General features: G+C 43.0%; 1 protein-coding gene across 1 annotated transcript; it reads left to right on the top strand.

Moving 5' to 3' along the window:
- The first annotated feature begins 46,115 nt into the window (after window positions 1–46,115).
- On the top strand, window positions 46,116–71,823 carry arhgap22a (Rho GTPase activating protein 22a). The gene is made up of 10 exons (XM_080782985.1): window positions 46,116–46,305; window positions 52,917–53,113; window positions 56,597–56,684; window positions 61,949–62,077; window positions 63,798–64,014; window positions 64,290–64,422; window positions 64,552–64,625; window positions 66,168–66,289; window positions 66,649–67,750; window positions 71,298–71,823. The coding sequence occupies exons 1-10, from the start codon at window positions 46,272–46,274 to the stop codon at window positions 71,536–71,538; spliced, it is 2,337 nt and encodes a 778-aa protein (XP_080639111.1). The 5' UTR covers window positions 46,116–46,271; the 3' UTR covers window positions 71,539–71,823.
- The last annotated feature ends 266 nt before the right edge of the window (window positions 71,824–72,089 follow it).

Here is a 72,089-nt window from a genome sequence, read left to right as displayed (position 1 = left end):
ACGTGAAGGTGGACATGAAGCTGGAGAGAAGATGAGGTCTCAGTTCGATCTGAAGGCATTGAGAACATTTAATTCCATCAGAGGCGGTAAGAGGAAAGCTGATGGAATTACATTTTCCCAAGGCCAACGATAAATTCAGACGAACATTTTTGTCCTTCCTTTAGCTCGTCCGCTGGTAAATATGAGAACGTTTCCTGTCATTACTACATATGCTTCCTTTCCCCTGTACGGTAGGTGAAATGGGTAAGGTATACGTAACAATTTCCACTTAACTGTATTGTTTCAGTAGCATATTATTTGATTGTGTTTTGCCACTTGCTGTTTGTAATGTGTGATGTTATCATCTCATTTTGTGTGTCATTTTACAGATAGAAGCTGACATCCAGAAAAAGGGAAGATGAAAGCGACGAGGAAGTGAAATGCTGAAGTTTGTGGACGTGAAGGTGGACATGAAGCTGGAGAGAAGATGAGGTCTCAGTTCGATCTGAAGGCATTGAGAACATTTAATTCCATCAGAGGCGGTAAGAGGAAAGCTGATGGAATTACATTTTCCCAAGGCCAACGATAAATTCAGACGAACATTTTTGTCCTTCCTTCAGCTCGTCCGCTGGTAAATATGAGAACGTTTCCTGTCATTACTACATATGCTTCCTTTCCCCTGTACGGTAGGTGAAATGGGTAAGGTATACGTAACAATTTCCACTTAACTGTATTGTTTCAGTAGCATATTTGATTGTGTTTTGCCACTTGCTGTTTGTAATGTGTGATGTTATCATCTCATTTTGTGTGTCATTTTACAGATAGAAGCTGACATCCAGAAAAAGGGAAGATGAAAGCGACGAGGAAGTGAAATGCTGAAGTTTGTGGACGTGAAGGTGGACATGAAGCTGGAGAGAAGATGAGGTCTCAGTTCGATCTGAAGGCATTGAGAACATTTAATTCCATCAGAGGCGGTAAGAGGAAAGCTGATGGAATTACATTTTCCCAAGGCCAACGATAAATTCAGACGAACATTTTTGTCCTTCCTTCAGCTCGTCCGCTGGTAAATATGAGAACGTTTCCTGTCATTACTACATATGCTTCCTTTCCCCTGTACGGTAGGTGAAATGGGTAAGGTATACGTAACAATTTCCACTTAACTGTATTGTTTCAGTAGCATATTTGATTGTGTTTTGCCACTTGCTGTTTGTAATGTGTGATGTTATCATCTCATTTTGTGTGTCATTTTACAGATATAAGCTGACATCCAGAAAAAGGGAAGATGAAAGCGACGAGGAAGTGAAATGCTGAAGTTTGTGGACGTGAAGGTGGACATGAAGCTGGAGAGAAGATGAGGTCTCAGCTCGATCTGAAGGCATTGAGAACATTTAATTCCATCAGAGGCGGTAAGAGGAAAGCTGATGGAATTACATTTTCCCAAGGCCAACGATAAATTCAGACGAACATTTTTGTCCTTCCTTCAGCTCGTCCGCTGGTAAATATGAGAACGTTTCCTGTCATTACTACATATGCTTCCTTTCCCCTGTACGGTAGGTGAAATGGGTAAGGTATACGTAACAATTTCCACTTAACTGTATTGTTTCAGTAGCATATTTGATTGTGTTTTGCCACTTGCTGTTTGTAATGTGTGATGTTATCATCTCATTTTGTGTGTCATTTTACAGATAGAAGCTGACATCCAGAAAAAGGGAAGATGAAAGCGACGAGGAAGTGAAATGCTGAAGTTTGTGGACGTGAAGGTGGACATGAAGCTGGAGAGAAGATGAGGTCTCAGTTCGATCTGAAGGCATTGAGAACATTTAATTCCATCAGAGGCGGTAAGAGGAAAGCTGATGGAATTACATTTTCCCAAGGCCAACGATAAATTCAGACGAACATTTTTGTCCTTCCTTCAGCTCGTCCGCTGGTAAATATGAGAACGTTTCCTGTCATTACTACATATGCTTCCTTTCCCCTGTACGGTAGGTGAAATGGGTAAGGTATACGTAACAATTTCCACTTAACTGTATTGTTTCAGTAGCATATTTGATTGTGTTTTGCCACTTGCTGTTTGTAATGTGTGATGTTATCATCTCATTTTGTGTGTCATTTTACAGATAGAAGCTGACATCCAGAAAAAGGGAAGATGAAAGCGACGAGGAAGTGAAATGCTGAAGTTTGTGGACGTGAAGGTGGACATGAAGCTGGAGAGAAGATGAGGTCTCAGTTCGATCTGAAGGCATTGAGAACATTTAATTCCATCAGAGGCGGTAAGAGGAAAGCTGATGGAATTACATTTTCCCAAGGCCAACGATAAATTCAGACGAACATTTTTGTCCTTCCTTCAGCTCGTCCGCTGGTAAATATGAGAACGTTTCCTGTCATTACTACATATGCTTCCTTTCCCCTGTACGGTAGGTGAAATGGGTAAGTTATACGTAACAATTTCCACTTAACTGTATTGTTTCAGTAGCATATTTGATTGTGTTTTGCCACTTGCTGTTTGTAATGTGTGATGTTATCATCTCATTTTGTGTGTCATTTTACAGATAGAAGCTGACATCCAGAAAAAGGGAAGATGAAAGCGACGAGGAAGTGAAATGCTGAAGTTTGTGGACGTGAAGGTGGACATGAAGCTGGAGAGAAAATGAGGTCTCAGTTCGATCTGAAGGCATTGAGAACATTTAATTCCATCAGAGGCGGTAAGAGGAAAGCTGATGGAATTACATTTTCCCAAGGCCAACGATAAATTCAGACGAACATTTTTGTCCTTCCTTCAGCTCGTCCGCTGGTAAATATGAGAACGTTTCCTGTCATTACTACATATGCTTCCTTTCCCCTGTACGGTAGGTGAAATGGGTAAGGTATACGTAACAATTTCCACTTAACTGTATTGTTTCAGTAGCATATTTGATTGTGTTTTGCCACTTGCTGTTTGTAATGTGTGATGTTATCATCTCATTTTGTGTGTCATTTTACAGATAGAAGCTGACATCCAGAAAAAGGGAAGATGAAAGCGACGAGGAAGTGAAATGCTGAAGTTTGTGGACGTGAAGGTGGACATGAAGCTGGAGAGAAGATGAGGTCTCAGTTCGATCTGAAGGCATTGAGAACATTTAATTCCATCAGAGGCGGTAAGAGGAAAGCTGATGGAATTACATTTTCCCAAGGCCAACGATAAATTCAGACGAACATTTTTGTCCTTCCTTCAGCTCGTCCGCTGGTAAATATGAGAACGTTTCCTGTCATTACTACATATGCTTCCTTTCCCCTGTACGGTAGGTGAAATGGGTAAGGTATACGTAACAATTTCCACTTAACTGTATTGTTTCAGTAGCATATTTGATTGTGTTTTGCCACTTGCTGTTTGTAATGTGTGATGTTATCATCTCATTTTGTGTGTCATTTTACAGATAGAAGCTGACATCCAGAAAAAGGGAAGATGAAAGCGACGAGGAAGTGAAATGCTGAAGTTTGTGGACGTGAAGGTGGACATGAAGCTGGAGAGAAGATGAGGTCTCAGTTCGATCTGAAGGCATTGAGAACATTTAATTCCATCAGAGGCGGTAAGAGGAAAGCTGATGGAATTACATTTTCCCAAGGCCAACGATAAATTCAGACGAACATTTTTGTCCTTCCTTCAGCTCGTCCGCTGGTAAATATGAGAACGTTTCCTGTCATTACTACATATGCTTCCTTTCCCCTGTACGGTAGGTGAAATGGGTAAGGTATACGTAACAATTTCCACTTAACTGTATTGTTTCAGTAGCATATTTGATTGTGTTTTGCCACTTGCTGTTTGTAATGTGTGATGTTATCATCTCATTTTTTGTGTCATTTTACAGATAGAAGCTGACATCCAGAAAAAGGGAAGATGAAAGCGACGAGGAAGTGAAATGCTGAAGTTTGTGGACGTGAAGGTGGACATGAAGCTGGAGAGAAGATGAGGTCTCAGTTCGATCTGAAGGCATTGAGAACATTTAATTCCATCAGAGGCGGTAAGAGGAAAGCTGATGGAATTACATTTTCCCAAGGCCAACGATAAATTCAGACGAACATTTTTGTCCTTCCTTCAGCTCGTCCGCTGGTAAATATGAGAACGTTTCCTGTCATTACTACATATGCTTCCTTTCCCCTGTACGGTAGGTGAAATGGGTAAGGTATACGTAACAATTTCCACTTAACTGTATTGTTTCAGTAGCATATTTGATTGTGTTTTGCCACTTGCTGTTTGTAATGTGTGATGTTATCATCTCATTTTGTGTGTCATTTTACAGATAGAAGCTGACATCCAGAAAAAGGGAAGATGAAAGCGACGAGGAAGTGAAATGCTGAAGTTTGTGGACGTGAAGGTGGACATGAAGCTGGAGAGAAGATGAGGTCTCAGTTCGATCTGAAGGCATTGAGAACATTTAATTCCATCAGAGGCGGTAAGAGGAAAGCTGATGGAATTACATTTTCCCAAGGCCAACGATAAATTCAGACGAACATTTTTGTCCTTCCTTCAGCTCGTCCGCTGGTAAATATGAGAACGTTTCCTGTCATTACTACATATGCTTCCTTTCCCCTGTACGGTAGGTGAAATGGGTAAGGTATACGTAACAATTTCCACTTAACTGTATTGTTTCAGTAGCATATTTGATTGTGTTTTGCCACTTGCTGTTTGTAATGTGTGATGTTATCATCTCATTTTGTGTGTCATTTTACAGATAGAAGCTGACATCCAGAAAAAGGGAAGATGAAAGCGACGAGGAAGTGAAATGCTGAAGTTTGTGGACGTGAAGGTGGACATGAAGCTGGAGAGAAGATGAGGTCTCAGTTCGATCTGAAGGCATTGAGAACATTTAATTCCATCAGAGGCGGTAAGAGGAAAGCTGATGGAATTACATTTTCCCAAGGCCAACGATAAATTCAGACGAACATTTTTGTCCTTCCTTCAGCTCGTCCGCTGGTAAATATGAGAACGTTTCCTGTCATTACTACATATGCTTCCTTTCCCCTGTACGGTAGGTGAAATGGGTAAGGTATACGTAACAATTTCCACTTAACTGTATTGTTTCAGTAGCATATTTGATTGTGTTTTGCCACTTGCTGTTTGTAATGTGTGATGTTATCATCTCATTTTGTGTGTCATTTTACAGATAGAAGCTGACATCCAGAAAAAGGGAAGATGAAAGCGACGAGGAAGTGAAATGCTGAAGTTTGTGGACGTGAAGGTGGACATGAAGCTGGAGAGAAGATGAGGTCTCAGTTCGATCTGAAGGCATTGAGAACATTTAATTCCATCAGAGGCGGTAAGAGGAAAGCTGATGGAATTACATTTTCCCAAGGCCAACGATAAATTCAGACGAACATTTTTGTCCTTCCTTCAGCTCGTTCGCTGGTAAATATGAGAACGTTTCCTGTCATTACTACATATGCTTCCTTTCCCCTGTACGGTAGGTGAAATGGGTAAGGTATACGTAACAATTTCCACTTAACTGTATTGTTTCAGTAGCATATTTGATTGTGTTTTGCCACTTGCTGTTTGTAATGTGTGATGTTATAATCATCTCATTTTGTGTGTCATTTTACAGATAGAAGCTGACATCCAGAAAAAGGGAAGATGAAAGCGACGAGGAAGTGAAATGCTGAAGTTTGTGGACGTGAAGGTGGACATGAAGCTGGAGAGAAGATGAGGTCTCAGTTCGATCTGAAGGCATTGAGAACATTTAATTCCATCAGAGGCGGTAAGAGGAAAGCTGATGGAATTACATTTTTCCAAGGCCAACGATAAATTCAGACGAACATTTTTGTCCTTCCTTCAGCTCGTTCACTGGTAAATATGAGAACGTTTCCTGTCATTACTACATATGCTTCCTTTCCCCTGTACGGTAGGTGAAATGGGTAAGGTATACGTAACACTTTCCACTTAACTGTATTGTTTCAGTAGCATATTTGATTGTGTTTTGCCACTTGCTGTTTGTAATGTGTGATGTTATAATCATCTCATTTTGTGTGTCATTTTACAGATAGAAGCTGACATCCAGAAAAAGGGAAGATGAAAGCGACGAGGAAGTGAAATGCTGAAGTTTGTGGACGTGAAGGTGGACATGAAGCTGGAGAGAAGATGAGGTCTCAGTTCGATCTGAAGGCATTGAGAACATTTAATTCCATCAGAGGCGGTAAGAGGAAAGCTGATGGAATTACATTTTTCCAAGGCCAACGATAAATTCAGACGAACATTTTTGTCCTTCCTTCAGCTCGTTCACTGGTAAATTTGAGAACGTTTCCTGTCATTACTACATATGCTTCCTTTCCCCTGTACGGTAGGTGAAATGGGTAAGGTATACGTAACAATTTCCACTTAACTGTATTGTTTCAGTAGCATATTTGATTGTGTTTTGCCACTTGCTGTTTGTAATGTGTGATGTTATAATCATCTCATTTTGTGTGTCATTTTACAGATAGAAGCTGACATCCAGAAAAAGGGAAGATGAAAGCGACGAGGAAGTGAAATGCTGAAGTTTGTGGACGTGAAGGTGGACATGAAGCTGGAGAGAAGATGAGGTCTCAGTTCGATCTGAAGGCATTGAGAACATTTAATTCCATCAGAGGCGGTAAGAGGAAAGCTGATGGAATTACATTTTTCCAAGGCCAACGATAAATTCAGACGAACATTTTTGTCCTTCCTTCAGCTCGTTCACTGGTAAATATGAGAACGTTTCCTGTCATTACTACATATGCTTCCTTTCCCCTGTACGGTAGGTGAAATGGGTAAGGTATACGTAACACTTTCCACTTAACTGTATTGTTTCATTAGCATATTTGATTGTGTTTTGCCACTTGCTGTTTGTAATGTGTGATGTTATAATCATCTCATTTTGTGTGTCATTTTACAGATAGAAGCTGACATCCAGAAAAAGGGAAGATGAAAGCGACGAGGAAGTGAAATGCTGAAGTTTGTGGACGTGAAGGTGGACATGAAGCTGGAGAGAAGATGAGGTCTCAGTTCGATCTGAAGGCATTGAGAACATTTAATTCCATCAGAGGCGGTAAGAGGAAAGCTGATGGAATTACATTTTCCCAAGGCCAACGATAAATTCAGACGAACATTTTTGTCCTTCCTTCAGCTCGTCCGCTGGTAAATATGAGAACGTTTCCTGTCATTACTACATATGCTTCCTTTCCCCTGTACGGTAGGTGAAATGGGTAAGGTATACGTAACAATTTCCACTTAACTGTATTGTTTCAGTAGCATATTTGATTGTGTTTTGCCACTTGCTGTTTGTAATGTGTGATGTTATCATCTCATTTTGTGTGTCATTTTACAGATAGAAGCTGACATCCAGAAAAAGGGAAGATGAAAGCGACGAGGAAGTGAAATGCTGAAGTTTGTGGACGTGAAGGTGGACATGAAGCTGGAGAGAAGATGAGGTCTCAGTTCGATCTGAAGGCATTGAGAACATTTAATTCCATCAGAGGCGGTAAGAGGAAAGCTGATGGAATTACATTTTCCCAAGGCCAACGATAAATTCAGACGAACATTTTTGTCCTTCCTTCAGCTCGTCCGCTGGTAAATATGAGAACGTTTCCTGTCATTACTACATATGCTTCCTTTCCCCTGTACGGTAGGTGAAATGGGTAAGGTATACGTAACAATTTCCACTTAACTGTATTGTTTCAGTAGCATATTTGATTGTGTTTTGCCACTTGCTGTTTGTAATGTGTGATGTTATCATCTCATTTTGTGTGTCATTTTACAGATAGAAGCTGACATCCAGAAAAAGGGAAGATGAAAGCGACGAGGAAGTGAAATGCTGAAGTTTGTGGACGTGAAGGTGGACATGAAGCTGGAGAGAAGATGAGGTCTCAGTTCGATCTGAAGGCATTGAGAACATTTAATTCCATCAGAGGTGGTAAGAGGAAAACTGATGGAATTACATTTTCCCAAGGCCAACGATAAATTCAGACGAACATTTTTGTCCTTCCTTCAGCTCGTCCGCTGGTAAATATGAGAACGTTTCCTGTCATTACTACATATGCTTCCTTTCCCCTGTACGGTAGGTGAAATGGGTAAGGTATACGTAACAATTTCCACTTAACTGTATTGTTTCAGTAGCATATTTGATTGTGTTTTGCCACTTGCTGTTTGTAATGTGTGATGTTATCATCTCATTTTGTGTGTCATTTTACAGATAGAAGCTGACATCCAGAAAAAGGGAAGATGAAAGCGACGAGGAAGTGAAATGCTGAAGTTTGTGGACGTGAAGGTGGACATGAAGCTGGAGAGAAGATGAGGTCTCAGTTCGATCTGAAGGCATTGAGAACATTTAATTCCATCAGAGGCGGTAAGAGGAAAGCTGATGGAATTACATTTTCCCAAGGCCAACGATAAATTCAGACGAACATTTTTGTCCTTCCTTCAGCTCGTCCGCTGGTAAATATGAGAACGTTTCCTGTCATTACTACATATGCTTCCTTTCCCCTGTACGGTAGGTGAAATGGGTAAGGTATACGTAACAATTTCCACTTAACTGTATTGTTTCAGTAGCATATTTGATTGTGTTTTGCCACTTGCTGTTTGTAATGTGTGATGTTATCATCTCATTTTGTGTGTCATTTTACAGATAGAAGCTGACATCCAGAAAAAGGGAAGATGAAAGCGACGAGGAAGTGAAATGCTGAAGTTTGTGGACGTGAAGGTGGACATGAAGCTGGAGAGAAGATGAGGTCTCAGTTTGATCTGAAGGCATTGAGAACATTTAATTCCATCAGAGGCGGTAAGAGGAAAGCTGATGGAATTACATTTTCCCAAGGCCAACGATAAATTCAGACGAACATTTTTGTCCTTCCTTCAGCTCGTCCGCTGGTAAATATGAGAACGTTTCCTGTCATTACTACATATGCTTCCTTTCCCCTGTACGGTAGGTGAAATGGGTAAGGTATACGTAACAATTTCCACTTAACTGTATTGTTTCAGTAGCATATTTGATTGTGTTTTGCCACTTGCTGTTTGTAATGTGTGATGTTATCATCTCATTTTGTGTGTCATTTTACAGATAGAAGCTGACATCCAGAAAAAGGGAAGATGAAAGCGACGAGGAAGTGAAATGCTGAAGTTTGTGGACGTGAAGGTGGACATGAAGCTGGAGAGAAGATGAGGTCTCAGTTCGATCTGAAGGCATTGAGAACATTTAATTCCATCAGAGGCGGTAAGAGGAAAGCTGATGGAATTACATTTTCCCAAGGCCAACGATAAATTCAGACGAACATTTTTGTCCTTCCTTCAGCTCGTCCGCTGGTAAATATGAGAACGTTTCCTGTCATTACTACATATGCTTCCTTTCCCCTGTACGGTAGGTGAAATGGGTAAGGTATACGTAACAATTTCCACTTAACTGTATTGTTTCAGTAGCATATTTGATTGTGTTTTGCCACTTGCTGTTTGTAATGTGTGATGTTATAATCATCTCATTTTGTGTGTCATTTTACAGATAGAAGCTGACATCCAGAAAAAGGGAAGATGAAAGCGACGAGGAAGTGAAATGCTGAAGTTTGTGGACGTGAAGGTGGACATGAAGCTGGAGAGAAGATGAGGTCTCAGTTCGATCTGAAGGCTCAAACATTTAATTCCATCAGAGGCGGTAAGAGGAAAGCTGATGGAATTACATTTTCCCAAGGCCAACGATAAATTCAGACGAACATTTTTGTCCTTCCTTCAGCTCGTCCGCTGGTAAATATGAGAACGTTTCCTGTCATTACTACATATGCTTCCTTTCCCCTGTACGGTAGGTGAAATGGGTAAGGTATACGTAACAATTTCCACTTAACTGTATTTTTTCAGTAGCATATTTGATTGTGTTTTGCCACTTGCTGTTTGTAATGTGTGATGTTATCATCTCATTTTGTGTGTCATTTTACAGATAGAAGCTGACATCCAGAAAAAGGGAAGATGAAAGCGACGAGGAAGTGAAATGCTGAAGTTTGTGGACGTGAAGGTGGACATGAAGCTGGAGAGAAGATGAGGTCTCAGTTCGATCTGAAGGCATTGAGAACATTTAATTCCATCAGAGGCGGTAAAAGGAAAGCTGATGGAATTACATTTTCCCAAGGCCAACGATAAATTCAGACGAACATTTTTGTCCTTCCTTCAGCTCGTCCGCTGGTAAATATGAGAACGTTTCCTGTCATTACTACATATGCTTCCTTTCCCCTGTACGGTAGGTGAAATGGGTAAGGTATACGTAACAATTTCCACTTAACTGTATTGTTTCAGTAGCATATTTGATTGTGTTTTGCCACTTGCTGTTTGTAATGTGTGATGTTATCATCTCATTTTGTGTGTCATTTTACAGATAGAAGCTGACATCCAGAAAAAGGGAAGATGAAAGCGACGAGGAAGTGAAATGCTGAAGTTTGTGGACGTGAAGGTGGACATGAAGCTGGAGAGAAGATGAGGTCTCAGTTCGATCTGAAGGCATTGAGAACATTTAATTCCATCAGAGGCGGTAAGAGGAAAGCTGATGGAATTACATTTTCCCAAGGCCAACGATAAATTCAGACGAACATTTTTGTCCTTCCTTCAGCTCGTCCGCTGGTAAATATGAGAACGTTTCCTGTCATTACTACATATGCTTCCTTTCCCCTGTACGGTAGGTGAAATGGGTAAGGTATACGTAACAATTTCCACTTAACTGTATTGTTTCAGTAGCATATTTGATTGTGTTTTGCCACTTGCTGTTTGTAATGTGTGATGTTATCATCTCATTTTGTGTGTCATTTTACAGATAGAAGCTGACAACCAGAAAAAGGGAAGATGAAAGCGACGAGGAAGTGAAATGCTGAAGTTTGTGGACGTGAAGGTGGACATGAAGCTGGAGAGAAGATGAGGTCTCAGTTCGATCTGAAGGCATTGAGAACATTTAATTCCATCAGAGGCGGTAAGAGGAAAGCTGATGGAATTACATTTTCCCAAGGCCAACGATAAATTCAGACGAACATTTTTGTCCTTCCTTCAGCTCGTCCGCTGGTAAATATGAGAACGTTTCCTGTCATTACTACATATGCTTCCTTTCCCCTGTACGGTAGGTGAAATGGGTAAGGTATACGTAACAATTTCCACTTAACTGTATTGTTTCAGTAGCATATTTGATTGTGTTTTGCCACTTGCTGTTTGTAATGTGTGATGTTATCATCTCATTTTGTGTGTCATTTTACAGATAGAAGCTGACATCCAGAAAAAGGGAAGATGAAAGCGACGAGGAAGTGAAATGCTGAAGTTTGTGGACGTGAAGGTGGACATGAAGCTGGAGAGAAGATGAGGTCTCAGTTCGATCTGAAGGCATTGAGAACATTTAATTCCATCAGAGGCGGTAAGAGGAAAGCTGATGGAATTACATTTTCCCAAGGCCAACGATAAATTCAGACGAACATTTTTGTCCTTCCTTCAGCTCGTCCGCTGGTAAATATGAGAACGTTTCCTGTCATTACTACATATGCTTCCTTTCCCCTGTACGGTAGGTGAAATGGGTAAGGTATACGTAACAATTTCCACTTAACTGTATTGTTTCAGTAGCATATTTGATTGTGTTTTGCCACTTGCTGTTTGTAATGTGTGATGTTATCATCTCATTTTGTGTGTCATTTTACAGATAGAAGCTGACATCCAGAAAAAGGGAAGATGAAAGCGACGAGGAAGTGAAATGCTGAAGTTTGTGGACGTGAAGGTGGACATGAAGCTGGAGAGAAGATGAGGTCTCAGTTCGATCTGAAGGCATTGAGAACATTTAATTCCATCAGAGGCGGTAAGAGGAAAGCTGATGGAATTACATTTTCCCAAGGCCAACGATAAATTCAGACGAACATTTTTGTCCTTCCTTCAGCTCGTCCGCTGGTAAATATGAGAACGTTTCCTGTCATTACTACATATGCTTCCTTTCCCCTGTACGGTAGGTGAAATGGGTAAGGTATACGTAACAATTTCCACTTAACTGTATTGTTTCAGTAGCATATTTGATTGTGTTTTGCCACTTGCTGTTTGTAATGTGTGATGTTATCATCTCATTTTGTGTGTCATTTTACAGATAGAAGCTGACATCCAGAAAAAGGGAAGATGAAAGCGACGAGGAAGTGAAATGCTGAAGTTTGTGGACGTGAAGGTGGACATGAAGCTGGAGAGAAGATGAGGTCTCAGTTCGATCTGAAGGCATTGAGAACATTTAATTCCATCAGAGGCGGTAAGAGGAAAGCTGATGGAATTACATTTTCCCAAGGCCAACGATAAATTCAGACGAACATTTTTGTCCTTCCTTCAGCTCGTCCGCTGGTAAATATGAGAACGTTTCCTGTCATTACTACATATGCTTCCTTTCCCCTGTACGGTAGGTGAAATGGGTAAGGTATACGTAACAATTTCCACTTAACTGTATTGTTTCAGTAGCATATTTGATTGTGTTTTGCCACTTGCTGTTTGTAATGTGTGATGTTATCATCTCATTTTGTGTGTCATTTTACAGATAGAAGCTGACATCCAGAAAAAGGGAAGATGAAAGCGACGAGGAAGTGAAATGCTGAAGTTTGTGGACGTGAAGGTGGACATGAAGCTGGAGAGAAGATGAGGTCTCAGTTCGATCTGAAGGCATTGAGAACATTTAATTCCATCAGAGGCGGTAAGAGGAAAGCTGATGGAATTACATTTTCCCAAGGCCAACGATAAATTCAGACGAACATTTTTGTCCTTCCTTCAGCTCGTCCGCTGGTAAATATGAGAACGTTTCCTGTCATTACTACATATGCTTCCTTTCCCCTGTACGGTAGGTGAAATGGGTAAGGTATACGTAACAATTTCCACTTAACTGTATTGTTTCAGTAGCATATTTGATTGTGTTTTGCCACTTGCTGTTTGTAATGTGTGATGTTATCATCTCATTTTGTGTGTCATTTTACAGATAGAAGCTGACATCCAGAAAAAGGGAAGATGAAAGCGACGAGGAAGTGAAATGCTGAAGTTTGTGGACGTGAAGGTGGACATGAAGCTGGAGAGAAGATGAAGTCTCAGTTCGATCTGAAGGCATTGAGAACATTTAATTCCATCAGAGGCGGTAAAAGGAAAGCTGATGGAATTACATTTTCCCAAGGCCAACGATAAATTCAGACGAACATTTTTGTCCTTCCTTCAGCTCGTCCGCTGGTAAATATGAGAACGTTTCCTGTCATTACTACATATGCTTCCTTTCCCCTGTACGGTAGGTGAAATGGGTAAGGTATACGTAACAATTTCCACTTAACTGTATTGTTTCAGTAGCATATTTGATTGTGTTTTGCCACTTGCTGTTTGTAATGTGTGATGTTATCATCTCATTTTGTGTGTCATTTTACAGATGGAAGCTGACATCCAGAAAAAGGGAAGATGAAAGCGACGAGGAAGTGAAATGCTGAAGTTTGTGGACGTGAAGGTGGACATGAAGCTGGAGAGAAGATGAGGTCTCAGTTCGATCTGAAGGCATTGAGAACATTTAATTCCATCAGAGGCGGTAAGAGGAAAGCTGATGGAATTACATTTTCCCAAGGCCAACGATAAATTCAGACGAACATTTTTGTCCTTCCTTCAGCTCGTCCGCTGGTAAAATGAGAACGTTTCCTGTCATTACTACATATGCTTCCTTTCCCCTGTACGGTAGGTGAAATGGGTAAGGTATACGTAACAATTTCCACTTAACTGTATTGTTTCAGTAGCATATTTGATTGTGTTTTGCCACTTGCTGTTTGTAATGTGTGATGTTATCATCTCATTTTGTGTGTCATTTTACAGATAGAAGCTGACATCCAGAAAAAGGGAAGATGAAAGCGACGAGGAAGTGAAATGCTGAAGTTTGTGGACGTGAAGGTGGACATGAAGCTGGAGAGAAGATGAGGTCTCAGTTCGATCTGAAGGCATTGAGAACATTTAATTCCATCAGAGGCGGTAAGAGGAAAGCTGATGGAATTACATTTTCCCAAGGCCAACGATAAATTCAGACGAACATTTTTGTCCTTCCTTTAGCTCGTCCGCTGGTAAATATGAGAACGTTTCCTGTCATTACTACATATGCTTCCTTTCCCCTGTACGGTAGGTGAAATGGGTAAGGTATACGTAACAATTTCCACTTAACTGTATTGTTTCAGTAGCATATTTGATTGTGTTTTGCCACTTGCTGTTTGTAATGTGTGATGTTATCATCTCATTTTGTGTGTCATTTTACAGATAGAAGCTGACATCCAGAAAAAGGGAAGATGAAAGCGACGAGGAAGTGAAATGCTGAAGTTTGTGGACGTGAAGGTGGACATGAAGCTGGAGAGAAGATGAAGTCTCAGTTCGATCTGAAGGCATTGAGAACATTTAATTCCATCAGAGGCGGTAAAAGGAAAGCTGATGGAATTACATTTTCCCAAGGCCAACGATAAATTCAGACGAACATTTTTGTCCTTCCTTCAGCTCGTCCGCTGGTAAATATGAGAACGTTTCCTGTCATTACTACATATGCTTCCTTTCCCCTGTACGGTAGGTGAAATGGGTAAGGTATACGTAACAATTTCCACTTAACTGTATTGTTTCAGTAGCATATTTGATTGTGTTTTGCCACTTGCTGTTTGTAATGTGTGATGTTATCATCTCATTTTGTGTGTCATTTTACAGATGGAAGCTGACATCCAGAAAAAGGGAAGATGAAAGCGACGAGGAAGTGAAATGCTGAAGTTTGTGGACGTGAAGGTGGACATGAAGCTGGAGAGAAGATGAGGTCTCAGTTCGATCTGAAGGCATTGAGAACATTTAATTCCATCAGAGGCGGTAAGAGGAAAGCTGATGGAATTACATTTTCCCAAGGCCAACGATAAATTCAGACGAACATTTTTGTCCTTCCTTCAGCTCGTCCGCTGGTAAAATGAGAACGTTTCCTGTCATTACTACATATGCTTCCTTTCCCCTGTACGGTAGGTGAAATGGGTAAGGTATACGTAACAATTTCCACTTAACTGTATTGTTTCAGTAGCATATTTGATTGTGTTTTGCCACTTGCTGTTTGTAATGTGTGATGTTATCATCTCATTTTGTGTGTCATTTTACAGATAGAAGCTGACATCCAGAAAAAGGGAAGATGAAAGCGACGAGGAAGTGAAATGCTGAAGTTTGTGGACGTGAAGGTGGACATGAAGCTGGAGAGAAGATGAGGTCTCAGTTCGATCTGAAGGCATTGAGAACATTTAATTCCATCAGAGGCGGTAAGAGGAAAGCTGATGGAATTACATTTTCCCAAGGCCAACGATAAATTCAGACGAACATTTTTGTCCTTCCTTTAGCTCGTCCGCTGGTAAATATGAGAACGTTTCCTGTCATTACTACATATGCTTCCTTTCCCCTGTACGGTAGGTGAAATGGGTAAGGTATACGTAACAATTTCCACTTAACTGTATTGTTTCAGTAGCATATTTGATTGTGTTTTGCCACTTGCTGTTTGTAATGTGTGATGTTATCATCTCATTTTGTGTGTCATTTTACAGATAGAAGCTGACATCCAGAAAAAGGGAAGATGAAAGCGACGAGGAAGTGAAATGCTGAAGTTTGTGGACGTGAAGGTGGACATGAAGCTGGAGAGAAGATGAGGTCTCAGTTCGATCTGAAGGCATTGAGAACATTTAATTCCATCAGAGGCGGTAAGAGGAAAGCTGATGGAATTACATTTTCCCAAGGCCAACGATAAATTCAGACGAACATTTTTGTCCTTCCTTCAGCTCGTTCACTGGTAAATATGAGAACGTTTCCTGTCATTACTACATATGCTTCCTTTCCCCTGTACGGTAGGTGAAATGGGTAAGGTATACGTAACACTTTCCACTTAACTGTATTGTTTCATTAGCATATTTGATTGTGTTTTGCCACTTGCTGTTTGTAATGTGTGATGTTATAATCATCTCATTTTGTGTGTCATTTTACAGATAGAAGCTGACATCCAGAAAAAGGGAAGATGAAAGCGACGAGGAAGTGAAATGCTGAAGTTTGTGGACGTGAAGGTGGACATGAAGCTGGAGAGAAGATGAGGTCTCAGTTCGATCTGAAGGCATTGAGAACATTTAATTCCATCAGAGGCGGTAAGAGGAAAGCTGATGGAATTACATTTTTCCAAGGCCAACGATAAATTCAGACGAACATTTTTGTCCTTCCTTCAGCTCGTTCACTGGTAAATATGAGAACGTTTCCTGTCATTACTACATATGCTTCCTTTCCCCTGTACGGTAGGTGAAATGGGTAAGGTATACGTAACACTTTCCACTTAACTGTATTGTTTCATTAGCATATTTGATTGTGTTTTGCCACTTGCTGTTTGTAATGTGTGATGTTATAATCATCTCATTTTGTGTGTCATTTTACAGATAGAAGCTGACATCCAGAAAAAGGGAAGATGAAAGCGACGAGGAAGTGAAATGCTGAAGTTTGTGGACGTGAAGGTGGACATGAAGCTGGAGAGAAGATGAGGTCTCAGTTCGATCTGAAGGCATTGAGAACATTTAATTCCATCAGAGGCGGTAAGAGGAAAGCTGATGGAATTACATTTTCCCAAGGCCAACGATAAATTCAGACGAACATTTTTGTCCTTCCTTCAGCTCGTCCGCTGGTAAATATGAGAACGTTTCCTGTCATTACTACATATGCTTCCTTTCCCCTGTACGGTAGGTGAAATGGGTAAGGTATACGTAACAATTTCCACTTAACTGTATTGTTTCAGTAGCATATTTGATTGTGTTTTGCCACTTGCTGTTTGTAATGTGTGATGTTATCATCTCATTTTGTGTGTCATTTTACAGATATAAGCTGACATCCAGAAAAAGGGAAGATGAAAGCGACGAGGAAGTGAAATGCTGAAGTTTGTGGACGTGAAGGTGGACATGAAGCTGGAGAGAAGATGAGGTCTCAGCTCGATCTGAAGGCATTGAGAACATTTAATTCCATCAGAGGCGGTAAGAGGAAAGCTGATGGAATTACATTTTCCCAAGGCCAACGATAAATTCAGACGAACATTTTTGTCCTTCCTTCAGCTCGTCCGCTGGTAAATATGAGAACGTTTCCTGTCATTACTACATATGCTTCCTTTCCCCTGTACGGTAGGTGAAATGGGTAAGGTATACGTAACAATTTCCACTTAACTGTATTGTTTCAGTAGCATATTTGATTGTGTTTTGCCACTTGCTGTTTGTAATGTGTGATGTTATCATCTCATTTTGTGTGTCATTTTACAGATAGAAGCTGACATCCAGAAAAAGGGAAGATGAAAGCGACGAGGAAGTGAAATGCTGAAGTTTGTGGACGTGAAGGTGGACATGAAGCTGGAGAGAAGATGAGGTCTCAGTTCGATCTGAAGGCATTGAGAACATTTAATTCCATCAGAGGCGGTAAGAGGAAAGCTGATGGAATTACATTTTCCCAAGGCCAACGATAAATTCAGACGAACATTTTTGTCCTTCCTTCAGCTCGTCCGCTGGTAAATATGAGAACGTTTCCTGTCATTACTACATATGCTTCCTTTCCCCTGTACGGTAGGTGAAATGGGTAAGGTATACGTAACAATTTCCACTTAACTGTATTGTTTCAGTAGCATATTTGATTGTGTTTTGCCACTTGCTGTTTGTAATGTGTGATGTTATCATCTCATTTTGTGTGTCATTTTACAGATAGAAGCTGACATCCAGAAAAAGGGAAGATGAAAGCGACGAGGAAGTGAAATGCTGAAGTTTGTGGACGTGAAGGTGGACATGAAGCTGGAGAGAAGATGAGGTCTCAGTTCGATCTGAAGGCATTGAGAACATTTAATTCCATCAGAGGCGGTAAGAGGAAAGCTGATGGAATTACATTTTCCCAAGGCCAACGATAAATTCAGACGAACATTTTTGTCCTTCCTTCAGCTCGTCCGCTGGTAAATATGAGAACGTTTCCTGTCATTACTACATATGCTTCCTTTCCCCTGTACGGTAGGTGAAATGGGTAAGGTATACGTAACAATTTCCACTTAACTGTATTGTTTCAGTAGCATATTTGATTGTGTTTTGCCACTTGCTGTTTGTAATGTGTGATGTTATCATCTCATTTTGTGTGTCATTTTACAGATAGAAGCTGACATCCAGAAAAAGGGAAGATGAAAGCGACGAGGAAGTGAAATGCTGAAGTTTGTGGACGTGAAGGTGGACATGAAGCTGGAGAGAAGATGAGGTCTCAGTTCGATCTGAAGGCATTGAGAACATTTAATTCCATCAGAGGCGGTAAGAGGAAAGCTGATGGAATTACATTTTCCCAAGGCCAACGATAAATTCAGACGAACATTTTTGTCCTTCCTTCAGCTCGTCCGCTGGTAAATATGAGAACGTTTCCTGTCATTACTACATATGCTTCCTTTCCCCTGTACGGTAGGTGAAATGGGTAAGGTATACGTAACAATTTCCACTTAACTGTATTGTTTCAGTAGCATATTTGATTGTGTTTTGCCACTTGCTGTTTGTAATGTGTGATGTTATCATCTCATTTTGTGTGTCATTTTACAGATAGAAGCTGACATCCAGAAAAAGGGAAGATGAAAGCGACGAGGAAGTGAAATGCTGAAGTTTGTGGACGTGAAGGTGGACATGAAGCTGGAGAGAAAATGAGGTCTCAGTTCGATCTGAAGGCATTGAGAACATTTAATTCCATCAGAGGCGGTAAGAGGAAAGCTGATGGAATTACATTTTCCCAAGGCCAACGATAAATTCAGACGAACATTTTTGTCCTTCCTTCAGCTCGTCCGCTGGTAAATATGAGAACGTTTCCTGTCATTACTACATATGCTTCCTTTCCCCTGTACGGTAGGTGAAATGGGTAAGGTATACGTAACAATTTCCACTTAACTGTATTGTTTCAGTAGCATATTTGATTGTGTTTTGCCACTTGCTGTTTGTAATGTGTGATGTTATCATCTCATTTTGTGTGTCATTTTACAGATAGAAGCTGACATCCAGAAAAAGGGAAGATGAAAGCGACGAGGAAGTGAAATGCTGAAGTTTGTGGACGTGAAGGTGGACATGAAGCTGGAGAGAAGATGAGGTCTCAGTTCGATCTGAAGGCATTGAGAACATTTAATTCCATCAGAGGCGGTAAGAGGAAAGCTGATGGAATTACATTTTCCCAAGGCCAACGATAAATTCAGACGAACATTTTTGTCCTTCCTTCAGCTCGTCCGCTGGTAAATATGAGAACGTTTCCTGTCATTACTACATATGCTTCCTTTCCCCTGTACGGTAGGTGAAATGGGTAAGGTATACGTAACAATTTCCACTTAACTGTATTGTTTCAGTAGCATATTTGATTGTGTTTTGCCACTTGCTGTTTGTAATGTGTGATGTTATCATCTCATTTTGTGTGTCATTTTACAGATAGAAGCTGACATCCAGAAAAAGGGAAGATGAAAGCGACGAGGAAGTGAAATGCTGAAGTTTGTGGACGTGAAGGTGGACATGAAGCTGGAGAGAAGATGAGGTCTCAGTTCGATCTGAAGGCATTGAGAACATTTAATTCCATCAGAGGCGGTAAGAGGAAAGCTGATGGAATTACATTTTCCCAAGGCCAACGATAAATTCAGACGAACATTTTTGTCCTTCCTTCAGCTCGTCCGCTGGTAAATATGAGAACGTTTCCTGTCATTACTACATATGCTTCCTTTCCCCTGTACGGTAGGTGAAATGGGTAAGGTATACGTAACAATTTCCACTTAACTGTATTGTTTCAGTAGCATATTTGATTGTGTTTTGCCACTTGCTGTTTGTAATGTGTGATGTTATCATCTCATTTTTTGTGTCATTTTACAGATAGAAGCTGACATCCAGAAAAAGGGAAGATGAAAGCGACGAGGAAGTGAAATGCTGAAGTTTGTGGACGTGAAGGTGGACATGAAGCTGGAGAGAAGATGAGGTCTCAGTTCGATCTGAAGGCATTGAGAACATTTAATTCCATCAGAGGCGGTAAGAGGAAAGCTGATGGAATTACATTTTCCCAAGGCCAACGATAAATTCAGACGAACATTTTTGTCCTTCCTTCAGCTCGTCCGCTGGTAAATATGAGAACGTTTCCTGTCATTACTACATATGCTTCCTTTCCCCTGTACGGTAGGTGAAATGGGTAAGGTATACGTAACAATTTCCACTTAACTGTATTGTTTCAGTAGCATATTTGATTGTGTTTTGCCACTTGCTGTTTGTAATGTGTGATGTTATCATCTCATTTTGTGTGTCATTTTACAGATAGAAGCTGACATCCAGAAAAAGGGAAGATGAAAGCGACGAGGAAGTGAAATGCTGAAGTTTGTGGACGTGAAGGTGGACATGAAGCTGGAGAGAAGATGAGGTCTCAGTTCGATCTGAAGGCATTGAGAACATTTAATTCCATCAGAGGCGGTAAGAGGAAAGCTGATGGAATTACATTTTCCCAAGGCCAACGATAAATTCAGACGAACATTTTTGTCCTTCCTTCAGCTCGTCCGCTGGTAAATATGAGAACGTTTCCTGTCATTACTACATATGCTTCCTTTCCCCTGTACGGTAGGTGAAATGGGTAAGGTATACGTAACAATTTCCACTTAACTGTATTGTTTCAGTAGCATATTTGATTGTGTTTTGCCACTTGCTGTTTGTAATGTGTGATGTTATCATCTCATTTTGTGTGTCATTTTACAGATAGAAGCTGACATCCAGAAAAAGGGAAGATGAAAGCGACGAGGAAGTGAAATGCTGAAGTTTGTGGACGTGAAGGTGGACATGAAGCTGGAGAGAAGATGAGGTCTCAGTTCGATCTGAAGGCATTGAGAACATTTAATTCCATCAGAGGCGGTAAGAGGAAAGCTGATGGAATTACATTTTCCCAAGGCCAACGATAAATTCAGACGAACATTTTTGTCCTTCCTTCAGCTCGTCCGCTGGTAAATATGAGAATGTTTCCTGTCATTACTACATATGCTTCCTTTCCCCTGTACGGTAGGTGAAATGGGTAAGGTATACGTAACAATTTCCACTTAACTGTATTGTTTCAGTAGCATATTTGATTGTGTTTTGCCACTTGCTGTTTGTAATGTGTGATGTTATAATCATCTCATTTTGTGTGTCATTTTACAGATAGAAGCTGACATCCAGAAAAAGGGAAGATGAAAGCGACGAGGAAGTGAAATGCTGAAGTTTGTGGACGTGAAGGTGGACATGAAGCTGGAGAGAAGATGAGGTCTCAGTTCGATCTGAAGGCATTGAGAACATTTAATTCCATCAGAGGCGGTAAGAGGAAAGCTGATGGAATTACATTTTCCCAAGGCCAACGATAAATTCAGACGAACATTTTTGTCCTTCCTTCAGCTCGTCCGCTGGTAAATATGAGAACGTTTCCTGTCATTACTACATATGCTTCCTTTCCCCTGTACGGTAGGTGAAATGGGTAAGGTATACGTAACAATTTCCACTTAACTGTATTGTTTCAGTAGCATATTTGATTGTGTTTTGCCACTTGCTGTTTGTAATGTGTGATGTTATCATCTCATTTTGTGTGTCATTTTACAGATAGAAGCTGACATCCAGAAAAAGGGAAGATGAAAGCGACGAGGAAGTGAAATGCTGAAGTTTGTGGACGTGAAGGTGGACATGAAGCTGGAGAGAAGATGAGGTCTCAGTTCGATCTGAAGGCATTGAGAACATTTAATTCCATCAGAGGCGGTAAAAGGAAAGCTGATGGAATTACATTTTCCCAAGGCCAACGATAAATTCAGACGAACATTTTTGTCCTTCCTTCAGCTCGTCCGCTGGTAAATATGAGAACGTTTCCTGTCATTACTACATATGCTTCCTTTCCCCTGTACGGTAGGTGAAATGGGTAAGGTATACGTAACAATTTCCACTTAACTGTATTGTTTCAGTAGCATATTTGATTGTGTTTTGCCACTTGCTGTTTGTAATGTGTGATGTTATCATCTCATTTTGTGTGTCATTTTACAGATAGAAGCTGACATCCAGAAAAAGGGAAGATGAAAGCGACGAGGAAGTGAAATGCTGAAGTTTGTGGACGTGAAGGTGGACATGACGCTGGAGAGAAGATGAGGTCTCAGTTCGATCTGAAGGCATTGAGAACATTTAATTCCATCAGAGGCGGTAAGAGGAAAGCTGATGGAATTACATTTTCCCAAGGCCAACGATAAATTCAGACGAACATTTTTGTCCTTCCTTCAGCTCGTCCGCTGGTAAATATGAGAACGTTTCCTGTCATTACTACATATGCTTCCTTTCCCCTGTACGGTAGGTGAAATGGGTAAGGTATACGTAACAATTTCCACTTAACTGTATTGTTTCAGTAGCATATTTGATTGTGTTTTGCCACTTGCTGTTTGTAATGTGTGATGTTATCATCTCATTTTGTGTGTCATTTTACAGATAGAAGCTGACATCCAGAAAAAGGGAAGATGAAAGCGACGAGGAAGTGAAATGCTGAAGTTTGTGGACGTGAAGGTGGACATGAAGCTGGAGAGAAGATGAGGTCTCAGTTCGATCTGAAGGCATTGAGAACATTTAATTCCATCAGAGGCGGTAAGAGGAAAGCTGATGGAATTACATTTTCCCAAGGCCAACGATAAATTCAGACGAACATTTTTGTCCTTCCTTCAGCTCGTCCGCTGGTAAATATGAGAACGTTTCCTGTCATTACTACATATGCTTCCTTTCCCCTGTACGGTAGGTGAAATGGGTAAGGTATACGTAACAATTTCCACTTAACTGTATTGTTTCAGTAGCATATTTGATTGTGTTTTGCCACTTGCTGTTTGTAATGTGTGATGTTATCATCTCATTTTGTGTGTCATTTTACAGATAGAAGCTGACATCCAGAAAAAGGGAAGATGAAAGCGACGAGGAAGTGAAATGCTGAAGTTTGTGGACGTGAAGGTGGACATGAAGCTGGAGAGAAGATGAGGTCTCAGTTCGATCTGAAGGCATTGAGAACATTTAATTCCATCAGAGGCGGTAAAAGGAAAGCTGATGGAATTACATTTTCCCAAGGCCAACGATAAATTCAGACGAACATTTTTGTCCTTCCTTCAGCTCGTCCGCTGGTAAATATGAGAACGTTTCCTGTCATTACTACATATGCTTCCTTTCCCCTGTACGGTAGGTGAAATGGGTAAGGTATACGTAACAATTTCCACTTAACTGTATTGTTTCAGTAGCATATTTGATTGTGTTTTGCCACTTGCTGTTTGTAATGTGTGATGTTATCATCTCATTTTGTGTGTCATTTTACAGATAGAAGCTGACATCCAGAAAAAGGGAAGATGAAAGCGACGAGGAAGTGAAATGCTGAAGTTTGTGGACGTGAAGGTGGACATGACGCTGGAGAGAAGATGAGGTCTCAGTTCGATCTGAAGGCATTGAGAACATTTAATTCCATCAGAGGCGGTAAGAGGAAAGCTGATGGAATTACATTTTCCCAAGGCCAACGATAAATTCAGACGAACATTTTTGTCCTTCCTTCAGCTCGTCCGCTGGTAAATATGAGAACGTTTCCTGTCATTACTACATATGCTTCCTTTCCCCTGTACGGTAGGTGAAATGGGTAAGGTATACGTAACAATTTCCACTTAACTGTATTGTTTCAGTAGCATATTTGATTGTGTTTTGCCACTTGCTGTTTGTAATGTGTGATGTTATCATCTCATTTTGTGTGTCATTTTACAGATAGAAGCTGACATCCAGAAAAAGGGAAGATGAAAGCGACGAGGAAGTGAAATGCTGAAGTTTGTGGACGTGAAGGTGGACATGAAGCTGGAGAGAAGATGAGGTCTCAGTTCGATCTGAAGGCATTGAGAACATTTAATTCCATCAGAGGCGGTAAGAGGAAAGCTGATGGAATTACATTTTCCCAAGGCCAACGATAAATTCAGACGAACATTTTTGTCCTTCCTTCAGCTCGTCCGCTGGTAAATATGAGAACGTTTCCTGTCATTACTACATATGCTTCCTTTCCCCTGTACGGTAGGTGAAATGGGTAAGGTATACGTAACAATTTCCACTTAACTGTATTGTTTCAGTAGCATATTTGATTGTGTTTTGCCACTTGCTGTTTGTAATGTGTGATGTTATCATCTCATTTTGTGTGTCATTTTACAGATAGAAGCTGACATCCAGAAAAAGGGAAGATGAAAGCGACGAGGAAGTGAAATGCTGAAGTTTGTGGACGTGAAGGTGGACATGAAGCTGGAGAGAAGATGAGGTCTCAGTTCGATCTGAAGGCATTGAGAACATTTAATTCCATCAGAGGCGGTAAGAGGAAAGCTGATGGAATTACATTTTCCCAAGGCCAACGATAAATTCAGACGAACATTTTTGTCCTTCCTTCAGCTCGTCCGCTGGTAAATATGAGAACGTTTCCTGTCATTACTACATATGCTTCCTTTCCCCTGTACGGTAGGTGAAATGGGTAAGGTATACGTAACAATTTCCACTTAACTGTATTGTTTCAGTAGCATATTTGATTGTGTTTTGCCACTTGCTGTTTGTAATGTGTGATGTTATCATCTCATTTTGCGTGTCATTTTACAGATAGAAGCTGACATCCAGAAAAAGGGAAGATGAAAGCGACGAGGAAGTGAAATGCTGAAGTTTGTGGACGTGAAGGTGGACATGAAGCTGGAGAGAAGATGAGGTCTCAGTTCGATCTGAAGGCATTGAGAACATTTAATTCCATCAGAGGCGGTAAAAGGAAAGCTGATGGAATTACATTTTCCCAAGGCCAACGATAAATTCAGACGAACATTTTTGTCCTTCCTTCAGCTCGTCCGCTGGTAAATATGAGAACGTTTCCTGTCATTACTACATATGCTTCCTTTCCCCTGTACGGTAGGTGAAATGGGTAAGGTATACGTAACAATTTCCACTTAACTGTATTGTTTCAGTAGCATATTTGATTGTGTTTTGCCACTTGCTGTTTGTAATGTGTGATGTTATCATCTCATTTTGTGTGTCATTTTACAGATGGAAGCTGACATCCAGAAAAAGGGAAGATGAAAGCGACGAGGAAGTGAAATGCTGAAGTTTGTGGACGTGAAGGTGGACATGAAGCTGGAGAGAAGATGAGGTCTCAGTTCGATCTGAAGGCATTGAGAACATTTAATTCCATCAGAGGCGGTAAGAGGAAAGCTGATGGAATTACATTTTCCCAAGGCCAACGATAAATTCAGACGAACATTTTTGTCCTTCCTTCAGCTCGTCCGCTGGTAAATATGAGAACGTTTCCTGTCATTACTACATATGCTTCCTTTCCCCTGTACGGTAGGTGAAATGGGTAAGGTATACGTAACAATTTCCACTTAACTGTATTGTTTCAGTAGCATATTTGATTGTGTTTTGCCACTTGCTGTTTGTAATGTGTGATGTTATCATCTCATTTTGTGTGTCATTTTACAGATAGAAGCTGACATCCAGAAAAAGGGAAGATGAAAGCGACGAGGAAGTGAAATGCTGAAGTTTGTGGACGTGAAGGTGGACATGAAGCTGGAGAGAAGATGAGGTCTCAGTTCGATCTGAAGGCATTGAGAACATTTAATTCCATCAGAGGCGGTAAGAGGAAAGCTGATGGAATTACATTTTCCCAAGGCCAACGATAAATTCAGACGAACATTTTTGTCCTTCCTTTAGCTCGTCCGCTGGTAAATATGAGAACGTTTCCTGTCATTACTACATATGCTTCCTTTCCCCTGTACGGTAGGTGAAATGGGTAAGGTATACGTAACAATTTCCACTTAACTGTATTGTTTCAGTAGCATATTTGATTGTGTTTTGCCACTTGCTGTTTGTAATGTGTGATGTTATCATCTCATTTTGTGTGTCATTTTACAGATAGAAGCTGACATCCAGAAAAAGGGAAGATGAAAGCGACGAGGAAGTGAAATGCTGAAGTTTGTGGACGTGAAGGTGGACATGAAGCTGGAGAGAAGATGAGGTCTCAGTTCGATCTGAAGGCATTGAGAACATTTAATTCCATCAGAGGCGGTAAGAGGAAAGCTGATGGAATTACATTTTCCCAAGGCCAACGATAAATTCAGACGAACATTTTTGTCCTTCCTTCAGCTCGTCCGCTGGTAAATATGAGAACGTTTCCTGTCATTACTACATATGCTTCCTTTCCCCTGTACGGTAGGTGAAATGGGTAAGGTATACGTAACAATTTCCACTTAACTGTATTGTTTCAGTAGCATATTTGATTGTGTTTTGCCACTTGCTGTTTGTAATGTGTGATGTTATCATCTCATTTTGTGTGTCATTTTACAGATAGAAGCTGACATCCAGAAAAAGGGAAGATGAAAGCGACGAGGAAGTGAAATGCTGAAGTTTGTGGACGTGAAGGTGGACATGAAGCTGGAGAGAAGATGAGGTCTCAGTTCGATCTGAAGGCATTGAGAACATTTAATTCCATCAGAGGCGGTAAGAGGAAAGCTGATGGAATTACATTTTCCCAAGGCCAACGATAAATTCAGACGAACATTTTTGTCCTTCCTTCAGCTCGTCCGCTGGTAAATATGAGAACGTTTCCTGTCATTACTACATATGCTTCCTTTCCCCTGTACGGTAGGTGAAATGGGTAAGGTATACGTAACAATTTCCACTTAACTGTATTGTTTCAGTAGCATATTTGATTGTGTTTTGCCACTTGCTGTTTGTAATGTGTGATGTTATCATCTCATTTTGTGTGTCATTTTACAGATAGAAGCTGACATCCAGAAAAAGGGAAGATGAAAGCGACGAGGAAGTGAAATGCTGAAGTTTGTGGACGTGAAGGTGGACATGAAGCTGGAGAGAAGATGAGGTCTCAGTTCGATCTGAAGGCATTGAGAACATTTAATTCCATCAGAGGCGGTAAGAGGAAAGCTGATGGAATTACATTTTCCCAAGGCCAACGATAAATTCAGACGAACATTTTTGTCCTTCCTTCAGCTCGTCCGCTGGTAAATATGAGAACGTTTCCTGTCATTACTACATATGCTTCCTTTCCCCTGTACGGTAGGTGAAATGGGTAAGGTATACGTAACAATTTCCACTTAACTGTATTGTTTCAGTAGCATATTTGATTGTGTTTTGCCACTTGCTGTTTGTAATGTGTGATGTTATCATCTCATTTTGTGTGTCATTTTACAGATAGAAGCTGACATCCAGAAAAAGGGAAGATGAAAGCGACGAGGAAGTGAAATGCTGAAGTTTGTGGACGTGAAGGTGGACATGAAGCTGGAGAGAAGATGAGGTCTCAGTTCGATCTGAAGGCATTGAGAACATTTAATTCCATCAGAGGCGGTAAGAGGAAAGCTGATGGAATTACATTTTCCCAAGGCCAACGATAAATTCAGACGAACATTTTTGTCCTTCCTTCAGCTCGTCCGCTGGTAAATATGAGAACGTTTCCTGTCATTACTACATATGCTTCCTTTCCCCTGTACGGTAGGTGAAATGGGTAAGGTATACGTAACAATTTCCACTTAACTGTATTGTTTCAGTAGCATATTTGATTGTGTTTTGCCACTTGCTGTTTGTAATGTGTGATGTTATCATCTCATTTTGTGTGTCATTTTACAGATAGAAGCTGACATCCAGAAAAAGGGAAGATGAAAGCGACGAGGAAGTGAAATGCTGAAGTTTGTGGACGTGAAGGTGGACATGAAGCTGGAGAGAAGATGAGGTCTCAGTTCGATCTGAAGGCATTGAGAACATTTAATTCCATCAGAGGCGGTAAGAGGAAAGCTGATGGAATTACATTTTCCCAAGGCCAACGATAAATTCAGACGAACATTTTTGTCCTTCCTTCAGCTCGTCCGCTGGTAAATATGAGAACGTTTCCTGTCATTACTACATATGCTTCCTTTCCCCTGTACGGTAGGTGAAATGGGTAAGGTATACGTAACAATTTCCACTTAACTGTATTGTTTCAGTAGCATATTTGATTGTGTTTTGCCACTTGCTGTTTGTAATGTGTGATGTTATCATCTCATTTTGTGTGTCATTTTACAGATAGAAGCTGACATCCAGAAAAAGGGAAGATGAAAGCGACGAGGAAGTGAAATGCTGAAGTTTGTGGACGTGAAGGTGGACATGAAGCTGGAGAGAAGATGAGGTCTCAGTTCGATCTGAAGGCATTGAGAACATTTAATTCCATCAGAGGCGGTAAGAGGAAAGCTGATGGAATTACATTTTCCCAAGGCCAACGATAAATTCAGACGAACATTTTTGTCCTTCCTTCAGCTCGTCCGCTGGTAAATATGAGAACGTTTCCTGTCATTACTACATATGCTTCCTTTCCCCTGTACGGTAGGTGAAATGGGTAAGGTATACGTAACAATTTCCACTTAACTGTATTGTTTCAGTAGCATATTTGATTGTGTTTTGCCACTTGCTGTTTGTAATGTGTGATGTTATCATCTCATTTTTTGTGTCATTTTACAGATAGAAGCTGACATCCAGAAAAAGGGAAGATGAAAGCGACGAGGAAGTGAAATGCTGAAGTTTGTGGACGTGAAGGTGGACATGAAGCTGGAGAGAAGATGAGGTCTCAGTTCGATCTGAAGGCATTGAGAACATTTAATTCCATCAGAGGCGGTAAGAGGAAAGCTGATGGAATTACATTTTCCCAAGGCCAACGATAAATTCAGACGAACATTTTTGTCCTTCCTTCAGCTCGTCCGCTGGTAAATATGAGAACGTTTCCTGTCATTACTACATATGCTTCCTTTCCCCTGTACGGTAGGTGAAATGGGTAAGGTATACGTAACAATTTCCACTTAACTGTATTGTTTCAGTAGCATATTTGATTGTGTTTTGCCACTTGCTGTTTGTAATGTGTGATGTTATCATCTCATTTTGTGTGTCATTTTACAGATAGAAGCTGACATCCAGAAAAAGGGAAGATGAAAGCGACGAGGAAGTGAAATGCTGAAGTTTGTGGACGTGAAGGTGGACATGAAGCTGGAGAGAAGATGAGGTCTCAGTTCGATCTGAAGGCATTGAGAACATTTAATTCCATCAGAGGCGGTAAGAGGAAAGCTGATGGAATTACATTTTCCCAAGGCCAACGATAAATTCAGACGAACATTTTTGTCCTTCCTTCAGCTCGTCCGCTGGTAAATATGAGAACGTTTCCTGTCATTACTACATATGCTTCCTTTCCCCTGTACGGTAGGTGAAATGGGTAAGGTATACGTAACAATTTCCACTTAACTGTATTGTTTCAGTAGCATATTTGATTGTGTTTTGCCACTTGCTGTTTGTAATGTGTGATGTTATCATCTCATTTTGTGTGTCATTTTACAGATAGAAGCTGACATCCAGAAAAAGGGAAGATGAAAGCGACGAGGAAGTGAAATGCTGAAGTTTGTGGACGTGAAGGTGGACATGAAGCTGGAGAGAAGATGAGGTCTCAGTTCGATCTGAAGGCATTGAGAACATTTAATTCCATCAGAGGCGGTAAGAGGAAAGCTGATGGAATTACATTTTCCCAAGGCCAACGATAAATTCAGACGAACATTTCTGTCCTTCCTTCAGCTCGTCCGCTGGTAAATATGAGAACGTTTCCTGTCATTACTACATATGCTTCCTTTCCCCTGTACGGTAGGTGAAATGGGTAAGGTATACGTAACAATTTCCACTTAACTGTATTGTTTCAGTAGCATATTTGATTGTGTTTTGCCACTTGCTGTTTGTAATGTGTGATGTTATCATCTCATTTTGTGTGTCATTTTACAGATAGAAGCTGACATCCAGAAAAAGGGAAGATGAAAGCGACGAGGAAGTGAAATGCTGAAGTTTGTGGACGTGAAGGTGGACATGAAGCTGGAGAGAAGATGAGGTCTCAGTTCGATCTGAAGGCATTGAGAACATTTAATTCCATCAGAGGCGGTAAGAGGAAAGCTGATGGAATTACATTTTCCCAAGGCCAACGATAAATTCAGACGAACATTTTTGTCCTTCCTTCAGCTCGTCCGCTGGTAAATATGAGAACGTTTCCTGTCATTACTACATATGCTTCCTTTCCCCTGTACGGTAGGTGAAATGGGTAAGGTATACGTAACAATTTCCACTTAACTGTATTGTTTCAGTAGCATATTTGATTGTGTTTTGCCACTTGCTGTTTGTAATGTGTGATGTTATCATCTCATTTTGTGTGTCATTTTACAGATAGAAGCTGACATCCAGAAAAAGGGAAGATGAAAGCGACGAGGAAGTGAAATGCTGAAGTTTGTGGACGTGAAGGTGGACATGAAGCTGGAGAGAAGATGAGGTCTCAGTTCGATCTGAAGGCATTGAGAACATTTAATTCCATCAGAGGCGGTAAGAGGAAAGCTGATGGAATTACATTTTCCCAAGGCCAACGATAAATTCAGACGAACATTTTTGTCCTTCCTTCAGCTCGTCCGCTGGTAAATATGAGAACGTTTCCTGTCATTACTACATATGCTTCCTTTCCCCTGTACGGTAGGTGAAATGGGTAAGGTATACGTAACAATTTCCACTTAACTGTATTGTTTCAGTAGCATATTTGATTGTGTTTTGCCACTTGCTGTTTGTAATGTGTGATGTTATCATCTCATTTTGTGTGTCATTTTACAGATAGAAGCTGACATCCAGAAAAAGGGAAGATGAAAGCGACGAGGAAGTGAAATGCTGAAGTTTGTGGACGTGAAGGTGGACATGAAGCTGGAGAGAAGATGAGGTCTCAGTTCGATCTGAAGGCATTGAGAACATTTAATTCCATCAGAGGCGGTAAGAGGAAAGCTGATGGAATTACATTTTCCCAAGGCCAACGATAAATTCAGACGAACATTTTTGTCCTTCCTTCAGCTCGTCCGCTGGTAAATATGAGAACGTTTCCTGTCATTACTACATATGCTTCCTTTCCCCTGTACGGTAGGTGAAATGGGTAAGGTATACGTAACAATTTCCACTTAACTGTATTGTTTCAGTAGCATATTTGATTGTGTTTTGCCACTTGCTGTTTGTAATGTGTGATGTTATCATCTCATTTTGTGTGTCATTTTACAGATAGAAGCTGACATCCAGAAAAAGGGAAGATGAAAGCGACGAGGAAGTGAAATGCTGAAGTTTGTGGACGTGAAGGTGGACATGAAGCTGGAGAGAAGATGAGGTCTCAGTTCGATCTGAAGGCATTGAGAACATTTAATTCCATCAGAGGCGGTAAGAGGAAAGCTGATGGAATTACATTTTCCCAAGGCCAACGATAAATTCAGACGAACATTTTTGTCCTTCCTTCAGCTCGTCCGCTGGTAAATATGAGAACGTTTCCTGTCATTACTACATATGCTTCCTTTCCCCTGTACGGTAGGTGAAATGGGTAAGGTATACGTAACAATTTCCACTTAACTGTATTGTTTCAGTAGCATATTTGATTGTGTTTTGCCACTTGCTGTTTGTAATGTGTGATGTTATCATCTCATTTTGTGTGTCATTTTACAGATAGAAGCTGACATCCAGAAAAAGGGAAGATGAAAGCGACGAGGAAGTGAAATGCTGAAGTTTGTGGACGTGAAGGTGGACATGAAGCTGGAGAGAAGATGAGGTCTCAGTTCGATCTGAAGGCATTGAGAACATTTAATTCCATCAGAGGCGGTAAGAGGAAAGCTGATGGAATTACATTTTCCCAAGGCCAACGATAAATTCAGACGAACATTTTTGTCCTTCCTTCAGCTCGTCCGCTGGTAAATATGAGAACGTTTCCTGTCATTACTACATATGCTTCCTTTCCCCTGTACGGTAGGTGAAATGGGTAAGGTATACGTAACAATTTCCACTTAACTGTATTGTTTCAGTAGCATATTTGATTGTGTTTTGCCACTTGCTGTTTGTAATGTGTGATGTTATCATCTCATTTTGTGTGTCATTTTACAGATAGAAGCTGACATCCAGAAAAAGGGAAGATGAAAGCGACGAGGAAGTGAAATGCTGAAGTTTGTGGACGTGAAGGTGGACATGAAGCTGGAGAGAAGATGAGGTCTCAGTTCGATCTGAAGGCATTGAGAACATTTAATTCCATCAGAGGCGGTAAGAGGAAAGCTGATGGAATTACATTTTCCCAAGGCCAACGATAAATTCAGACGAACATTTTTGTCCTTCCTTCAGCTCGTCCGCTGGTAAATATGAGAACGTTTCCTGTCATTACTACATATGCTTCCTTTCCCCTGTACGGTAGGTGAAATGGGTAAGGTATACGTAACAATTTCCACTTAACTGTATTGTTTCAGTAGCATATTTGATTGTGTTTTGCCACTTGCTGTTTGTAATGTGTGATGTTATCATCTCATTTTGTGTGTCATTTTACAGATAGAAGCTGACATCCAGAAAAAGGGAAGATGAAAGCGACGAGGAAGTGAAATGCTGAAGTTTGTGGACGTGAAGGTGGACATGAAGCTGGAGAGAAGATGAGGTCTCAGTTCGATCTGAAGGCATTGAGAACATTTAATTCCATCAGAGGCGGTAAGAGGAAAGCTGATGGAATTACATTTTCCCAAGGCCAACGATAAATTCAGACGAACATTTTTGTCCTTCCTTCAGCTCGTCCGCTGGTAAATATGAGAACGTTTCCTGTCATTACTACATATGCTTCCTTTCCCCTGTACGGTAGGTGAAATGGGTAAGGTATACGTAACAATTTCCACTTAACTGTATTGTTTCAGTAGCATATTTGATTGTGTTTTGCCACTTGCTGTTTGTAATGTGTGATGTTATCATCTCATTTTGTGTGTCATTTTACAGATAGAAGCTGACATCCAGAAAAAGGGAAGATGAAAGCGACGAGGAAGTGAAATGCTGAAGTTTGTGGACGTGAAGGTGGACATGAAGCTGGAGAGAAGATGAGGTCTCAGTTCGATCTGAAGGCATTGAGAACATTTAATTCCATCAGAGGCGGTAAGAGGAAAGCTGATGGAATTACATTTTCCCAAGGCCAACGATAAATTCAGACGAACATTTTTGTCCTTCCTTCAGCTCGTCCGCTGGTAAATATGAGAACGTTTCCTGTCATTACTACATATGCTTCCTTTCCCCTGTACGGTAGGTGAAATGGGTAAGGTATACGTAACAATTTCCACTTAACTGTATTGTTTCAGTAGCATATTTGATTGTGTTTTGCCACTTGCTGTTTGTAATGTGTGATGTTATCATCTCATTTTGTGTGTCATTTTACAGATAGAAGCTGACATCCAGAAAAAGGGAAGATGAAAGCGACGAGGAAGTGAAATGCTGAAGTTTGTGGACGTGAAGGTGGACATGAAGCTGGAGAGAAGATGAGGTCTCAGTTCGATCTGAAGGCATTGAGAACATTTAATTCCATCAGAGGCGGTAAGAGGAAAGCTGATGGAATTACATTTTCCCAAGGCCAACGATAAATTCAGACGAACATTTTTGTCCTTCCTTCAGCTCGTCCGCTGGTAAATATGAGAACGTTTCCTGTCATTACTACATATGCTTCCTTTCCCCTGTACGGTAGGTGAAATGGGTAAGGTATACGTAACAATTTCCACTTAACTGTATTGTTTCAGTAGCATATTTGATTGTGTTTTGCCACTTGCTGTTTGTAATGTGTGATGTTATCATCTCATTTTGTGTGTCATTTTACAGATAGAAGCTGACATCCAGAAAAAGGGAAGATGAAAGCGACGAGGAAGTGAAATGCTGAAGTTTGTGGACGTGAAGGTGGACATGAAGCTGGAGAGAAGATGAGGTCTCAGTTCGATCTGAAGGCATTGAGAACATTTAATTCCATCAGAGGCGGTAAGAGGAAAGCTGATGGAATTACATTTTCCCAAGGCCAACGATAAATTCAGACGAACATTTTTGTCCTTCCTTCAGCTCGTCCGCTGGTAAATATGAGAACGTTTCCTGTCATTACTACATATGCTTCCTTTCCCCTGTACGGTAGGTGAAATGGTTAAGGTATACGTAACAATTTCCACTTAACTGTATTGTTTCAGTAGCATATTTGATTGTGTTTTGCCACTTGCTGTTTGTAATGTGTGATGTTATCATCTCATTTTGTGTGTCATTTTACAGATAGAAGCTGACATCCAGAAAAAGGGAAGATGAAAGCGACGAGGAAGTGAAATGCTGAAGTTTGTGGACGTGAAGGTGGACATGAAGCTGGAGAGAAGATGAGGTCTCAGTTCGATCTGAAGGCATTGAGAACATTTAATTCCATCAGAGGCGGTAAGAGGAAAGCTGATGGAATTACATTTTCCCAAGGCCAACGATAAATTCAGACGAACATTTTTGTCCTTCCTTCAGCTCGTCCGCTGGTAAATATGAGAACGTTTCCTGTCATTACTACATATGCTTCCTTTCCCCTGTACGGTAGGTGAAATGGGTAAGGTATACGTAACAATTTCCACTTAACTGTATTGTTTCAGTAGCATATTTGATTGTGTTTTGCCACTTGCTGTTTGTAATGTGTGATGTTATAATCATCTCATTTTGTGTGTCATTTTACAGATAGAAGCTGACATCCAGAAAAAGGGAAGATGAAAGCGACGAGGAAGTGAAATGCTGAAGTTTGTGGACGTGAAGGTGGACATGAAGCTGGAGAGAAGATGAGGTCTCAGTTCGATCTGAAGGCATTGAGAACATTTAATTCCATCAGAGGCGGTAAGAGGAAAGCTGATGGAATTACATTTTTCCAAGGCCAACGATAAATTCAGACGAACATTTTTGTCCTTCCTCCAGCTCGTTCACTGGTAAATATAGAAGAGCTACACAATGCAGCTTAAATGCTGAAGTATTTAAAATTGACTAAGTTACATACAAAAGAACGCTTCAACAGCCCTGCTGAGAGTGACTGACTGCTCTAAACTCTCAGCGATGGTTATCAAAACGTCAAACCACCCAAATTAATAAATGTGGCCACAGACCCCCATCTGACCATTTTTGTGCCAGGGACCCCCACAAGATTTGCTATATTGTTTCCAAAAATATTCTAAATTGTATATTTGATGATGTATATTGTATAGGGTTAAAGTGGTTAAACTGATTTTGATGCTACATTAGCTCATTTTGCTGTGGACCCCCTGGAACCCTGAAAGGACTCCCGAGGGCGGTCCCTGGACCCCAGGTTGAGAACCACTGATCTACAGGATAAAGTGAGTAAAGAGAGACAGTGGCTGAGACAGTAAGATAATTCTGTATGATAAACGGTCAGAAATACAGTCATGGGAGGCCTCGTTATCTGCATTATCGTCAAATGAAAAGCATCTTTCTCCCTTCCCCTCTTCATATCCTGTTCTTCTCTGCCTGACTTTACATTTGAGTAAGACCCCGGAGGAAGGATGACCTTGACCCCTATTCCGCAGCCGACACTTGGTGATGCGGTGGTGGAGAGGGTTAGCAGCTAAGCCACAAATACCCTGGGACCACTATTGACAGTGGGGTGACATTTAATGACGACAACACAGGATGGCAAAGTGCCAGCAGCGGACCTACCTCCACGGATGCCGAGACGTATGGATCACGCACGCACACACACACACACACACACAGGCACCTAGATAAGCTGGACTCTGTGTCCTCAGCCCTGCATGAAGTCCCTGAATATCATGCAAGTATGTCAAAACACATACATCGCCCTGGGCGCAAATCTGGGACCTTGAAACCGTCTCTACCTGGTATTCGTAAATCTAACCTCAGTAAACTATGCCTAAACCGAACCTTATTCCTACCTTATCCTCAGTAAAACAGTGCCAAACACCTAACTCTGACATAGTTTTACTGTGGTTAGGATTAGGAATAGAGTTAACGTTAACTTAACGTCTTCTGTTCATATCAAGTACTTCCCAGTAGTAACCTGACTTCGCCAGATTGAAGAAGCTTTTAACTTGTGAATCAATACCACCCCCATCTGGTGGAGCCATGTTATTCCAGTAGGCCTCATGAAACTATACTCCCTAATTCCAAAAGGACTATTTTATTTTCCATCCTGAATGGCAGCAGGCCTACTTTTATTATTGCATTTAGGCTATGTGTTATTATATTGCCTTTTGTTCGGCTACATAATGTGTTTCGCCAAACTTAACCTGAAGCAAAGACATTAAAACTATATACTGCATTTTTTAATTGTTCTTATCGTTTGCCAAACTTAACCTGAAGCAAAGACATTAAAACTATATACTGCATTTTTTAATTGTTCTTATCGTTAGTCATATGACTAATAATAAGTACAATTAAAAAATTGCGAGCTTTCTATTATTATTATTAGTGTGGTTTCCCAAAGGGCACGTTCCGGGGGTCTGGAACTTCCGGGGACCCCCACATGGAGTTGCACCACTCACTTCACATGGGTGTGATTTTTATATATCTGAGCATCAGTGGAGTGCCCTCTTTCACCTCAGCCTGAAGTCTGTTACATAGTGTCTTGTGCTAAGTAGCCTACAGCTCCACCCTGTGGATGTTACTGTGATATACAGTAGGTCTTCTGTAGTGAAAGATAATGATGATACACTCATGTTGTATCCTTCAGGTAAAAAAAATTTTCTTGAAAAGTAAAATGCTTGATTATCCTCACAAAGGCATTGAGCATGTCGGTTTGATTGCCTATTGCCTGTTTACTTTGCAAGTAAAGTAAAAGTACAGTATGAGAGCTGCCTTCATTATACTTGGAACCGCGGCATCATTCGGCAAGCTGCTGCTGTTCATGAATGTATTTATTGACATATATTTTCTCTAGATGACGCTCTGTAAGATAATGGCCTCTGTCTGAACCATTACCAGTCCCATCATGCCCACCAGACCAGAGACATCCAGTCATTGCAGTTTTTAAGATGTTTGGGGCTTTTTCTGCCCTTATTTGATAGTTTACACTTACAGTAAGCTGACAGGAAATGGGCGGGGGGGGGGGGGGGGGGAATTCTACAACCACAGATGGGCGGTTATTCCGAAGCGTTTTCAATTTCTCTTATTTGAGGCTATTTTTATCCCTGCGATCCCATTCTGTACTGTAAAATCCCCTGTGTTAATTTATATCCGAGAGTGTGTAAATTATTTTTTTTACGCTCTCTGCATTATAAGTTGTCTGCGAATTACACATTATGTCTGGACATAAATATGGCATGGTTTGGAGATTCCCGACATCAGTGCAAAGCAGCGTTGTTGGGCAATGGTTTCTGTTGAGCCCGAGCAGAGAAGAGAGAGAATCCACGCAATAACTAATCTTGAGTACCAAGACCTTAATTAACAGGCTGATGGACTGCTGATCACTGAAGCTGCATGTTGTTCATTTTCTGATATCTTTTCTACAGATGACGCTGCGGCTGAACAACTTGAACGTGTCTCGTCATCAGAGAATCGACTGAATTCAGAGCAGCTAATTACGAGCATCTTCAAGACCACAGATGGTGGTAAGTAGCTAACATTAAGCTAATGCACTTATTCTGCTCTGTAGACCAGTTATTCTCAACTTCTTTCCCCTTCCATTTATCTCTGGGGGGGTTCCAATCTACACTGTAAAAAAGAGTGTGTGAATGAATCCGAATTGTACGACCTGTGCACTTGGTTCTATTTATACGTACACTACACTCTGAGTTACAGACCCGTATAAGGTCTATGTGGCGCCTAACTATAAAAAGGAAAAAGCAGCCTAGCATCTATTCTATGAAGTCAAAGTTGTCAATGACCCCCATAATTGATCGGCCTATCCCTATAGGATCGGCTATTTTTGAGTATAAAATAGGATTAAAGTGGTTAAACTTATGGTGACCCTTCGGACCCCACTCTGTTATACCGTCATGTATTTTTCTGTCCTATAGTGCCATAGTACCATATTGTAGGGACTTGCATCTCAAAAATGAAAAAAACAATCATTTATATATATATATATATAAGCTCCTACGCCACAGAAAGGAGCCAAATGTACAGAAGAAGCCTCCAACACGCCTCAAGTGGTGTCGATTCCCTTCCCCTAATATTTGCACGTTAGCAGACTGTTGTCTCCGGATACAGCGGAAGTGGAGCCTCCGCGCGCCACTTTCGTTTCGTCTTTACAGTCGCGCATATTTATCCTAATATAAATAGAAAACATCTGAGGCTATAGCTTTGTTGCTTAGCAGAAAATGAAAATAAAAATATATATTTTCCTGAACGGAAATGGCAGCTTTCCGTTACTCAGCTCATAGTCCCAGACTCTATATAGCATTCAGAGATTGTGGAATAGTTGTCTGGCTACGCGAGACTAACTAGGGTGTGATGTCACTGTTGGTAAAAGTGGCAACTGTGGCCAAGTTACCACAGTGCATTGGATCTGGCATTTCCACCAGCATAATGACATTGCCTCTGTGACCTTATGTCATTGCCCTGCCACTTCCTCTACTGGTCCAGGTCTGCTCATGCACAGTAAAGCCCCACAGTGTTCATTGAACTCCCAGTAAGGGTCCATTTGGTTCCATTTGCACACTCCCGGTGTTCAATGAACACTGAGAATTTTACTTGTGCGCCTTCCAATTATACACGCTCATTTCCTATGTGTCCCGTGGGGCCATATTTCTAGATTATGGATGACGTTCTCCGCACCCTTCTGAGGTAGGTATGTTCTGGACTAGTGTGTGCGTGTGTGTGTGTGTGTGTGTGGGGGGGTGCAGGTTCATTATGCCACTTGTGTTATATTTCACTGTCTGCCGTCTGCGCTGCTGACTGGAGAGTGGTTATGTCGACAGTAAAAGCAGGCCGGTTCAGGTTAAAAGGGTCGGCATGCAGGCCTGTGAGAGAGAGAGAGAGTCTCCTTGAAACAAAGGCATGGCTTTTTTAAATGGCTGCTTACCGGACTGTGTATTCGCCAATTAACAAGACATACGTTTATTGATTTCTCTATTGACAAAAATAGTCTATTCTGTTCCAAATCAAATCTGTAAAGAAATAGAGAGATAACTAATTCTCAATAGAATTGTATAAGTGGGATGGACCATCTGTGGCATGAGGCATACATGCAGTAGTTCGTTCGTTCATTCATTCATTCATTCATTCATTCATTCATTCATTCATCACATTATTCTCTCTGTGGTGAGAGATTCTTTAGGTTTCCAGCATATGTTTGGTTTGTTTCATGTGCTGATTTCATGGTGTATGATGCATTGTGTTCTGCAATTCACATGCTTGTGTTACAAATATCAGTCAACACCATTTATTGATCTAACGAAACTAGCAGATTTGACACAGGTCGTTGCATGGCTCGTCTATCTGGGCCGCTCACCTAGAAAAATCACCTGCGGTAAACAAAATTTGACTTTGTTGTATAATGAATAGTGAAAATAGCATATTGTCAAGTTCTCGTGTTTTTAAACTGTTCTTCTGACATGTGTTGCCTATAATGACAAGCCAAAAATAGGGAACTGTTTTTTTAGGCATTTGTATTGTTTTGATTTCACTTCCCTGTGATTTTGTATACAGTAGATACACTAGATAAATCTCTCATTTCAGTAAACTTTGCTCATGAGCGAGGTCGGGGTAATACTATCAGCTCAGCAGATTTCACTTCTCTGTCAAGGCCAGCTCACTTCCTTTAAGACCGGATAAATAGAAGCCAAGTGCAAGGAGGCATTTTGCACGTACGACTATAGCATTATATAATCCCAGTATTTTCTAATCACCGTACTTCAAAACCTGTTCCGGCAGGTTGTCGGGGAGGACGATGTGTGTACTCCATCGGCGGCACGCACCCTGAGAAAAGGGCCCAGGAGGACTCGGGAGTCATCTGGTCTGGCCATCTGATACAACACGGCAAGTAATCCTCGCATGACCGTGGCGTCTTCCTGACACCGCTTCCTCCGTCTATTTACCAGCATATCGTCTCTGTCGGAGCAGAAACCTCTCATCTCCATATTCATAACCTTTTTGTGGGTTTTTTTTACCGTAAATAACCAGCCCTACTTGATCACACTGCAGTGTCACACGAAAGCATCGAAAGTATAGCAGAGCTGCCATGTGTTTTTGTTTTTTTTAGCTTGTCAATCAGCTACTTTCGCTGCTTTTGAACTTGAATCCTGAAAAGTAACAGTTTTGGACACATGAGACACAAGAGGTTTCCACCCCGACAGAGACGACATATTAGCAGCATTCCTCAGGCTGACTGTCACTGCTGTGACCGCCATGGCAGCTATACTGGTCCCCTTTCTTTAAGAGGACGTGAATGTCATCATTTGACTGTCTATCAATTATCAATTACCGGTAGCTGCAGAACTGGGCTTTCAGTGTTGCCCGTTATGTGGTGTGTGTGTGTGTGTGTGTGTGTGTGTGTGTGTGTGTGTGTGTGTGTGTTATGCCTCTAGAACGAGCCATAACACACAGATGGACAGCACACACAGCCATGGACTTGCCTTTGGCTCGTTCGACCAGTGACTGGCAAACGCGGCTCTCCGGTAAGGCTTGATTATCGGTTTGAGTTTATTTGCAGAGAACTTCGGTGATTTGACACGTCACACTTCTTTGCTGCTTGTAATCTGCCTGTACCCCAAACCCTTAGGATTGTGGAAAGATTCTCATTCATGCTGTTAATTATAACAATGTCATGACAGGTATAATAGAGACAATATTGAATAGGATACGTCGTACATTCTGCAGTGTTCGTCCAACTCTTGAGTGTGTACAAATGTAACCAAGCTGCCATTTGTTACACACTCGGAGTTACAAAGGGATAAATTGACACTCAGGACTTTGCGATTCTAAAAAAGGCCTTCTATAAATTCTGACCTATGTTTTCTGAAAATGTTCAAATAATAATTCAAAAATTACAAAAATGTTATGCTGCCAATATACTGTACATAGCAACAATAACCCCAAAAGGGGTTCCCGTCCTGAAGGGGTTAAAACACCAAAAGGTGTTCCCGCCCAGAGCAAAAGTACAGCAATACCAAGTGAAAGTGCTGCAAGCAAGTGAGAAAGTGCTGCATTTAAACGTTTTACATGAGTAAAAGTACAAAGGTAGTGCCTTCAAAATATACTTACAATACCAAATAAAGTACCCAATATCATGCATAATAGCATAGGATTGTAATTAGTATTTAGTAATGCATTAATGTGTTCATCACTGTAATATTGCAGCTGGTAAAGACGGGGCTGATTTGAATTATCTCAATGTGCAATAAAGTAACTAGTAACTGAAGCTGTCAAATAATTGTAGTAGAGTAAAAAGCACAATATTTGTCTCTGAGATACAGTAGTTGAGTAGATAGTATAAAGTATACCATAAAGGCAATACTCCAGTAAAGTAAAAGCACTTCCGAATTGTACTTAAGTACTGCACATTACTTTTACTACTTAGTTACTTTCCCCCACTGACTGCTCTGTTCCTGCAAAACAACTTATACCCAGTGGTGGAAAGTAACTAAGTACATTTACTATACTTAAGTACAATTGTGAGTTATTTGTACTTTATTGAGTATTTCCAATACTTTTATTTCTACTCCACTACATCTCGGATCCAAATATTGTACATTTATTTGAAAACTTTAGTTACTATAGTTACTTTGTAGATTTGGATTATTATTACAAAACCCTACATTAACCTCTTCATCCCTATATACATTTTGGCCATTTTAAAATAGCTTGTATGTAGATCGTCTATTTTCAAAATATTTTCAGTTGAATACTTTTACTTTTAGTACATTTTGATACCGATACTTTTATACTTTTACTCAAGTAGATTTTGAATTCAGGACTTCTAATTGTAATGAAGCCGTTCTATATTGCAGTATTGATACTTTTACTGAAGTAAAACACGCGAGTACTTTTTCCACCACTGCTTATACCTGATTTAGTCTTAGTAGCCTGCCAATGTCAATGTGTGAAAATGCTCACAAGATCACGTGAACTGAGCTTGTAGATTGGTTATGTGGCCAGCGGCTTGTCGCGCTGTGAGCTTGTAGATTGGTTATGTGGCCAGCGGCTTGTCGCGCTGTGAGCTTGTAGATCGGTTATGTGGCCAGCGGCTTGTCGCGCTGTGAGCTTGTAGATTGGTTATGTGGCCAGCGGCTTGTCGCGCTGTGAGCTTGTAGATTGGTTATGTGGCCAGCAGCTTGTCGCGCTGTGAGCTTGTAGATTGGTTATGTGGCCAGCAGCTTGTCACGCTGTGAGCTTGTAGATTGGTTATGTGGCCAGCAGCTTGTCTCGCTGTGAGCTTGTAGATTGGTTATGTGGCCAGCAGCTTGTCGCGCTGTGAGCTTGTAGATTGGTTATGTGGCCAGCGGCTTGTCGCGCTGTGAGCTTGTAGATTGGTTATGTGGCCAGCAGCTTGTCGCGCTGTGAGCTTGTAGATTGGTTATGTGGCCAGCAGCTTGTCGCGCTGTGAGCTTGTAGATTGGTTATGTGGCCAGCAGCTTGTCTCGCTGTGAGCTTGTAGATTGGTTATGTGGTCAGCAGCTTGTCTCGCTGTGAGCTTGTAGATTGGTTATGTGGCCAGCAGCTTGTCTCGCTGTGAGCTTGTAGATTGGTTATGTGGCCAGCAGCTTGTCGCGCTGTGAGCTTGTAGATTGGTTATGTGGCCAGCAGCTTGTCGCGCTGTGAGCTTGTAGATTGGTTATTCATCTCAAAATGCGACGCTTCGCGCCGTGTTTTGAGCTTGCAGATCTGCTACTTTTCATGCTTTTGTGTGACACTGTAGTATGTAAGTAAGGGCACTCATTTGCTCACAAGGAGCGAGGGGGTCCGTGGCCTCATGCAGATCAACTTAGGGGTCCTTGAAATGATAACCGTCGAGAAGGACTGGAAGAGATCAGACAACGCAGGACACGATGGGTTATAGAGTTTGCAGAACAGTTTCCGTAGTCTCTGCCAAAACGGGACCGAAGCCCACCATAAATATATGGGGGCTTTCAACTTCCAGATGCTTCTATGGGTTTGCGCAGTGGCGCACAGGTGCCAACAATTACAACGAAACCTGGTTTCCATAAAATGTTTAGAAGTGTCAAATTCAGAAAGTCTGCAATCCAGCAATTGTTTGAATGAATACGTGTTTTGTTTTGTGTGTGTTTGTTATTCTTTCTGTATGGTGGGGTATAGGGTACATCTGCGGTGGTTTGATGGGGTCTTCCTACTCTTCCATTGAGAAGAAGGACCCCCTGGTGTCGTGTATACAGTATGTCCTCCTCGCCTCCCCCGCGTTCTTATGCGAGAACTTCTGGGAACTCAGATTAGGTACACAGTAGCACATGGTTTGTTTGGCGGTGTTGATAAAGTTATTTGAAGCAGACGGCACAGCGGATGCGCCGTCTTTATTGTCTTTGGCCACCTTTTACACGGCAACGGTCTCTAGAGGAAACGGCAAAATGACATGTCAGATGTGCCTTCGACGGCAACAGTGTTATCGTAACGAGGTGAAAACCCCTTCCAGGGTGGAAATCTATGAAAACGCTCTGCCTGGCGTCTTGGTGTGAACTGGCAAAAACGATGAATCCGCAAAATGTGTGACATAACGGCTCACGTCGCTTATGTTTGTTACATTGGTGCAGAGCCCTATACTGTAGGTGATATGGGGACTGACCCTAACTCCGACATCACATTACTCCGACTACGTGGCTTTGTGTCCTAGGAATACAAATTTAGCGAGCAGCTGCATTGGAGAATGTAAACAAGCAGACATGCGATAGGAAGTAGAACAGAAGTGGTTCTACTACGCATGCATGCCTGGTCTCTCTGGCAGTGTGTCACCACCACTTAGCCACCTGGCATGCACACTATACAGCAGTGGTTCCAAAACTCTTTTATGTCAAGGACCCCCAAATTGACATTTATTAGCCCACGGACCCCCATTTGAAAATATATGCCAAGGACCCCCATAAGATTTTTATGGTTCTAGCAGTGGTTCTCAACCCGTTTTAATTTCAAGGACCCTCAGTTTGACATGTATGTTAGTCTACAGACCCCCATTTAATGGCATTTCTATCTCTGGGACCCCCCAATTTATATTGTAAAATCAATGTTAATTTAACTCAGAGTGTACAAATGGAACCAAATGGGTCCACATAGGAAGGCAAAGCGCGTGCGCGCATGCACTGAAGACACATGCACGCTATAGTATAGCAGGAGACTGTATTTTCGATCTTCGATCTGTCTGGTTTTTGAGGGCCTCTATAGCCCCTCCTATGTCCAGCTTTGAGCGTGTGTGCTAACACAAACATTGTGTAAACACAAACATTGAAGACGAAAGTGAGGACGCAAATTGTGATTGGCCGTAATGAGATGATGTATCATGATAGGAGCGCCCATCACTTCACACGGGTGTGAATTTTCATATTCCGTCCTGATTGGCTAAGATTAGCCTGAGCTAATGTGTTAGGTTTCTGGTCTAGAGGGGCGGGTCGCGGCAGAGATTTGGATCTCACCGATCTGTCAGTCACCCCCGGACCCTCCTCTCTCCCCCCCCCGCCCCCCCTAGTGCAGCGCTACGTCACATCATTTGGAGAGACGCCCACCCGGAAGGGTTCACTCCCACTTCTAGACCAGAGCGGCCAATGCGTTCCTCCAGGCTTTCATTATTTTGCACCGACGAAAATGAAAGCCTGGTACCGAGGCTAGGCTAAAGATTGGCATCTAAAGTTTGCAGGAGTGACTCGTTTTGAACAAAATGCCTCAAATCATGAACGCAGCGTTCAATCAGCATAAAACTTTGCACTCACATTCCCACTAGGTCGAGGACGAAATGCCACCCTTTTCACAGTGGCCTATTATAGTGCCACCAGCAGGCCGATTTTTACAAAACACATTTGTTTTTATTACCGTACTACTACTACTACTACTCCTACTCGACTGTGGCTCAAGAGGTAGAGCAGGTCGTCCAATGATCCATGGGACCGTGGTTTGAATCCCGGCTCCTCCTGTCTACATGTCGAAGTGTCCTTGGGCAAGACACTGAACCCCAAATTGCTCCCGATGTGCTGGTTGGTACCTTGCATGGCTTCTGCCGCAATCGGTGTATGAATGTGTGTGTGACTGGGTGAATGTAATGCACAATCTATGTAAAGCGCCTTGGATAAAGGCGCTATATAAATGCACCATTTACTACACCCGATTTTTCATATTCCATCCTATATTATGGCTAAAGTCATCTAAAGTTTCTATAATGACTGAATTACGAACATTACTGGCCCACCCTACCTTGCCTGGCGGAGATCTGTGCTCCGAGGATCACTCTCTCTAGTGTTATTGCACTCCAGCCCTTAAATCGTTAAAAGCGCTTAGTTTAAAAACATTTAAATCAAGCAATAACTCTATTCTCCCCCTCCGATTGGCCAGCGATTCGGAACTCTTCCCACGGCATCTGTACGCTTTGCCACCCATCTGATTGGACAGTATACAGTGACATGCCCAACTCGACTCTATTCCTATAGAGATATAGGCAACCACCACACAGGATTGCATCTTTCTAGTTGACATTGTTCCTCTATAGTTCATACATGGCTCAGTGGGCGTGATTCTTCTTCATTGTAGGTCGGACAATCGATGCCAGTATACCCCTCTCCTCCTGTGAGAGGGACGTCTTTAGCTCCAGCTTTAACATTGGTCATGCATGACAATGTCATATGCAGTGACTTTGACCACACTTATGGGACAGGATATCATTTAGGTCGACCACGCCGCTCCCTAATCAAAGCCACAGTAATAATGGAGGGCTTGACCAGTGGGGGGGGCGGGGGGGGGGGGGGGGGGCTGATGATGGGGCTCATGCTCATGATGGGTGACAACACAGAGGACACACAGCCGGACATATTTATAGACGGTGACAAATTGATACTGAGAGTGTAGTCAGAGTACAGCAGAGAGAGAGAGAGAGAGAGAAAGAGAGAGTGAGAGTGGGCAGGGCTCTAGGTATATGAGATGAAGAGCGCACTGGGCCAGTGGGACACCAAGAGAGAGAGAGAGGGAGAGAGAGAGGGATAGAAAGACAGTAGGAAAGAAAGGAAAGGGAGTGTAGTAGACTGGAAGGAGAGTGGTGAAAGCGTGGAGAGAGAGAGTGAGACGGTGAGAGTGATACAGAGCATGCATGACAGCAGACAGAGTGTGAGCGCACCACAAGCCGGAAGAGAGAGAGAGAGATGCTAAGAAGACCATGAGGTGCATCTGGGCGAGGCTGTCGTCACCGGCAGTGTGAGTGTGTGTGTCGTGTGTGTGTGTGTGTGTGCGTGTGTGTGTGTGCGAGCTACAGAATTGTGTGTGTATGAGCGGAGGGATGCAGTCATGTCTCTGTAAGGGGGAGCAGCACAGCAACTGTAACCATGCTGAGTCCCAAGATAAAACAGGCACGCCGGGGTAAGCGAGCAACGTCTCTCTCTCTCTCTCTCTCTCTCTCTCTCTCTCTCTCTCTCTCCCAGCCTCTCCTCTTTCGCCTTCTATTCTTTCTGTTCTCTCTGCAGTCTCTCTCTCTCTCTCTCTCTCTCTCTTGTCTCTCTGCAGACCTATCTCTACAGCAGCACTGCCCGCCCTGCTCTTGTCTTCTCTCCTCTTCTCTGTCACAGTGTAATGGCATATAGCTTGTTGCAGGTGACATGATCATATCTAATCACAGCAGAAAGGTGGCCATCAGTGTCATCATGCCGGCCGGCACTCTGCTGTCCTCTGGTCAGCTTGTCCCCCACCATGATGACAGGTGAGGTGGAAAGAGGTTTTTTATTGGCAACGGCTAAAGATGTCACTGTCCCCAGAGTCCAGTAGTGAGACGTGGATTACTGTACTGGAGGGGTGATGTCATATCTTATGTCTGTCCCCCCCCCCCCCCAATACAGTCTTCAAGCTCTGGGCAATGTAACCCTCTTAAACCTTGCTACTCGACTTAGTAAACTGGACCCGAGTTGGCTTTGCACTTGGACCGCTTTTTTCAGTCTATACACCAAAAGGTCTTCGCCAAAAAAAACAGCCGATCTACAAGCTCACAACGTGTCCGTGAGCTTAATGTTTTTGGCGATCTGCTATTTTTGGCTATAGTGCCGATAGATGTCGGGGTTCAAGTGGTAAATCCCCCCCGGTCGGTTCGGTCCGGTCCGGTGAGGACGCTACTGCTTTGCGGGGCTGAGACTGACCACACAGCTGCAGGACGGATTAGCCTCACGGTATAGTCTTCCTAACAACAATGGGGGTTTGCAACTTGACACGTTTATACGCAGGGAAACGGTAGAAGTAGTCCTCTCACAGCTATACAGCGCAGCAGCCAACTCCCCTTCCTACTATTTGCTGCTGGGTTTTACCCCAACATCAGGCTGGGGTTGTGGGCTTGTGAGGTGACAGTATTGGCTCTAGTTGCCTCTAGGAGAGGGTGGCCGCTGTGAGAGGTATGTCGAGGGGGGCTCAGTGAGGATAGTGACTCCTGTAAATCACGACAGCTGTGTGTCAAACATAGCCCCCCCTCCCACCCTCCACCCCCTCTTTAATGCAGAGCGAAAGTCCTCTAATAGCCGGCAAAGTCGGTGGAGCGTGCAGGCTAACACGTTTCTCACAACATGCCCTCCGGCGTGGGCGACGAATATAAGTTGCAAACCACACAGGATAAACTAAGCTTGGGGGGGGGGTGGGGGGCAGGGCAGGAGATTACTACGATGCAAGAACTAAACATTCTGTAGTGGCGCAATCTGTAGTGGTGGTAGTAGTAGTAGGTGGCTGTTGCTGCTAGCCTGAGCTTGGTGAGTTGTATCATTCGGTGCCTCTCGGGAGTGGGTGAGCTATTCTGTGAGGCTGATGATGCTAGGGTGGGTCCCAGTGTCTGGAAGAGATACACCTTGGGGTTGAGTCTTTTAGCTGTTTTTCGGTCGTGGGTACAATACATGAAGTTAGCTGTTTTTCGGTCGTGGGTACATGGAGTTAGCTGTTTTCCGGCCGTGGGTACATGGAATTAGCTGTTTTTCCGGTCGTGGGTACATGGAGTGTACTGCATGTACTCAGTGTGTGTCTAAGCAGTGTATACACGTGTATCTGAGTCTGGGTCTGCATGTGTGCGTGCATTGCGTGCATGCGGGTAGCAGCTGTCTATACTGTATGTCTGTATTGTGGAGGTATATCGTATGCTGTGTACGTGAGCGGGATCATCGATTATTCTATTCATCTCCTCGCCGATCCACTTAAACCCTCAGTTGACAGGGCGTCCCACAGGGTCCTGGAGTAGGTCCCGTAGTATTTCCGTCAGCGCTGAATCTCTTCGGCGAAAAGAGCCAAAGCTCAAAGCGTGGCGAGTTTTGAGCTTGTCGATCTGTTATTTATTATTTTGTTCGTTAGCCCCCCCCCCCCCCCCCCCCCAATAAGGATGCTAGGGTTCAAGTGGCTGTATGCTCTGAGTATATCGTCTGTCGGGTGGAAACCTCATATGTCCAAAATTGTTACTTTCCAGGATTTCAAAAGTGGTAGATCGACAAGCTTGAAATGTGGCGCGGTGCTTTTGTGTGACACGGTCCTGTGATCAAGTAGGGTTTCTGAATAAATCAATAAAACACAAAAATTTACAATATGGAGATGAGAGGTTTCTGTCCCGACAGCGCTGATGTGTTCAGAAGGAGAGAAAAAGCACTTCCTCTTTCTCTCCTCGCGGTGGGAGAGCGGCAGTGTTCCCTCGGTCTGCGATAATGGTGTTCTCTCCTTGATTAGATTCCAGACTCTGCTCTGCGCTCTGACCCTTTCATATACCATCACTCAAAGCAAGTAACACACCGTCTGCTCTGCTCCGATCACAGCGGATTTGACGCAAGGCCTGCATCGCACAAAACGTATACAAGTACATTATAGTGACGTGCTTTCATGTCGTCCTTGTATGTCGAAAACTGTTCACTTTCCAGGAAAGGGATCGATCCAATGTAGTTGCATTAAGTTCCTCTCTCTCGAAGAGAGTCATTTGGGGTCCCGCCAACAAATGCACAGAAACTCTGCATGTACTCACGAACATTGGATCGTGAAAGTGTCGCTCACGGACGGTGGCATCCCCAACCCCACCCACTCGGTATAAAACCGGAGGTTGGGCCCGTGAGCGTCATTCCTCTACCTTTCTGACGCAGATTGCGAGATCACTCTGACAAAGAAATGTATACCACCGGGCTGTTGAAAAAGTTTTCCCTAAGAACGGACGAGTTGTATACTTGTGTACCTGGAAATTCGCAGCCCCTGCGAAGTGCTTTTCCCACTCTCGAACGTTGCAGAAGGTTTTTCCTTTCTGTCCTTTCAACAAGTGAGCAGTCACGCGGCTTGTTGTTTAGTCTTTTTCTTCACTGGCCTTTTTTATTTTTAAAGGTCCTGTGACACGCCCCGATAAATATATATGATACTGTACATCATGTGGTCTCAGTCCAAACTGAAAACTCTCAGTTCTGCCCCCCATGGAAGTGGGAGGAGCCGTATCAATACAGTAGAATGAGTAGATAATGGTTATAGAGGGTATGCACGTGACATCATCATCAAACCAGGAAGTTATGCAGGAATGCCTACTGAGAGGTAAAAAACTACTTTCTGGCCTTGACAGCCCATACATCCAAACAGAAAAGTCTTGCATCGATTGCATTAAACAACGTTAAACAATTTAAAATTCACTTTGCCTGTTGCTTTGCCACTCGATTTGCCATTCACTTTATGCATGCGCATACCCTCTATTGCACGCGGGGTGTGTGTGTGTGGGGTTCAGTAGCTTCAGTGACAGCAGGTCTTGTCACTGAATCATCATGCATTAATTTGATGTAGTAGTGTAGTAGTGCATTAGGATTGGAAATCCCACGTGTCAGAGGAATCTAGCAATGAAGAAAATCCCTATAAACTAGGGCTGGACAAATTATATTGATATAATTTAGTGATATGAGATGTGTTGTCTTTTCCTGGCCTCAAAGGCTGAACTGACTGTACTAGCTTTTCTATCATTTGCCTATAGTTATTGTTGCTGATTATTACTAGTTATCAAAGATCTCATTGTATATATATATATTGTATAAATATTGAAATCCCCCACAATATTCTCCCAAAATCAATGATATCTACAGATATGAGTGAAATTCTTTCAAAAAATTGTGTAAACGTGTTTTCAGGAAAGGGAGGAAGGATAGAGTTTGAGGAAGAGCAAGGAGAATGCAAATATATATCCACTGTACAATATTGGAATAATTGGTTCAAAATATTTTGTCGATTTCTTTTTTGTAGACTACTACTATACAAATCTGATCATTAGGCATGGAAGTTACGTTGCTGTGCCACTGTGACTAACGCTGAAATATTCATGCCTTTTTGGTAATATCCTCTGGCCTTTATACATCATAGATGAGATAAAGGTGTGACAGGGCAGAGGTCTTGCTGGGCCAAAAGCCTAACATTTCTAACTGCGTATGTTTTGGCTTCATCTAGTTGATCTGTTAGCCTACAACGTGTTATCATGTTATGTCAAATGTGTCATGTCGTCTCTGTCGGGTGGAAACCTCATCACGTCCAAAACAGTTAATTTTCAGGATTCAAATGAAAAAATAGCAAAAAATAGCAGATCTACAAGTTCACAACGAGGTCACGGTATGACCCGGTGTGAGATAGTAGATCGTCTGTTTTCAAATGGTCAAAAGTATAATACAATATTATGAATAATATTATAATGTCGCGAAAAACTGATTTTCCTGCTATATATAATTATGTTCACTTCCTCAATGACCCCTGGGGGTACCCCACTTTGAGAACCACTGTATTGTAGCCGTGGCCACAGTTCTCTCTGTTTATAGATGCAGGAATCTAGTGGTCCCTCGGCAGGCAGGCAGACAGACAGATAGACAGACAGACAGACAGAGAGTTGTGTTAATGACTACAACACGTGTGTTCTCCTCCTCTCCTTCCTGGCAATCATGACTCTGCAAATGATGGACGACCAGGAGGAGGAGGAGGAGGAGGAGGACTATAATGGGGATCAACTCAGGCAGGAGTAGGAGGAGGGCTGAGAGAGAGAGAGAGCAGGAGGAGAGAGAAACAGAAGGCCAGATGGAACCCATGCAGGCCAGGCTCTTATAAGCCCCCTTTTTTTATCATCTGTCAGGTGGAAACCTCGAGCTTGCAGATCTGCTACCTTTGATGCTTTTGTGTAGTAGGGACATTCATTTAAAAAAAACAAAAAGTTAAAATATAGAGATAAGAGGTTTCTTCCCCGATGGATACGGTAATCGGCACCGCCACATCCTACGACGAGGTCGCGCCTCCAAATCGTCGTTGGATCGGGTGCCGATTTCGGGCGCTGTGACAGACACTGTCGTACGACGGAGCTCTAAGCTAGACAGAGATACATTCCCCACACCGCTGCTGTCCTCAGCAGAAAGAGAGATGCAATTAACAGAGAAAAAGAAGCCATTGATTTCTCTCTCTCTCTCTCTCTCTCTCTCTCTCTCCCCCCCCACCCCACCCTGCCCCCTCCCCCAAGGGATTGTTGCGCTGTCGCTCTGCTTGCTTCCTCCGAACTCTTCCCCCTGCCATACAGTGCCGTAATACATAATCAATGTGTTTAATCAGTCCGTTATGTTCTGGTGGAAAAAAGGGCCAGCTGATGCGAAGCACACGTCTTTTGTGTGTGTGTGTGTGTGTGCGCGCATGTGTGTCTGTGTGTGTGTGTGTGTGCGCAGAGCAATGCAGTGGAGCAAAACAAACCACGGCCCACCACTTCCTCCTCCTCCTCCCCTTCCCCGCTCAGCGATATCCGAGTCGCATGATAGAGTGTAATGAAATAGGTGTATCGATCCTCCCGAGATAAAGTAGGATTTCTTCAAGCCACTGGAATGTGCGGCTCCTTGATGGACGAACCCGGAGGGTTATTAGAGGAGCTCTATACTGTAGCTCTCTGGATGGACTGGTCGAGGTTGTTCGGCACCTCCAGGATGTCGGCCCTGCCCTATAGAGACAGTCCTATGAATAATGATTATGGACACTGAGCAGAACAAAGAGAGAAAAACCCTAAAAATAACTCTCTATAATTATATCTCCCTCCCTCTATCTCTCTGTGTCTCTCTCTGTCTCTCTGTCTAATTCATTGGTTCTCATAGTGGGGTCCTGGGTACCAGAGACGAAGACCAGAGTTCTTATAATTGTCACGGGTTGTGTAATTGATAGAAAACTGTATAACAGGTCTCCACCAGGGCAGGTCAGGTTGTGGCCTCCTGGTGGCGCTATAATAAGCCAATGTGAAAAGGGTGCCTTTTCGCCTTGGATGGCAATTGGATGATTTGTTTTTGATTTGTTTTTCAAAAGTCTGCCTCCTGGTGGCGCTATAAAAGGCTGTTTTGGAAAATTTGGGTTAGAGGTTTATCGTTGGGAGTGTGTGTGCAAAATTTGGCATCGACCAGGTTAACGGTGCCGGAGATTAGCTGGTAACGGACGGACGCACACAGACGGAGTGCAAAACGTACTCTCTCCCCATGCCTTCGGCCTGGTGGAGACAATAAGTAATTATTTGGGTTAACTACTTTTATATTATAATATAAAATATTATATTAAGGTGTCACCTTGTGGGAGCAACCAAATCCAAATAGACCCTTACAGAACGGACAACGACTTGAGAACTTCTGCATTTTAAAATCCTCCTCTTACTCTGTGCCTGTAGTATAACTGCTGTAACAGAACGGCTATTTTCACTAGTTTATGTCCCAGGAAGACATAAAATGTCCCCTTTTGGGTCTCGAGCTAAAGCGTTTTGGAACCGGTGAGGCTACAACAGGTGACTGGTCCTTTCGTGGCATCAGTGAGCTGTGATGATAAGATGTTCATAAGTTCATAACCAAGCAGTGGGTTGTCCTTAATGTATTTGTTAATGTACCAGCAAGAAACATGGACCTGGAGTCTTGACAGCAGCGCAGCAACACCTTTCCCCTTCTGGTGGCTAATATCTCTCTCTCTGTCTCTCTCTCTCTCTGTCCATGTGTGTCCACTGACCGTCCACACAGCCCGTTCCAAGAGCATGGTGCTGGGAGAGCTGTCTCGGGTCTCCAGGCCCTGTTCTCCTCTTGACCAGGAGAGGGCGCTGAAGTCTGGCTGGCTGAAGAGGCAGCGGAGCATCATGAAGAACTGGCAGCTGCGCTGGTTCGTGCTGCGCCCTGAGGCTCTGTACTTCTACAAGGACCAGGATGAGACCAAGGCACAGGTACAACATGTGTACTGTTATAATAACTCTAACCTGAGGCTCTGTACTTCTACAAGTACCACCAAGGCACAGGTACAACATGTGTACTGTTATAATAACTCTAAACTGAGGCTCTGTACTTCTACAAGGACCAGGATGAGACCAAGGCACAGGTACAACATGTGTACTGTTATAATAACTCTAACCTGAGGCTCTGTACTTCTACAAGTACCACCAAGGCACAGGTACAACATGTGTACTGTTATAATAACTCTAAACTGAGGCTCCAGGATGAGACCAAGGCACAGGTACAACATGTGTACTGTTATTATAACTCAAACCTGAGGTTCTGTACTTCTACAAGTACCACCAAGGCACAGGTACAACATGTGTACTGTTATAATAACTCAAACCTGAGGTTCTGTACTTCTACAAGTACCACCAAGGCACAGGTACAACATGTGTACTGTTATAATAACTCAAACCTGAGGTTCTGTACTTCTACAAGTACCACCAAGGCACAGGTACAACATGTGTACTGTTATTATAACTCAAACCTGAGGTTCTGTACTTCTACAAGTACCACCAAGGCACAGGTACAACATGTGTACTGTTATAATAACTCTAACCTGAGGCTCCAGGATGAGACCAAGGCACAGGTACAACATGTGTACTGTTATAATAACTCTAACCTGAGGCTTTGTACTTCTACAAGTACCACCAAGGCACAGGTACAACATGTGTACTGTTATAATAACTCTAACCTGAGGCTCTGTACTTCTACAAAGACCAGGATGAGACCAAGGCACAGGTACAACATGTGTACTGTTATAATAACTCTAACCTGAGGCTCTGTATCTACAAAGACCAGGATGAGACCAAGGCACAGCTACATGTGTATACTGTTCTAACCCTAACCCTGAGACCAAAGGGCAGGTACAAAATATATACTGAATGTCTGGGAACCAGCAGATAGTACATACAAGTTTCAAACACTGGGTCGGGACCCATTTCTATGGGTCCCTTTGTTTTGTTTTTAAATTACTAATACTATTTATTTATTTATTTCTAAAAACATTCCTACAAACACACACACACACACACACTCTCTCTCTCTCTCTCTCTCTCTCTCTCTCTCTCTCTCTCTCTCTCTCTGGATGAAACCAAGGCACTGTTACAACATACAGTACACTACACTGAAACCTTGTATGTCCAACATGGGTACTTTGTAGGAAATGCCTGACTGATGGATTGATAGATTGGATATTTTATTACTCAGAAAAAAAAGAAGTCCTGGGGAATAATGTCATCGACAAAATATAAAGTGCACTATACTGTATGTACAAACGAGATGGGAAATTAATCTTCTATTTTTTTTGCAAGATTGTGCACGGCACTCTACAAAGTAGGGCGTTCATTTATGAGAAGAAAAAAAGTTTAAGTATGGAGATACAAGGTTTCTGCCACCCCGCCCCCCCCCCCCCCCCCCCCAACAAGCGACAGAATATATGCTGTTCACCAGGGAAAAGAAGACAGCTATGATACATTATTTTCTATTTTTGAGCCAACCCCAGAAATGTGTGCACATTCATTCAGGGCTAGAGCTGAACTCATGTTGAATTATCGTTACGTAAGAATAGTGCATGTTCCATGAAAGTGCCAGTGTTCTCAGAGTGTGGTTTGGGGGACCCCCGGGGGTCTATTCTTTTTTAAATATTATTTTTTAACACTATTTTTAGAAATATTATTTTTAGCCCTCATCCAACGAACTCATTCACACCCCACTGTCTTTTCACTGTAGTAACTAGCTGCCCCCACTGTGTTTTCACTGTAGTAACTAGCTGCCCTCCCTGTGTTTTCACTGTAGTAACTAGCTGCCCTCCCTGTGTTTTCACTGTAGTAACTAGCTGCCCCCACTGTGTTTTCACTGTATTAACTAGCTGCCCTCACTGTGTTTTCACTGTATTAACTAGCTGCCCTCACTGTGTTTTCACTGTAGTAACTAGCTGCCCCCACTGTGTTTTCACTGTAGTAACTAGCTGCCCTCACTGTGTTTTCACTGTAGTAACTAGCTGCCCCCACTGTGTTTTCACTGTAGTGACTAGCTGCCCTCACTGTGTTTTCACTGTATTAACTAGCTGCCCCCACTGTGTTTTCACTGTATTAACTAGCTGCCCTCACTGTGTTTTCACTGTAGTAACTAGCTGCCCCCACTGTGTTTTCACTGTAGTGACTAGCTGCCCTCACTGTGTTTTCACTGTAGTAACTAGCTGCCCCCACTGTGTTTTCACTGTAGTGACTAGCTGCCCCCACTGTGTTTTCACTGTAGTAACTAGCTGCCCTCCCTGTGTTTTCACTGTAGTAACTAGCTGCCCCCACTGTGTTTTCACTGTATTAACTAGCTGCCCTCACTGTGTTTTCACTGTAGTAACTAGCTGCCCCCACTGTGTTTTCACTGTTGTGACTAGCTGCCCTCACTGTTTTCACTGTAGTAACTAGCTGCCCCCACTGTGTTTTCACTGTAGTGACTAGCTGCCCCCACTGTGTTTTCACTGTAGTAACTAGCTGCCCTCACTGTGTTTTCACTGTAGTAACTAGCTGCCCCCACTGTGTTTTCACTGTATTAACTAGCTGCCCCCACTGTGTTTTCACTGTAGTAACTAGCTGCCCTCCCTGTGTTTTCACTGTAGTAACTAGCTGCCCTCACTGTGTTTTCACTGTAGTGACTAGCTGCCCCCACTGTGTTTTCACTGTAGTAACTAGCTGCCCCCACTGTGTTTTCACTGTAGTAACTAGCTGCCCCCACTGTGTTTTCACTGTAGTAACTAGCTGCCCCCACCGTGTTTTCACTGTAGTGACTAGCTGCCCTCACTGTGTTTTCAGTCAGTCAGAGCACTTAGCAGGACGACCTTCCACCCCTGTCTTACGTGGGACGGATCAGTAATGCAAGTAGACGATGGGAGGAGGCATAATACTGTACCGTACTGGAGCGAGGGATGATGAAGAGATGGAGGAATGTTTGCCTGACTCATCCCTCTCTCCATCATCATTATACCTTCCTGTACTTTGGAGCGATGCCAGAGAGAGAGAGAGATAGAGAGAGATAGAGAGCTGATAATGTTTATCATGCAGTACACGTCCCGTACCCCGAGAAGTTGATTTGGATGTCCCGACCGAATGTCGCTTGGCTGTCGAATACTACGTACCTCGGTGCCATGTCCGTCTGTCTGTCTGTCGTCTATATGGTCTATGGTTCTCAAACTTCATGTCAAGGACCCCCCCCCCCAAATGAGTGTGTTGGCTGCAATATTTTGTGCCATAGCCCATACACGACTTGTGTTTATATATTCCAGATTTTAGAAATGTCAAGAATCTTGACATTTCTATAAAATAATCTTGACTCAAGATTTTTTTCATATATCCGTGTGTGTATATATAGGGTTTAATGTGGGGAAATTTTTGTTCTCTCTCTCCCTCTCTCTCTCTCTCTTTCTCTCCCACCAGGGCTGTATCCCTCTCCAAGGCAGTCAGGTCAACGAGCTGCCAGCCAACCAGGAGGAACATGGCCGCCATCTTTTTGAGATCGTTCCAGGTATGTTCAGTAGGCGCGTGTGCGTGTGTGCGTGACATACAGACATGTATGTTCTGTCAAACATACAGTGAGATGAAAGGGAAGACTGGGCCCTGCGAAAGGCAGCTGCGTGTCCCAGGCTGTCACACAGGCCCACGCTTCACAACATGAGGTGTAACAGCTGTGTGTCCCAGGCTGTCCTTTACAGCATGTGTCCCAGACGTCCAACAATGGCTTGATTCATCCTGCTGTTGACATGCGTGGGGTCGGCACTATAGGCCTGGTTATGGTCAGGACAGCGTACTGTACAGTACAGTACAGTAGATGCATGCGTGAACCATCTTTTATAGGAGCCACCCGATCTCCCCGGGAGTCGTCCTAAAAGCAACCAAAAGAAACGATAGCCAAGTCATTTGAGGTAAACAAATAATCAGACCGAGATGGGCTTCTAGAGTAGATATTTCTCTCAGACAGATATTAAAGGCAGGCTAAGTGATATATATTTTTTGGTTAAAACAAAGCAGAGAATATGTTTTCAGGTGGGTGAAACATCATTATAGTGTTCCATGCAGTTCCAATTTTGTCTGCTCGTTTCATTGTGTCATCACTTCCAATTTCACTTCTTTAATCTGTATCCTTCCTGTCTGATACAATTGGTAGACGGCTCTCTTAAAATGTTAATGTGAATGGCCTCCTCAAAATATGGGTATAATGTGAATGGGCTCCTCAAAATATGGGTATGGGAAAATGTGGACTCGAGACGAGTCAAGGACTCGAGTGCTAAAACACTAAAACACCAGTGGCACGGTTTCAGAGCCCTCCTCCGTGTCACCTGGCTGCGTGTGCATCTTGAACCCGCTGGTGGTGCTGCCTGCCTGCCTGCCTGCCAGAAAGAGCTACAGCATGGGCCAGCAAGGCTGTTGTTGCAATCTCACTAAAAACCCTGGGAGGCCTTCCTTAGGGCTGCTGAGGACTCCGTTAATGGTGGGCGTAAGTCTTTCTGAGCTTTTAAATTATTGACGAGGTGGGGGGAGAGAGAGACATTGTGCAGAATAAACCGCAGCGATGCTGCATCACTCTGGGTTTTTATGTTCTCTCTCTCACTCCATCTTGAGCGGTAATAGAACAAGTGGTTCTCAAACCTTTTCATGTCTGTCTGTCCGCCCGTCCGTCCGTCCCCGTCCCCCCGCCTGAAAATGTCTTGTGCCAGAGACTCCCAGAAGAGAAGATTGATGTAAAAAATATATATTCAAAATAGTTTAAACATTATATATATATATATTTATATATTATATATATATATTTTGCTATTTTTTTTAAATCGTAACAATGCGGTTAATGGCATAAGGAAAACGATCTGTTTTCCACGGGATGCTTGGTGACAACCCTGATGTGGACACAATATTCATAACCACTCGGTGTGGGACAAAGTCGGCACGCTGCCTCCCCCCCCCCCCTCCCCTCCCCTGCTGCTAGTCTTTGCTTTGAAGAACCTCCATGGTAATAAATCACTAAAGCAAAGGTGTCTGTTGAGCCTCACTGACACACTGCACACGCACATGCACAAGAACACACACACGCACACACACAAACACACACACACACACACACAAACACACACACTAAGTAAACTAAGTCGGAATCAGACATAAATCTAACCCTAAACCTGAATCTCCTTGTAATTGTATTAAGCTTAATTCTGAAGATTTTTTTTTTTTTAAACCCACAAAATAACCAATTCCCTTGTGAGGAGCAGCAGGACATTTTGTCCCTCGCAAATATAGTAATACAGTATATGTACAGTACACACACACGCGCGCACATTCCGAATAGGAGACAAAGTGCTTCTTTACTATCTTTCAACAATTACACTCATGCACACACTCTCACTCACTCACTCACACACACACACACACACACACACACACACGCACACAACACACACAGAGAGAGAGAGAGAGAGAGAGAGAGTCAGCTGTTATGGTTTGAACCACATAAATGTCAATACAGTTAACAGCTACAGCGGAGAAGGAGATGATCACTATTAGGAACTTTGTGGAGAAGTGATGCATGCTGGGAAAGCAGAGCCCCGTTCAGTTGCACTGTCAGCAGGTTCTACTACAGTACATAATACTGTACCTGTAAAAAATATAACACCATCCTAACCCTGGGGAAGCTGTTTGAGCCGCGTAACTGTGTGTGTGTGTGTGTGTGTCTGTGTCTGTGTGCGTGCGCTTGTGTATTTGTCTGTGTGTGCGCGCTTGTGTGTGTGTCTGTGTCTGTGTGTGCGCGCTTGTGTCTGTGTGTGTGCGCGTTTGTGTGCGCATGCTTGTGTCTGTGTGTGCGCGCTTGTGTCTGTGTGCGTGGACTTGTGTCTGTGTGCGCACGCTTGTGTGCGTGTGCACAGTTGTGATGTGAGAGTGTGAAAGTGTGTGTGGGTGTGAAAGTCTCTCCATAGAGGTGTGAAGCGTTGTCCAGTATCACCTTGGATGGGGGAGGGTGGGGGAGAGAGAGAGAGAGAGATAGCGTGACAAAAAAATAGTCGAGATACAAAAATGGTGATGGTTGGAAAGGACAGTGTGGTCAAATGTCCATTATTATGCTCACAAAGTGTCTTTTATTTTCCATTGCAACCCTATATTGTCATACAATATGCATGGAGAAGCAAGGGGAGGGAGAGGACAGGTACCAGGGATATTTTTGCCATGTTTATTTTATTGTATTATTTTAATCTATGTTGGATTTCATTGGTTGTGCTTTTGCAGTTTCATTTTCTCTCTTCATTGTTTTGAAAATGTATCCTCTATTCCGTTTTTTTTTTCTTCTAAACCCATTAAAAGCGGGAAAGCATTGTGACATTGTAGATTTGATCTATTAGATTATATAGAATTGGTCAACATAGGTTTTTCAGAAAAACTTATTTAGAACAACACGGTGGTTCTCAAAAATAACAGACATACAAGCTCACTTCGTGCCGCGCTGCAAGCTTGTACATCTGCTGTTAGCCTGTTTTTGAACATTTTTGATTTTGTTTTAATAATTTAGATTTTTTCATCTTCTCTTCTGGGAGTCCCTTGCTGGCACAAAACATTTTCACATGGGGTCCGCGGCCAAATAACGTATCAATTCAGGGGTCCTTGGCACAAATATACGGCACAAACTATACTGATTTAGAACGCATTTGTAGAATCTGCCTCAGGGTTAATAGGTTATTTTGTTTTATTTTCTTAACGTATGCTGTCGTCCATTCTGTTGTCTTTTCATCTTAGTAAAACACGGTTGACATAGAGAGCACACACGCTCCGCACAGTGAATGAGAGGTTTGGTGCAGTCAGTCAGAGGGTTGGTCCACAGGGACAGACGCACTCTTTCTGGGTCATTTCACACACCCACAATAACCCACAATGCACCACAGCACACTGCTGCTGCTGCTGCTGCTGCTGCTGCTGTGTAATAACTGTAAATGCGGGTTCCTTCGATGTGTGCTGTGCATTCGGAAAGTGAATACATGAGACGTTTACATTCTGAAAGTGAATACATGAGACATCTGTTCACTCTCAGAGTTACAAATCTATGCTGTTAGGAAGAAACCACCTAACTCCAACATGTTCATTTTTCAAAATTAACTTTTTTTTCCTCCAGGAAATGAAGAAAACCTTATACTTTTTTTAAACGATGCAATACTGCTTCATCAAAGTTGGTATTGTGACTTTATATTGTCAATTACTTGCATGAGAGGAGGTGGAGTTAGCTGCTTTAGCAGAACGTTTGAGGGTCCAATGGAGTTAAGAGGTTTTGTCCGAAGGGCTTTTTAGTACTTTTTAATACTTTTCGGTATCTATATCAAAAATGGAGTTTAACTGTTTATCTGGTTTCCTCCCCGACAGCGACAAAATTCATAATATATTAAAGCAGCACTACGCAACTTACTGTTCTACTACAGATTTGGACCTGGTTTCCTGCACAAGTGCTGACATTTTTACACTTGAGCCTGCCTGCTTGCTCAAGGGATAAATTTAATCTTGACCATCAGGTCAGAATTCGTGTCGGATCATGTGTCTAGGTGAGACATGACCTTTGACTCAATAGAAGTGTGGAGAGACAAAATAAAGTTATATTGTATTAACATACACTAACACTACTAAACACAAAAATCATCAATAAAAGTTACATATTGCTGCTTTAGCATTGAGGATTTTACTGTGGGGAATGTGCTGTCGTCATATCCAAATCTATGTAGAGCAGCTGATGTCTTTGAATTGCTTCTGTTCCCACTTTATATCCAGGTTATTCAACGTGGATTTGTCGAGGCCGACATTGGTTTCCGATATTTCGTAGGGATTGCGGATAATGGATACGGGCCGATAGTACCAAGCCGCTTCATTTCAATCTCTCTCAAAGATTCTGATCGGAAAATGGCAGCTTTTAACGCTTTCCCCTCCATCTGAAACGAATACATTATATCGTCTCTTGTCGGGTGGAAATCTCACATGTCCCAAACGGTTACTTTTCAGGATCCATTATACTTCGTAGAGGTTCTACAATCTCAAAACTGAGCTGTAGTGTGTATGATCAAGTATAGGGCGTTGATTTACGGAGAGTATGGAGATTAGAGGTTTCTGCTCCTGACGTCGATGATGTGTTGCTTGCACGCTCAAAGGAGAAAGGTTAACGGGAGTGTCCATAAAGTGAACGCATGTCATTATGTGTAATCAATGCCTGACTGAAATGTCACAGTGCAGCGACAAGCTGTGTTCCCCCATCATAGGCAGTATACTGTATCGCAGAGCGCTGCCTGACCTGAGCTAATACAGTTATTTAACCCATTCTGACCTGAGATCAGATTTAAAAAATGTCTTCTCCATCCTGACAGTTTTCCATTCTGACCTGAGATCAGATTAAAAAAATAGCAGACCTAATAGCTGCCTCGACACGCAATGTTGCAGAATATTCACATCTCAGAGGTCTCGTTCTGTCTAGCGGAGGTGTTCGGGGACTTAGGCTAGGGTACAAGATAGCAATTTTTATGGGGGAACGCCTCTAAAAACCCGAAATTACGGATTTAGTGCCTCGCTGACACAAGACGGGGCCCTTTGTCTTCGATACATAGACCGGGGCAATCCAAGCAATATTGGCAAACCGGTGACCTTTCTGGTAGCCACTCTACAACATAACGCGTTGCGTCTAATTTGGCATTATCGTATCGATCCCTTCACGTAGAAGTGTGGTTTCATGGTTATGGTTGCGTTGATAATCTGGTCGGCTGTGTTGTTCTATAGGTGGAGGTGGAGGTGGGGAGAAGGACCGCACCGGGGTGAGCCACGAGACCTTCCTGCTGATGGCCACCTCCCAGAGCGACATGGAGGACTGGGTCAGGACCATACGCAGAGCCATATGGGCCCCGCTGGGGGGAGGTACAGTACGACTGGGGTTAAATATATATATTATTCAAACACTTTCAAGATGCGAGCTGCGAGCTTGTATAGCTGCTATTTAGAGGAGATTCATGTTACGAAACGTAAACGTTTATATTTTTTCAATAGACGACATATCAAATATGGTGGTGGTTAAAATGATGTTGAATTAAGACATTTTTTACTGGGGGTTCCCCTGGAACCTCTCCAAGGACCCCACTTTTAGAACCATGATGCCCTATAGCTTAGCAGCCTATAGCTTCTCTACTCTGGACTGAACGTTCTATGAAAATAGCCGATCTGCAAAATCACAACGGGTTGTTTTCTCCGAAGATACTTAGCGATAAATGGGAGGGTACCTGGTATAGAGCTCTGGGGGACTCTGCTCATCTAAGCACAGGGTTTAAGTGGTTAGACCTGGTTTATTCTGCTTTGAGCAGATCTACTGTACAAGCTCTGTTGATCTGCTGTTTTCCCAAACTGCAGTACAGTATAGACAAAGCAATATACAGCACAGTATGCACTAGCACAGGCAAGCCTTCCGGCACACGCATGCATGCGCACACATACACATACATTGAGCACTTGTTTTTAAGCGGCATCTGCTGTAACAAGGCCTAAGACCCAGCGTGCATACTCTGAGGGGCGTGCGGTCTGCTCTGAATGTTGTTGGTTTTTTTGCCTCTACCACTGTTGGTCGGATATAATATCGGATGACGGTAAAAACGAAGTAAAAAAGTGCTGGTCTGTAATTCTCCTTTAAGGGAGTATTTAGTTTTTACCTGAGCCCTATTTTTAGATCATTAAGGACAAAAAAACAAGGGCTGCCCGAGAGAAACCAGCTAACTCATTTATTTTCAATGCTATTGAACGCCCTTTACATCTCTGTGTTGGTTAAAAAAATGGAACCAATGGAAAGTATTAAAAAGTGCTTCTGACAAAACCAGCCCCAACTCCATTGGATCCTCAAATTGTCGGCTAAACCAGGTAACTCCACCTCCTCTCAAACAAAAAACACCTTGCCCCTCCCTCCAGACAGGAAACAAATGGACCATTTCCAATATTCTTTTTACACTCACCCTTTGCTTGTTTGAGTTCCAAATGTAAATCCAAAAATAGTGTCGGGCAGAAACCTTATCTCCATATTCTAGTGTTTTGTGGGGTTTTTTGTTAGTTTCTTCCGCAAATGAACGCCCTATACGTGATCATACTACAGCCAAACTAATAAGATTTGATGCTTTTGAATTTGAATGGTGAAAAGTAACACTTTTGGCGATATGAGGTTTCCACCCGACAGAGACGATATGACATGGTGATAAAAATAACCCTAAGGTACGTTACACCAGAAGGCGCTAGTGAACCATATATTGACTAATGACTTGTCCCGTGTCTATGAATAGACTGTTTGGCTTAGAACAGTCAGAGGGACTCATGTTTTAGTCATTTTCTGACTATTAAAATAACTGGGTGTTACGAAAAAGTGGGGCATTAAGTGTTTATCGGCACAAAACACCCAGCATTCTTTGTCTTCTAGCATGAATCTATAATATATCCTGATAGAGAAGTACCTCCCCCAGGGTGGGAAGTAAATAGGTTTCCGTTTGCTCAAGTATACTTATATAGTATTCGTGCCTGCGTGTGCGTGCGTGCGTGCGTGCGTGTGTGTGCGTGCGTGCATGCGTGTGTGTGTGTGCGTGCGTGCATGCGTGTGTGCGTGCAGGTATCTTCGGGCAGCACCTGGAGGAGACGATGGCGTGCGAGGGAGGCCAGTGTGGCGCCCCCCAGAGGCCGGTGCCCGTGCTGGTGGAGCAGTGTGTGCTCTTCATACTGGAGCAGGGCCTGCAGGAGGAGGGGCTCTTCAGGGCCCCGGGGCAGACCAATCACGTGCGAGAGCTGCAGGACGCGTTCGACCGCGGCGAGAAGCCCGTGTTCGACAGGTACGGACGGGTCCCGAGGGTTCATTTGACCCCATACGCTCTGTAAACACTGAAGAGTGTACTCTCTCCTGTTTGGCTGAAAATAAATGTTCTATTCATTAAAGAGCTGGAGAGACAGGGAGACCCCTGTTACTGAACAAACACTACATCAATAATTACTATCCGAGTATAGTGATTTAACCTTTTAGTTCAAAAACAAATCCTTTTCCAAACCTTTTTTAATTAAACACGTCTTGTGTATATGTTGTGACGTTGGCCTTCACCTTCTCGTACAGTACCACAGATGTCCACACGGTGGCGTCGCTGCTGAAGCTGTACATACGGGAGTTGCCCGAACCCGTAATCCCTTTCTCCAAATACACACAGTTCCTCTCCTGTGCTCAGCTGCTCCTCAAGGACAAGGAAATGGTAACCATGTCTCCATGCATAATTCCCTATAACCACTCCAGCTGCCTATCAATTCACTCTGCCCTAACATTACTGTCTTCCCACCTAAATGCAAATTTCCGTCTCTTTTTTCGTCATTGTTTTTTGAAGGGTATCGTAGAGCTCGGTAAACAAGTGGAGGCCCTTCCTCGGGTCAACTACAACCTTCTGAAATACACATGCAAGTAAGTAGGGAATATACACATGTACACTGTATGTCGACACATTGCAAAAAACACTATCAAATGAGTTGTGTGCAAATGCAGCAGAGTGGCTCACAGCCTCAGCCAGATGGCCTTAAAAGTCTAATATCTCCCCTGAGACATAGGCATTTGCCTTTGGATTAGTGGTTAAGATGTTGGCTTTCCACGCGGGAGACCTTGGTTTGATTCCTGGGTGTTACACAAAAGAAAAAGTACATGACATGACGGCGCCAGTGTAACAGCAGTGGAGTGTATTCTTGCTGTAAAGCACTGGTTCTCAAAGTGGGGTGCAAGGACCCCCAGGGGTCCCACTGGGTCCCCACTTCCCAGCAAAATGAGGGATTGTTTAAATACGTGAGACCTATATTAGATTTGTTTGGGTCTTGACAAATCTACTTGTATGGTGGTCCCCTCCCTTCCCTTCCCTGGCACAAAAATCACTGGCAAATTCAAATCGTCTCTGTCGGGTGGAAACCTCATGTGTTCAAAATCAAAACCTTTTACTTTTCAGGTTTTCGAATTCAAAAATAGCAAAAAAGTAGCAGATCCACCAGCAGGAAGCGTGTCGCCCAAGATCTGCTGCGCTGTGGTATGATCAAGTATAGGACGGAAAGCGGCCCCCGTTTGGCCCGTCACGCTGTCATCAGAGGATGTTGACACGTCACTGATTGACTGCGTAGGAGTCGATAGCGTGCGTGCGTGCCGTGCGTCTCCTCGGCATCGACCATGCTATTAATATCAGACATCAGCGCCGTTCGGATTCTGAAGACATCACAAGACAGCTGAGTCCACTCAGGCAGCTCACACAATGGCAGCAGGATGAGATGACTCATGAGAGACGGATTCATAATGGCATCGGCGTCCTTTATTTTTTGTAACCTTCAAAACTTGACCATGCTAAAGCATCAAAAGCTTTTCAATTTTTTAATTTGAATCCTGAAAAGTAACAGTTTTGGAGGTTTTGAGGGTTGAACCCGACAGAGACGTAATTTTTCAGGAAACTGTTTTGCATCCAAAGTAGTTATTTCATTAGTCACAAGCTCTTACTTTTTATTGGTTCAATATTTAAAAGATCCCACAGACACAAACTTTCATTTTCAAGCTTTATCAATGTACAGTAGCAGAAATAGCCGATCTACAAGCTCTTAACTTAGGAGAATAGTTTCCTGCCCGACAGCAACAATTAGTTAACACAATTGGTGCTAAGTACGTAAGCCTTGCTGAGCCGTGAGGCCCATAGGGCAGGACCCTATCTGTTTCTGTAGCGTGATGCAGCTTGATGTACAAGTACCCCCCTCGGACATGACACTAGTATGTCGCAGGGACTTAACCCCGATCCAACCCTTGATGCTGAGTGACAAGCAGGGAGACACTGGGTCCCATTTTTCAGAGTCTGGGGATCGGTATTTAATTCCTCAGATGTAGACTGACTTGGCAACGAAGGCCACCACTGGGAGGAGGACGTGGGGGTTTCTCTTGCGGTCACGCAGTGTTTGCTTTGACATTTGCTTTTTTTTGGCGCAGGTTTCTGGACGAGGTTCAGAGCCACTCCGACGAGAACAAGATGAGTGTTCAGAACCTGGCCACTGTGTTTGGACCCAACATCCTGCGGCCCAGAGTGGAGGATCCGGTCACCATGATGGAGGGTAAATCATTTGCACACAATTATATTTCACAATGAGTCAAGAGATGAATCCCACATGAACGCTAGATTCTATATTCTGCGCATGTCAGAATCTATAGGCAAAGATTATGCAAAAATTCTGTCGGTATAGGCAAACGTTCAGGAATAAGTGTACTTTTTGTGTTACCCTTTGCGGTAGTGGCTCGGGGTTAGAGTGGCCGGTAGAGTTGCCGGATGGGGAAACAGTGAGGTTCCCAATTCAAGCCCGGGCTCCCCCAAAGTTGGTGTCGAAGTGTCCTTGAGCAAGACGACCAAACGTATGCATTTCTACACTTATCTGTGTGCATGTCTTGTTGTTTTCTTTGCCTGGTGGCCATGCAGGAAGCTCCCACGTGCAGCACCTGATGACGGTGCTCATCAGCGAACACTCCCGCCTCTACCACAGAGAAGAACCCCAACCGGAGGTCAAGACCCAGAACCACCAGAGCCTGCTGGCAGATCGGGGCAAAGTGGAGTGGGTCGCTCAGGACGACACGGACCCTGAGACCTCTGGCCCAGCAGCCCCTGCCTGTCCCCCCGCCGAACCCCAGAGAGAGACCCCGCAGTCGTCCGGTCCTTGTCTTGACGCCAACCACTCGGAACCGACCGCTGCCAGAGTTCCTCCGGAGAAGGAAGACGAGAGTCAGACGGAAGGAAAGCCCAATAAGGCGAAGGCGGTGGACGGGAAAGGCGATTTGAAAGCCGGGAGCGGCGGTGGCGGCGGCGTGGCCCTCCTCAGCCCCAGCAAGCAGTCCAAGGCGTTGCCCTCGTGGCGGTGCTCCTTGAAGGGGGGTCCCGGCGGGGGCGCGGCCAAGGTGGGGAGGATGGGCGGCTCGGCGGGGGACGTGTCATCGGCGAGCGGACACGGGGGGAACTGGCTGATGAACGGCCTGTCGTCCCTGCGCGCTCACCGGCGCACCAACTCGTCCGGGGAGAGACTCAAGGACTCCACGCTGTCCCTGAAGGAGACGGGCGTGCACCACCACCACCACGCCCTGTCGCTCCGAGACTCCCCCCAGAACAAAGACTCGCCCCCGCTCTCCCACCGGGCGCTCCTCCAGTCGCACAGGCTGTCCGCCTACGACAACGTCGCCGGCGCTCCCTCCAGTCTGAGCCTGCCCGCCGACACGTCCGGCCTCTGGAGCACCTTCGAGATATCGCTGGCCGATCCGGCGGCGGAGGACAAGGGGGGGGACCGGGGGTCGGGAGGGGAGGAGGACGAGAGACCAGCCGACGTCTCGGACGGCGCGGGGGACGGCGCGGACGCCCGGGAGAAGAGCTCTGGCGGCTGCGTCGCCGCTGGCACCGAGGCCGACGCTCCGAGCGACAATGACACGGGTCGAGTGTCGTCGTCGGGGGCCAACGACCACGCCAGCGACCTGGCGTTTGAGCTGAAGCAGGAGATGAAGAAGCAGAGGATAAGCTACGAGACCTGCATTCGCAAGTAAGAGCGGCCTCGTCATAGCAGCACCGTTTATACCAAGCTGTCGTGTCTGCACTTGAGATTAGATAAGCGAGGGATAATCAATGGGGGGGGCAGGTCATTATTGAGAAATAAATGCCGACAGTCTTCATCACCCTGAAGGGGTTTATTTCTCAGTAATGACTTGCTCCCCCCATTGATTATCCCGCTCATCCCATTATATAAAGACCCGAGGCTGATTCTACAAATGCTTTCTAAATCAGTACTTCTCACACTTTCAAGGTTATCCAAGCTTGTATATCTGCAAATGTTGAATAGTCAACGCAAAGATCTAACATTGACACAGATGCTTTTTCCCTGTTTTAATGGGTCAATACACGGTCGGCTACGTTATATAAAGAAATGAATAAATTGACCCAGAAGTAACAACAACAAAAGGATGGAGTTCATGGTTTACGGTAAATGAAAGCTCTATTAATTTATGTCAGGTGCGTCCAGTCAGTGATACAGGGAAGTGTAAACTAGAATCAATATTCGGTTACTGCGCATCGTGTATATTTCGCTCCATTTTTTTTCAAAAACATTCTCGGCAGCAATGTTTAGCTGTAAAGCTCTAATTGTGTGTTTTGTTTAACATGTTGGATACGGCACGAAATCAAGCAGCGCCCTTCGATATGAGCAGGTGCTCTGAGCCCTTTCATTAGATAACGGTCCGTTATTGAGTTCAGCTGGTCATTATTCAAAAATAACAAGCATTCAACCGAGGCCGAGTAATAAGGGATATCAATGTGTGTTACTTTAGAAAAGCGCAGTGCCCTCCCTGGGTGAGTATTTATTGTTCTGGGAAAGCATATAAATAGTGAATGTTGCTGATGCAGCCTGCCTGAGGTTGGATACTGAGGCAACGACTACTGCCGGGCCATCATTTATTTATCACATGGCCCATGGTTGTACATTTTCACAAGGATGAACAAGAAAATAAATAAAGTTTGATCAACTCTTTCATTGAATTAAATTGATTGACGTCACTGTCAAATCTATTTAGGAAGTCGTCTCTTGAAAACCTCATATGTCGAAAACTGTTACTTTTCAGTATTCAAATCCCAAAATGGCTAAAGTATGTATTTTGCAGATCTGCAAGGTCGAGAAAGTGTCGCTTTTGTTGCCGGTTTTAGAGCTCGCAGCTCTGCTAATGTAGGCCTACTGTACTGTAGTACGATGATCTAGTAGGGCGTACATTTATACAAAATATGGAGACGAGCGGTTTCGGACGAAATGCCACGCAGGCAAACAAAATGGCGGCGCCACGAGGGCGTGTGTGTGTGGGCCAGGGACCGCCGCGGTGGTCATTTTCTGGCGTCTCCTTTGTGCCCCCAGATAAACTCTGTGTCTACTCAGCAGTGAATTTATCCGACCATCAGCAGCAACCATGTCTGGCGGCTGAGTGTATCGTCCATGTCGCTGTGACTAATGGCGCCGACTAGCCATTCATTAGCATTTGTTTCCATTAGCATTGCGTCCACTGGACATTTCTCCGTAGGGCCAATTTAGAAAAGACTATTTGAGAACCCTGCAAGACGTGCGATGCCAAAAAATCCAAACAACTGAACCATCCCTTTTATATTAAAGACAGTGGTTCTCAAAGTGGCGTCCGGGGAACCCCAGGGGTTCCTTGGTGGGGGTTTCCCAGGGGTTCCTCAGCCAAATGTGTTATTATACAGCAATCTCTATCAATCATTTGAACCACTTTAACCATTTATGTGTTGGCAATTCAAAAATAGCAGATCTACAAGCTTCTACATCTGCTAAAAAATGAATTCCATTTTGGAAAAATCTCGAAAATGTATCATTTGTGCACAAATCCTCTCTCTTCTGGGGCTCCCTGGCACAAAATGGTTTCAGATGGGTTCATTTATATACATTTGGTGGGCCTTCCTTTTACTGTTAATGCAACTTAAAGCCGTAGTTCTCAAGCTGTTGTGTGACTATAACAGTTCCAGTAGATACAGAGGCTATACGGAGGAACAGAAACATACTGTACCTTCAGGGGATAATAAAAGATGTCCCGAGGAGGATCTAACTGCCTGGGTTCAGAGCTGCTTGTGAACTGGCCCCGGTATTTCAAACTGCCGCAGTATGCTCTGCTCCAGACCAGTCCTTTCTATGCTCAAATCCTTACCCTTCTGTCTGCTCTAAATGTCCTATACATGCAATTTTTCAACCGATTCAAGATCACAGTGCACCTTCCTAAAATAATGCTCTACACCTTTATTTATTTTAAGAAGATTATATTTTAGCCTAAATCAGCTCTTCATGACACCTGGTAAACAATCTACTATCTGGCCTTGACAGCCCATACGTCCAAACAGAAAGAAATGCATTAAAGGGACATTTCACCTGCTGGAAGAAACTGCAGTCACTCAATGTTAATAGTATTTCATAGTCGATAACGGTAGCACAATTTGAAATTTGCACCCTATGGCCAGAAAAATAATGAAGTCTGTGTGTTTGACTGGATTGCTGAATTCCTACAATGACCATAATGCTTTGGTGCACTGCCCCTCCTTGTGGAGAGGGAGAGGCTGGGTGGAGGTGTGACTTGTAGTCCAGGAAGGAAGTGGGACCACATTTCTACGACCAAATTTGGTCATGAACATGGTGCCATGACTAGTTTTTATGTGTGCAATTTGTATACAAAGTAGGGAGATACCTATTACATCTTGAGTAACACCAAATCTGCTGGCCTGTTGTGAAACCACTGTACACAAATATGATGAGAAAGCCTGATTGTTCCAAAGTGGGTTATTTGTGGGGATAGAAGACACGTACGGGAGCCCAAAAATACAAAAATGGGAAAAGTTGAAATTCATGGTGTAGGAACTTTAATGGCGTTAAACTCACTTTGCCACTCCCTTTGAGAACAACTGCCATTTAGACCTCTTGTAACCTATACGTTTTAACTTGTTATACCTTTTCAATCTGGATGCTGCCTCGTGTGTCTCATTAGTTATTGCTGTAGCAGTAGCAACACAATTTATTTTCTTTTTTTTAATACGAATTTGAAGGTTTTCAGAAACCTTCGGTTAGGTTTCAGAAGGCGTTTTTTTTTTTAGAATAGCTCCCAGGTCTAAATGGGTTAATCCATTTTAGGCAGGAACCCCTTTTGGTGTTTTAAGCATTCTGTTCTACTTTAGCTATTGAAAAATAGCAGATCTACAAGCTATTTTAAATTCGTGAAAATGTGGCGCAAATCTTTGAATATACTGTATATTTCAGAGCGAACATTTTTAACTAAAATATTAGCTTCTGGTCCCTGAACTACATATTTTGAGATGGGGGTCCGTGGCCCAATAGAGATAATTCTGGGGGTCCTTGACTTGAAAAAGGTTGAGCACCTCTGCCATAGAAACAGGGGTTTTTCAGAAATATAGTTTTGGATTTAGAAGCCATTTTTTGAATCGACCTCAGTCCAAAATGTTTTAAAGTAGAGGGGAAGGCTGTATGGCCTATAAAGATGTCACTGATACTCACTCGCTAAACCCTTCAATCTGTCTGTGTTGTCGTGGAGGTTCGAGGAGTCCTGCACCAAGTACCAGAGCCAGGTGGGCCGCCTGGAGGAGCAGCTGGACCAGGAGAGGAAGAGGTTCCACATGCTGGAGATCCGCCTCAGGAACTCGGAGCGGGCGCACCAGGACGCAGAGAGCCGCAACGTCCACCTCCAGAAGGAGATGGAGGAGTTCTTCACCACCCTGGGGGACCTGACCACCAGGACGCCTCGGACCACCACCACCACCACCAACAACAACTAAAGTAGAGACTCCTCCATCCAAAACCTGCCTTCATTTTGACCCCAGTGGCTCTCAAGGACCGCCATAATTACTCTGAGACGGAAGCAAATGGACCGGTAAGGCATGGTGGTGGTTCTCAACCTTTGCAGGCCGTGACACCCCCCACCCTAAACCTAATACTGGGGATACCCATACCCTGACAAGCACTTGGAATTGTAGGAGTTCAGGCATTCGATTTAGTTTGACTCGGTTCCACAGATAAATATTGTGAAAATAGCTGAACTTCAAGCTCACGACGCCTCGCAATGTGAGGCGTTGTGAGCTTGTAGATCTGCTATTTTCTCAATTTCCCCCTCTTTCTTAGTTAATATTTGACAATTTGACCAATGTTTGACGATTTCGTATAGTTCGTAGTCTTCGTACAGTTTGTTGGTTACTTTTGACGAAGTAATGGTCTTATTATAATTAATTGTCTTCCATTTAGAGGTATTGAAATGGTCTTAAAAGTCCTTAAATTGTCACTTTAGAAATGTACAGACACCCTGCATACACTGTGCACTGTATCTAAGTTT

Source organism: Protomyctophum bolini (assembly GCF_963924005.1).
Source record: "Protomyctophum bolini genome assembly, chromosome: 14".
In the NCBI taxonomy this organism is placed as follows: Eukaryota; Metazoa; Chordata; class Actinopteri; order Myctophiformes; family Myctophidae; genus Protomyctophum; species Protomyctophum bolini.
Note: the sequence above shows the minus strand (reverse complement) of the source record. Positions and strands in the feature narration are given on the sequence as shown.

Excerpts from the sequence above, each read along its gene's own strand:
- arhgap22a (XM_080782985.1), top strand. The coding sequence starts at position 46,272 with ATGCTGAGTCCCAAGATAAAACAGGCACGCCGGG. Across the intron at positions 46,306-52,916 it reads GATAAAACAGGCACGCCGGG|CCCGTTCCAAGAGCATGGTG; the intron begins GTAAGCGAGCAA and ends CCGTCCACACAG. Across the intron at positions 53,114-56,596 it reads AGGATGAGACCAAGGCACAG|GGCTGTATCCCTCTCCAAGG; the intron begins GTACAACATGTG and ends CTCTCCCACCAG.